At 42.7% G+C, this 64,191-nt stretch overlaps 1 protein-coding gene across 2 annotated transcripts; it reads left to right on the top strand.

Moving 5' to 3' along the window:
* Window positions 1-21,316: 21,316 nt before the first annotated feature.
* On the top strand, window positions 21,317-57,285 carry AP1AR (adaptor related protein complex 1 associated regulatory protein). Of its 2 annotated transcripts, XM_054030069.1 has the most exons (10): window positions 21,318-21,723; window positions 32,710-32,758; window positions 34,803-34,829; window positions 37,600-37,625; window positions 42,223-42,319; window positions 43,139-43,237; window positions 46,542-46,603; window positions 47,797-47,870; window positions 48,871-48,999; window positions 55,839-57,285. In XM_054030069.1, exons 1-10 carry the CDS (start codon window positions 21,647-21,649, stop codon window positions 56,102-56,104), a joined length of 906 nt encoding a protein of 301 aa, XP_053886044.1. In that variant the 5' UTR covers window positions 21,318-21,646; the 3' UTR covers window positions 56,105-57,285. The 2 variants fall into 2 exon arrangements, with proteins under 2 accessions (XP_053886045.1, XP_053886044.1); XM_054030070.1 differs by lacking the exon at window positions 43,139-43,237 and having other exon boundaries at window positions 21,317-21,723.
* The last annotated feature ends 6,906 nt before the right edge of the window (window positions 57,286-64,191 follow it).

The raw sequence follows: 64,191 nt of genomic DNA on the forward strand, positions 1-64,191 counted from the left end.
CAATTCTCCCAAATTGGGCCCCGCGCCCAGTGGCAGGGCCGCCCAGAGTGGGGGGCAAGTGGCAGAGAATCCCTTCCCTGGCTAGAGGCACCTTTTTAATTTTTTACTCGCCCAGCGGCGCTCCAGGTCTTTGGCAGCGGGTCCTTCACTCGCTCTGGGTCTTTGGCGGCACTTTGGCGACGGGTCCTTCAGTGCTGCCGAAGACCCGGAGCGAGTGAAGAACCCACCGCCAAAGACTAGGAGCGCGGCCCGGTGAGTACAAGCCCCACGTGTTTTTTTTACGTGGTTTTTTTTTTTTTTGGTCCTCCGTCGGGGCCCCATCGAAACTGTTCGAATCGGGCCCCGCACTTCCTAAAGCCGGCCCTGGTGAAGAATATTACAGATTCTGAGGGTCTGAAGATAATGCTGTTTTTCTCCCAAAGACTGAAAATCACTCTTCTAACCTGTGCAAGCTGGAAACCGCATCACTGGGTGCAGGAAAAGCCACCTCTTCCAACACCAGTTTTGAGGATTAGTGTTTTAGAGAAAAGTAATTGAAGCAACATCTGGTCCACATCTCCACCTGATGAAACCCCGCAGGGAGGAGATTACTCCAGCAAGTGCTATGGATTTGGGATCCTTTCAACACAAGGTAATAACCTTGTTTAAACATTTTATGATTCTATCCTAGTTGATATGCTAAATAGCTTGTACCTGAGCTAAGTGCCCTTCTCAACTTGTTGCTCAATTATGATTCCTGTTTGTTTGCAGGAGACTTTATTTAAACACAATGTTCATAGATGACATGATCTTTAAAAGCATTGCTGTGCTCAGTGCTGAACAAGACAAAGATAGTCCCCACCTCAAAGATCTTAATTTTTAAAAATGAATCACAGAACTAATTATTCACTTTGCATATTTACTTACAAAAAATACTATCAGTTGCAGAAGTTAGGGATGAAGTGGGTTGTTGCCTGGATAACCTTTTATAATCACCAAGATGGCTAATTTGTGAAATATAGCCATTTTCTAAGAATCAGTGGTTTTATTACAATATATACTATGTACAACCTGTACTGTATGTGTACCAAAATACATATTACGCAATATAACCATTATCTTTGTCACAGACAGAGATGAAACATTCAGACCAACTGACACAGCTGTTTATGTAAGCAAGTAGCAGAGACCACCAATTTAGTCAACTTAATGTGCCCACTCTACACAAACACAATCATACATAATTTGAAAATGTATGCCTACTTTACAATGAGGCATAAGAACGGCCATACTGGGTCAGATGAAAGGTCCATCTAGCCCAGCATCCTGTCTTCCAACAGTAGCCAATGCCAGCCACCCCAGAGAGCATGAACAGAACAGGTAATCCTCAAGTGATCCATCCCTGTTGCCCATTCCCAGTTTCTGGCAAACAGACGCTAGGGACACTATCCCTGCCCATCCTTGCTAATAGCCATTGATCCCCCCTTAGTCATCTCTTTTCCAAGCTGAAAAGTCCCAGTCTTATTAATTTCTTCTCATATGGCAGCCATTCCATACCCCTATCATTTTTGTTGCCCTTTTCTGAACCTTTTCCAAGTCTAATATCTCTTTCTGATATGGGGCAACCACATCTGCATGCAGTATTCAAGATGTGGGCATACCATGGATTTATATAGAGGCAATATAATATTTTCTGTCTTATCTATCCCTTTAATGATTCCCAACATTGTTTGCTTTTTTGACTACTTCTGCACATTGAGTGGATGTTTTCAGATAACTATCCACAATGACTCAAGATCTTTTTTGAGTGGTAACAGCTAATTTAGACCCCATCATTTTATATGTATAGTTGGGATTGTTTTCCAATGTGCATTACAGTAACTCCCCACTTAGTCATCCCGATTAACGTTGTTTCGTTATGTTGCTGATCAATTGGGGAACATGCTCGTTTAAAGTTGTGCAATGCTCCCTTATAACGTTGTTTGGCAGCCGCCTGCTTTGTCCACTGCTTGCAGGAAGAGCAGCCCGTTGCAGCTATCTGGTGGGGGCTAGGAACCAGGGTGGACCAGGAGCCCTCATCAGCTTCCCGCTCCCCTAAATTCCCTGTGCAGCAGCTGCCCAGCAGGCTACCAATTGCAGGTGTAGTGTATTAAATTGCTTCCCATTGGAATGTGCTACTTACGGTTGCCAGTCCTGGTACTCTGAGCAGCATGGTAAGGGTGTGGGGGGTTCAATAAGGGGCAGGGTGTCCCAGGGGGCAGTCAGGATGGGATCAGGGGGTGAATGGATAGGACCGGGCAGGGGTATGGATAGGGGTCGGGGCAGTCAGGGGACAGGGGAGCTTAGATAGGGGGTGGGGGTTCCAGGGGGGTGGTTAGGGGCAGGGATGTATTAAATTGCTCCCCCTAGGAATGTGCTACTTACGGGGTACTACTTACAGATGCCAGTCCTGGTGCTCCTTAAGTGGCACATTCCTACAGGGAGCAATTTTTAATTTTTTAATAAAATGTACCTTTTTAAGAACAGGATTGTATTTTTGTGTCTTAAGAGGTTTGTGCACATGTTTTTTAGTTAGCTGGTGACAACAGCTGATTGCATTTTTTTTTCTCCATTTCTCAGCTCTTCCCTGGAGGGGAAGTGAAAGGGCTTGAGAGTATCCCACAGGAAGGAATTCCCAAGTGTGCCTTCCTGGGCTCTCAAAGGGGTTCTGCACTTGGGTGGTGGCAGCATCTACCCATCCAAGGTCAGAGAAGCTATGACTTTGGGAGTTTAATACAAGCCTGGTGTGGCCAGTATTAATTTTTAGAGTCCTTGCAGGGGCCCCCCCCACCTTCTGCACTCAAACTGCAAGAGTGGGGAATCAGTCTTCACGTGGTGGCAGAGCAATGGGATCATTTTGAACCAGAGGCACAGACCTCAGGATTTTAAAAGGACACATTTTTCCTTTTGGCAGTCTGCAAAGCCAGGGAGGTTCTCTTCTCTCTCTTCCTGAGGGGGGAACAGGCACACAAAGGGTTCGCCTGCAAAGCTAGGGAGTCCAACAAGCAGTTTATTTTGTTTTTCTTGCTTCATGGCAACAAAATAGCTAGGTTAGAGTAGGGCAGCCCTGTGCAAGAGGTTACGGTCAGGCACCAAAACTCTAGAGCAACCGGTCTTCCCAAAGCGACATGCCACGGAGAAGACAGACCCAGAAATGCAGCTCCATGACAGAAATGCAGGAAGGGGATGGGGGACCAGAGGTTTCCCCAGAGGGAATGGTCAGCCCTCCCCAACCAGAGATCCAGGTGCCAAGATGGACCCATACTGAGTTCTAACTGCAGAAGACAGGAATTTCTTCTTACAGATGGAGCACTTGGAGCTGGAAAGGGCTAAACTGGGTCAACCAGGTAGCCCTAACAACCCTCCAAGTACCATTCCAAGAAATTCCCCACCTACAAGGTAGGCAATGATAGAGGCCTTCTTAGAACATTTTGAAAGGGCCTGCCTTGGGTACGACATCCCTACAGACCAGTATATGGTGGAGCTGAGGCCACAACTCAGCAGACCCCGAGCAGAGATGACAGCTGAAATGCCTAAAGAAACAAACTTTTTAAACAAAAGGCCAGAATTAGGATAGGGCTAATACCCAAGCATGCCCGTCGGTGGTTCAGAGCCCTAAGGTGGAAACAGTTGTAACAAAGTTCCTCCTCTACCTTAGTGGGTCCTGTGCTTATTGGCAGATTTCCTCACTTCACAGACTCACCCTGTGGGTCAGGAAACAGTCCAGAGACCTTCCCCTCTGGTAGAAGGTATAGTCCAGGTCAATTCCCCCTGTGTTTAATCAGGAGTTGGGAGGTATGGCAGAAACCCAGGCCTGCCCTCTACTCCAGGTTCCAGCCCAGGGCCCTGTGGACTACAGCTGTTTAGTGTGTCTGCTGGTACAGTTGCACAACACCTACAACTCCCTGGGCTACTTCCCCATGGCCTCCTCCCAACACCTTCTTTGTCCTCACCACCGGATTTTCCTCCTGATGTCTGATAACGCTTGTACTTCTCAGTCCTCCAGCAGTAGACCTACTCAGTCTCAGCTTCTTGCACACCTCTTGCTCCCAATTATTTTTTTATTTTATTTTATTTTATTTTCCTTTTCTTTTCTCACACTTCCTCTTCTCTGGCTCCTCCTGACTTAACTGGAGTGAGCCCTTTTATAGCATCAGAGGGGCCTTAATTAGAGTCAGGTGCTTAACTGCCTCACCTGACTCTTAGCAGGTTAATTGGAGTCAGGTGGTCTATTAGCCTGGAGCAGCCCCTGCTCTGGTCACTCAGGGAACAGAAAACTACTTATCCAGTGGCCAGTATATCTCCCTTCTGCTACTCTGCTGTTCCCAACTGGTCTGGGTCTATCACACCAGATGTGGCCTTTTCCCAACATGCCTATCACATTGTAAAAAAATTGGGATACCTGGATGTCAGGAGCAAATGTTAAATCTCTGGAAGATCTGTCTCTCCTAATCCAAATAGAGCAGGTCTTAGAGGGTGTTTCTGAGGAAATAGAAAGGTACTGTGACATTGCACTCTATGATTTTATGAAAATATGCTAATGAGTGTGAATATAATGTAATTGGAATATGCTTCATGCAAAAGGTCTCTTGTAAGGTATCATTACAAAGCTTATAATCTACTGAGTGATCATCTTATTTGTATGTATCATTCTTGAAACTAGAAATATGAAATATAGCTCTGAGGGCCTATTGTAGTTCTGTAAAGTGTGGGCCATTAATGGAATATTGATGGCTCCCATGGGAACAATGGGCCAGATCCTCAGCTCATGGAATGCAGCATGGCACCATTGGCTGGCCCAATATCATTTGAAGAAAACAGATACACCAATTACTGTAACTGACTTCTATCCTCTGGGTTAAGAGGGTCAGAGCCAAAGCCTGAAAATAACATTTATTTAATTATTTATATATAGATCTAGAGAGAGATCAACACTCAGATCATCCAGAGCTCTGAGATAATAGAGAGCCCCTGACTAAGCCAGCCCTGATTACAGAATGGGCCCCACCTGAGAGAAATTAGGTGATTTCAGGTTTAACTACTGAGTGGGCCCAGCTGTGGAAGGGCTGGAGGAAAGAGAATGCAGGGAGTCAAAAGATGCTTGCAGGGTCTGGAGTGGGTACCTAGGGAACAGATTGGGAGACCTAGAAGGGAAGGAAAGAGGTGAGGAAGGAAATGGCACAGGAAAAACTGCAATAGGGGTAGAGGATTTGACTTAGGAGTGCAGTATAGGGCCCTAGGCTGTAACCCAGAACTGAGGTTGGGACTGGATTCTCCTACCAGCCCCAAGGAAGTGGTGTACAAGGGTAGCTGAGCCCAGGAAGGGGGCTGCAGTCTGAATGTGACCTCGCTGAAGAGGAGCTGTGGAGAAGGTAGAAGCTTTTTTTAATTTCAGTTAAGATAGTTTCAAACTTTAATTTGGATGGCTGACCCTGGAAGGAATGGGCTAAAAACTGTGTCCTGGCTGGAGGGATGAGTTATCTGAAAGAAACCATGACAGCCTCAGAGTGACTGACAAAGGGTGCTACCCCCCCAAGGACACTGTGATGCCATGCCTGGCCATGAGGCAGTGCATAGTGGTGAGTAAACCTCTTACAATGCTTTTTCTTAAATTACTTTAACAGCAACATGTCTGAAACAACTGCTGCAGAGTATCTATCCTAGCCACGAGTAAAACAACTATCACCATAATACTTTATATAGATGGCTAACACCATTATTAAGGGGAAAAAAATGTTCATGGCTGTATAGAAAATGAGCCCTATGGGCTGTATTGTGCATTTATGGAATGGGACACATTTTGAAGTTTGCCTCATTGTCTTCTATTGGGGGCAGTTCTTCAAGGATGTTCCAGCATTTTATTTTGTAAAATATATGGGCTCTTACACTTCCCTCTGGAGCTGAGAGCCCTCGCCTGTGGATCTTGAGCAGTGAGTGTTTTTCCCCTCCAAGCTCTGTCATATCTCTTGTGTGGATTGGTGTATTCTTGAAGGGTTGCTCAGAGCCCCTGATCTAGCTCACATTACTGGCCTAATAAGCTGTTGCCAAGGTGATGCTGTCAGGAGTTTGGCCAGCATGCTGGACCAGTTGAAGCTTCATCTCGATTGGGCTGATTGAGGCAGTAGAGTGGAAGGTAAAAGCATGTATTGCTGCAGCCAGGGCTTCATCTGGGATGAGCAGGGGTGTGGTTTCCTGCTTCTGCTGTGCATACCTGGAAGTATAAAACACATCTGTTTCTTTACTGATTTATTTTCCCCTCAATTTAACATGGGCATGATAACTTGTTGTAGGGCGTTAGGACAACTCACGTTAATGGTGTCCCTTCTTGGCATGTGTCACAGTGTAGGGGAGGGTGTATGAGGTTTATTAGATGATAGGAACACAGTCCAAAACAGAGCTTTTAGTTACAGCCAACAGGACCCCCTCAGTCAGGTCCATCTGGGGGTTGGGGGGATGGAGAGCTTGAACCCCGGCTCCAGGTCTCCCTCCATTTCCCCAGCCAACTCCAAACTGAAACCCCCTCCAGCAGTCTCCTCCAGCCACACCTACAGCCTTTGTCCAGTTTCCCAGGCAGAAGGGGTCACCTGGCCCCAGCCCTCTCCTGGGCTCCGGTTACATGCTCCGATATCCTCTCTCAAGTGAAGTCACACCCTGATATCCCATCACCAATGCAGATAGTGTCAGTAAAACTCCCCCACAACATCCCCAGGTCAATCCTCCCCGCTCCCTACTCCATCACACCTCTTCCCCCCTTTGAGACTGAACTGAGGGAGGGTCGGTCTGACCTTCCCCAGGTCATTGGTTAGGTTCCCCCTCACTGGGACAATGCATCAGCTATCATGTTGGCACTCCCCTTCACATGGACCATCTCCATATCATAATCCTGCAGGAGCAGGCTCCACCTCAGGAGCTTGGCAGTGGCTCCTTTCATCTGGTGTAGCCAGGTCAGGGGGAGTGGTCAGTGTACACAGTGGAGTGTCATCCAAAGAGATTTGGCTTGAGTTTCTTAAGGGCTCACACTATAGCCAGGCATTCCTTCTCTATGGCTGTGTAGTTTTGCTCCCAGGGTAACAACTTCTTGCTCCCCCTTTTCATCAACCTGCATTAACACTGCACCCATCCCCATGTCTTGGGCGTTGGTGAACACCAGAAAGGGCTTGTCAAAGTCTGGGTTTACCAGAACTGGGCCATTGACCAGAGCCACCTTCAACATACAGAGCCCTCTGGCACTGCTTGGTCCTGACCACCTTGTCTGGCTTCCCCTTCTTGCATAACTCAGTGATGGGGGGGACAGCTATGGAGCTAAAGTGGGGCATAAATCTTTGATAATACCCTGCCATTCCAATAAAGGCTGCTTTTTGGTTTGGGGAGCGGGCCAGTCTTTGATCGCCTCCACCTTGGCTGGTTCTGGTTTTAGGCAGCTGCTCCCCACCCAATAGCCCAGGTAAGATACTTCAGCCATCCCCATCTCGCACTTCTCAGCTTTTATGGTCAGCTCAGCCTCCTGGAGTTGGTCCAGCACTTATTTAATCTGGGACACGTGGTCTTACCAGGTCTGGTGAACGACACAGATGTCATCAATATACACCACAGCAAAACTCTCCATCCCCCTCAGTAGCTGCTCCACCAGATGCTGGAAGGTAGCCGGCGCTCCCTTGAGGCCGAAAGGCGGGGTCAGGAACTCCTAGAGCCCCAGAGGGGTGATAAAGGCAGATTTCAGCCTGGCATCTGCGTCCAATGGCACTTGCCAGTAGACCTTTGTAAGATCCATGGTGGTAAGGTAGCGAGCTCCTCTCAACTTGTCTAGGAGCTCGTCAGGCCTGGGCATGGGGTAGGCATCAGATACAATAATGGCATTAAACTTCTGATAGTCCACCCAGAACTGGATTGACCCATCCTTTTTTGGGTACCAGCACCACAAGTGAGGCCCAAGGTGGCCAGATCACCCCCAAAGCCAGCATGTCACTGACCTCTCTTTCCAGGTCCTGAGCAGTTTTCCCTGTGACACGGAAGGGAGAGCATCTTATAGGCACGTGTGATCCTGTTTCCACCCGGTGGACAGTCAGATTAATGAGTTCAGGCTGGTTGGAAAACTGCTGTTGGTACAAATGTGGCATCCCTCTGATCTCCGCTTGCTGGGCAGAGGTTAGCCAATCAGAGAGGGGAATTGTTTCCAGGGAGGAGCCAGCTCCTGTCTCAGGGAATAGCTCTACTAATGGGTCATGTCCCTGCTCTTCCTAATGTCCACACACACAGGTAACACCACATTCCTCCTAGCGTAATATGGCTTCATCATATTCACATGGTACACCTGGTGGCGGTGTGCCTGGTTAGATAGTTACACCACATAATTTACCTCATTTAGTTGCTTGACAACCTTGAAAGGGCCTTCTCCGGTGTCCTGTAGTTTGTTTTTTCTCATGGGGATGAGAACCATCACCTGGTCTCTGGTGGTGTAGGCGTGGCCCGCCCCATACGGTCATACCAGACCTTCTGTTTCCTCTGGACTCTGGCCAGATTCTCCTTGCTCAAGCCCATGAGCTCGGCAAGTCTTTCTCGGAAGGTCAAGACATACTCCACCACTGATTCTTCATCAGGAGTGGCCTTTCCTTCCCATTTGTCTCTCATCAGGTCCAGGGGCCCCCTTACCCTTCTTCCATATAACAGTTTGAAAGGCAAAAACCCAGTAGAGTCTTGGGGCACTTCCCTGTACAGGAACAGCAGGTGACGGAAGTACTTGTCCCAATCCTGCAAGTGCTGGTTCATAAAGGTTTTCATCAGCATTTTTAGAGTTCCATTGAACCACTCCACCAGCCCATTGGACTGGGGATGATATGCTGAGGCCCAGATGTGCCAGCCCTACATTTCTCCCACAAGCACCAGAGCAGGGCTGACATGAAGTTGGATCCTTGGTCTGTCAAGACTTCCTTGGGGAACCCCACTTGGCTGAAAATGGTCAGCAGTGCATCTGCCACGGTGTCTGCTTCAATGGAAGACCAGGCCACTGCCTTGGGGTAGCAGGTAGCGAAATCTACCACCACCAGAATTTATTTCTTCCCCGTCCGGGTCGTCTTGCTGAGAGGCCCCACTATGTCTACAGCTACCTTCTGAAAAGGCTCCTCTATAATGGGCAAAGGTCTCAAAGCCGCTTTCCCCTTGTCCCAGGCCTTCCTCACACTCTGATAGGGGTCACAGGATCAGCAATGCTGTTGGACAGTAGTAAAGACTCTGGGCCAGTAAAAGTTCTGTAGCAGCCTCTGCCTGGTGCACCAGATTCCCTGGTGCCCTGAGAGAGGGACATCATGGGCCAGTTACAGTAGCTTATGGTACTTCTGGGGGACCACCAGCTGCCTCTGGATCCCCCACAACTCCACTTCCCCTGGGGGGACCCATTCTCGGTACAAGAATCCCTTCTCCCAGAGGAACCTCTCCTGGCAACCCCTCCATGGTCTGTGCCGCACTGAGGCCAGCCAGGTCCCTTAGCTTCTGCAAGGATGCATCTTTCTGCAACTCGGCCTGGAACTCAGCGGTTGGGGAAAGGTTGGGGACCTGCTCCCTCTCGCAGGGCCAGTGCAAGGATATTTTGCGCCCTAGACGAAACTTCCACCTTGTGCTCCCCCTCCCCCTAGAGCATCACTTATTATAAACTTTCAAAAATGAATACTGCATAATGTGGCATTGTTCATTAGAATTAATACACGTTCGGCTTGAAAATTTATTAATTTCATTATTTAGTCTACATATTTAATGAAAATAAATTAGCCTTGGGTCTCCTGCACATGGCTAGAGTCCCTCCTGCCCTCCCACCCTTCCTCCCCCCCGCCCCCTTGGATCTGGAAAAGGCTGTTTTGGGGATCAGAGCTGGGAGTCCGGATCTGGCTTCTATTCGCCACTCTGGCACCAACTCACTGGATGACTTCAGGCAAGTTACTTCCCTGTTCTGGGCTTCAGCTCCCCCCAAAGTGCTAAGGTGTGAAATGATTCCTTGCTCCTGAGCTAGAAAGTGCAATGCAGATGGGAGGGGGTGTTTGAAGGCCTGTCTTCCCTACAGGTGTGAGGTGAGGACAGAGTTCCAGCTTCCATCATGACTGTCCTGGTTGCTTTACTCTGCCCCACAGCAATCGCTGCTGAAGCCCCTTATTTAGAGAGCTCTGGCCCAGGGCAGAGGCGTCAGTGTCATTCTGGGCCTGATTGTCAGAGATGCTGAACACCTGCGGTTCCCCCGATGTCTGTGGGAACTCTAGGATTCTCAGTACTTCTGAAATTCAGGGCAATTTATTTCGAATGCTGGGCCAGGACTGAGCCTGCAAAGGCAGGTCCATATACACCTCTCAATCCACAGCAGATGTCCCATCAATAACAATACAAGCAATCAGGAGATTGAGGGGCAGTTGGCCTAATGCTGGGAATGGAGAGGATATGGCCCTAATGTGGTCACTAAACTTCTACCTAGTAAAGTTACTGGTGCATCTGGTGTCATTCAATGGGAGAACAAAAATCTCTTGGGTGCTGCAGCTTGCCCAGGGTTCAGCTGCACATAACTTGAGTTGCTCGCACACTTGCCATGGTTGTGCACCACGCAACTGGTCACCCATGTTACATGAAAATCTGGCTCTGACGGTGTCGTAATTAGACTTAACAGTTACTGCCGCATTTCCTAGAGCTGTTGTTCCAGGCTGGCTGCAGACTCAGGCAGACAGAACTGTGTCTGCTAGACGCCCATCACCTTTGGAAGATTTTCCTTGTAGCCATAAGGGCTTGAGACAGCTGTTTCTTCACTGAAAACTTGCAGTGTGCTGCCCCTGAATCCCAAATTAATACCTTGTGTGGGTAGGTGCAGAGCTCAGAGCTTGAAGACCTCTGGTCTAATGGTCTGCGCCAGCGCAGAACTGGGAGCCTCGACCTCCTGTGTTCAAAGCAGGACTCTAACAATGACTCCCCAGGTGACCTTGGGCAAGTCACATTTCTGTTCTCTGCCTCGGTTTCCCCACAAATGGGGCTCTATTTACCTGCTCCACAGGGCTGCAGGGATGGATGGGGATGACGCCTTGGAAGGTGGCACATACTGAGAACAGTTACTTTTGCAGCTCTTTAACCCTGGCAGGGCCTCTGGCAGGGCCATGATCCACCCCAGCAGGTGGAGCGGTGGCCACGGTCTCCTCTTCTTTTCCCACACCACCTCCTGCCGCTGCATTGCTGTCAATAGGGCCAGCTGCAGGCAGGCTGATGTCACCCGCTCCGATCTGCAGCTGGCAGCCCTTGGGCGGCAGCGGGTCCGGGACTGCCATAGCCGGAGGGAGCAGGCTAGGTAGCAATGCGTCGGCTTGGGGAGGAGGCGGCTCTGGGCTGGCAGGGGGGGGCAGGCGGGCAGTGATGTGATGCGTGGTGGAGGGAGGCGGTGTCCTTGGGCCCTCGGCCTCCCATTTCAGATGTACCCTCACCATGGGCACCTTGAATGGGGTCCCACCCACACCTGTCAGGGTCAAGTAGGTGTTGGGTAGCACCCAATCTGGGGCCACCACCTCGGCCCGGGCCAGCGTCACCTCAGCGCCTCTGTCCCAGTATAGGTTGACCTTCCTCCCATCCACCTCTAGGGGAACCAGGCACTCGCTCCGCAGGGACAGCCCTGAGCCCACCCTGTAAACTGAGAACCTTGAGTCTGGAGCATCCAGCCTCCCAGTGGAGCTGGTCTGGGAAACTCCTCCCTCCTGAGCAGGTGGTAAGCTGCTAGCCCCCCTGCCTGGGAAGCTTGCCCCTCCTCCGGCTGTGTGTCTACTCGGTTACCCCTGTGTGGGTTTGGTCCGCTCAGTCTGTCCTTGAGCTTGGGGCACTGGGTCCGTATGTGGCCTCTCTGGCCACAGTAATAGCAGCTCATGTTCCTTTGGTCCCCTCAAGCAGACTGGTTGGTCCTGACGCCAGTTGTTCCCCTTGGGAAGGGATTCTCCACATTCCCCCTTTGGGGGGTCCCAGGGTGACTCTCTCTGCATCATGGTGGGCCTATTCCTTTGGGACTTCTCCTGTCCACCCCCTGACAGGCAGGCCACAAACTCATTGGCCAGCTGCCCTGCGCACTGCAGGTCCTCTGGCTTTTTGGCCCGCAACCACATCCTCAGGTCAGATGGGCAATCTTCATACAGTTGCTCCAGTGCAAGCAGTTTAACCATGTCCTCCTTAGTCTGGGCCCCATCTGCCCACTTGTAGACATATCCCTGCATTAGGAGGATCAGTTCTAGATATGTGAACTCAGGATTTATGCTGACTCTGGAATTTTTTCCGGTACCCCTCGGGAGTCGTCCTAAACTTATGTAGCTGGGCCTTTTCATAGTCCCCTGCCTCCACCCCTTCCATTTGGCTGTACATCCCCCATGACTTTGGGGTCCAGTAAGGCGGTGAGAAATGGGAGCCTGTCTGCAGGGTCAACCCTGTGCAGCTTCCAGACCTTCTCAAAGGCAATCAGGAATTCATCTATGTCCTCCCCTTCTTTATGCTGGGACAGTATGCACTTATCAAAGCTCCATGCAGTCCTGGGTCCCCCCTCACTCACCTCAGCAGGGGGGTCTCTGTTCCTCAGCCTCACCAACTCCAGTTCGTGCTGACACTGCTTTTCCTGTTCTTCCCACTCCTCCTTCAGTTCCTGCTGCCTCAGCTCCAGCTCTGTTTTAGCTCCCTCTCCCATTCCAGCTGCCTCAGCTCCAGCGATGGGGAGCTCTGCCGTGAGGATCTGCTGCTGACTGGAGGGGTCACCATGCCCTCAGTATTCGCCGGGCTCCTTCCACCCCTTCCCTAGCCATAGGTAGGACGGGTCTTGGGATGCCCTCAGCAGCAGTTTGACCCCTCTGAGCTGGGAAAGACATCCGTGCCTGCCCTGCATCTGCCAGGTTGCTTCCCTCAGAGACAGGGATCAGTTCATCCAAGCAATCCTCCTCCTCCAGCTGGGCAATCAGCTGTTCTTTGGTGAGCTTCCCAATGCGCAGCCCCCTCTACTTCCACAGCTTGACCAGGTCCCTCTTAAGGCGATGGTTATACATCTTCCCGCTGGCCCCAAGTTACGGTAGTTACTGTGGACTCGCAGGCCTGTGCTCTCAGCTCCTCGTGGTTTCCAGGAGGAACCCCTAGTGTGCCAGCCCTTCTTCAGGTCACTACCTCTCTCCCAGGGTCAAGCCACAGACTCCTCCGCCCCTGGAACTGCTTGCCGCAGCCCTCAGGGGGACTCCGTTAGTGCAACAGTCCTTCTTGCTGGTCACACACTCCCAGGGGTTAAGAGTAGCTTCTCCGCCCCCCAAAACTGCTCCTCCCTGAGCCTTCAGCCCACCTGGTCCTCGTCAATCTCCCTTCGTTTTACTGCTTCCCCAGTCACTTACTGGAGGAAGCGCCAGCCATGGGTGCAGCACATCCCACCACTGCCGCCAATTGTCACGGAGTGTGGGGGAGGGTGCATGAGGTTTATTAGACAACAGGAACATAGTCCAAAACAGAGCTTGTAGGTACAGACAACAGGACCCCTTCAGTCAGGTCCATCTTGGGCGGGGAGCTTGGACCCCAGCCCCGGGTCTTCCTCTGTTTCCTGAGCCAGTTCCAAACTGAAACCCCCTCCAGCAGTCTACTCCAGCCATTGTCCAGTTTCCCGAGCAGAAGGTGTCACCTGGCCCCAGCCCTCCCTGGGGCTTGGGTATCGTCTCTCAAGTGAAGTCACACCCTGATATCCCATCACCAATGCAGACAGTACCAATAAAACTCCCCCACAACATCCCAAGGTCAATCCTCTCCACTCCCGACTCAGTTCCAGCATGCAAATATTTACTTATAAAAGTGGATATTATTGTTACTGACCTTCTGGGAAGGACTAATGGACAGGCAGTGGACACTGAAGAGGTGGAGCCAATATTTCAAAGTCAATAAATAAATTACCTATCTGCTTGAGAAGTAAGTTTTAGTTTCCTGTCTAAGTGCTAGCTAACAGATCTTTTAGGACCAAACCTCAACATTTGCACAAAGTCTTATGCAAATCCAGAAACTACATATAATTGACCAATTTGCCATGCAAATAAATCTGCCTACAAATGTTGACAAATCATTTAAGGAGGTCTGTTAAACATTTGGCCCAGAGAATCTACAAGAAAGGTAGAAATGTAACAGTTGTTCCACTTATTTGCAGCAGATTGTAGCTTCTCTAATGTCCATGTTTAGCATATGTACGTGTGTCTTTATGATGACAGTTAAGGGACTGGATGAATCTGCTTTAAATTGCAAAATCTGTTAGAGGAATGGAAAGAAGGTGGTCGTGGACATAGTGGGACCCCTCAGCACGGCAACTCGGACAAGGACAAACTACATTCTGGGGGTGGTAGATTTCACTACTCCCTACCAAGAGGAGGTGGCGTTGTCATCTACCGAGGCAGAAGCTGTGGCAGACACACTGCTGACAGTTTTCAGCAGAGTGGGGTTCCCCAAGGAGGTCGTTACAGATGAAGTCTCCAATTTCATGTGAACTATGCTCCGATGCTAGTGGGAGAAGTGTGGGGTCCAGTGCACCTGGGCCTCAGTGTATTACCTTCAGTCCAACAGGTTGGTGAAGAAATTGAAGGGCACCCTAAAAATGATGCTAAAAACATTTATGAACCAGCACAGGACTGGGACAAGTCTTTACCCCACCTGCTATTTGCTTACCGGGAAGTGCTCCAGGAATCACCTCTGTTCTCTCCTTTCGAGTTTCTGGATGGGAGAAGAGTGAGGGGACCTCTGGACGTGTTGAGGGAGAAATGGGAGGGGAAAGCCTCCCGGCGTGGAAAATCAGAGGTGGAGTATGTATTGACTTTCTATGAAAACCTCGCCGAGCTCATGGACTGGGCCGGGGAGAATTTAGCCAGAGCCCAAGAGAAGCAAAATGTCTGGCACAACTGCTCAGCGACTGCACGCAACTATACTTCCGGGGACCAGGTGACAGTCCTCATTCCTGAAAGAAAGAGAATAAACTACAGGCTGCCTCCAAATGGCCCTTTAAGGTCATAAAGCAGCTGAATCAGAAACTATGTAGTGAAACTGTCTGCCTAAAGTGGGTTCACAGCCACTGGGTGAACCATGCCACTATGATGAAGCCATACTTTGGGAGAATCTGGCACAGAAAGGAGCAGGAAGATGACCAATTCATGGATCTATTTCCTGAGATGTTCCGCAACGGGAGGCCGGGGGGGGGCGGTCCCCGCCGATGGTCTGTTTCACATGTGGGCTGTGATAAATGAAGCACAGGGGCAGGGAGGTAGCTCCCTTTTATGGATGGACATCCAGCCTTCCAGTTAACTATAAAATCCTTCTCAGTAGCTGTTTGTTCTCCGAACTGGAGATGCAGACAGGGTAGCAGCTATACCGGACGTGGGCAAACTACAGACTGCAGGCCACATCCACTCAAGGGCTGGGCAGGACGGTCCCACTGAGGTCCCCACCAGGGAGGCTAGCCCCCTGTCCCCTCTCCCACAGTCTCATCTCGCTGTGCCGCCTCCTGGGCTGCAAGAGCCACCGGGCGTAATATATTAAATTTCTCCCCATAGGAACGTGCTACTTACCGAGCACCAGGACTGGCATCTGTAAGTAGTACCCCATAAGTGGCACATTCCTATGGGGAGAAAATTAATACACTACACTGACAGTTCAGCTGTCCCTCCCCCCACTGCCATGCGCTGCTCCTGCCTCTGCCTTGGAGTTCCTCCGGGGAGCCTCCTGCTTGCTGTGCAGGGGAAGGGGGAAGAGGAGGACTAATATCAGGATATCCCACTCCTCCTTACTTCTGCCCCCCACTTACTCCTTCTCCATATAGAGCAGGGGGGATACACAATAGGGCTCAGGATGGAGAGCTTGCCGCAGATGCTGTCTCAACTTACTGAGCTTTTTAAAGGCAATGTACTTAGAATGTGGTGTCAGCGTACTTAAAGGGGCAATGCACATCTCTCTCTCTCTCTCTCTCTCTCTCTTCCCCCCCCCCCCCCACAGGGTGTGTGTCTCTGGTCTGGTCTATACTACCCGCCTGAATCAGCGGGTAGAAATCGACCTCTCGGGGATCGATTTATCGCGTCCCATTGGGACGCGACAATCGAACCCCAAATCGGCGCTCTAACTCCACCAGCGGAGGTGATAGTAAGCGCCGCTGATGACAAGCGGCAGAAGTCGATTTTGCCGCCGTCCTCACAACGGGGTAAGTCGGCTGCAATACGTCGAATTCAGCTACACTATTCACGTAGCTGAATTTGCGTATCTTAAATCGACTCCCCGCTGTAGTGTAGATGTACCCTCTGTCTGCCATACTCTCTCCCCTCCCTCCATTCGCATCCTTTGATTGTCACATTTATGGCTGTATTATATGCCTCTTTATCACCAAAGGACAAACTCCTGCACCAATAGAGCACAATAGTAGCTGATCTCTGTAAACTATAACCATCGGCCTTTAGATACTATTCTGAGGCTTTCTTTTTTGACTATTTCAGACTGAAGGATTGAAGAAGCATTATACAAAAAAACACTTGTTCATTTGAAAGCTGTTCATCAGGCTCACTTGCCAGAAGAACATCCACAAACCATTTGAATGACCAAGTTCCTGCTTCAGATCACTAGCTGATACTATCCAAGCTGCTAATGTTATTGTGCTGTCTAGAATAATGGTAGACTTGTCTTGTCCACACTGTGCATGGAATGAAATTGGAGGATTTTTTCTAATCTTACCTGTAACTTGCTACTGGAATAGCTTGCAGTTTCTACATCTGAAGAAAGTAGGACTTCATATTTATGTAGTAACTTGGACAGGAGAAGAGTTTGTATATAAGATCTTTGTCTATCTCTTCTATCAGCTGATAAAATGCAGTGTCATAAGATGACTGTAGTGGTGCAGTGTAACTAGATGGCTTCCTTTTTAAGAGTTGTTATACTCAAGTAGGAAGAGGTATGTTCAGTTATAATCTGCATCCTAAGCAATCAAATCTTCCACAGATGTTCAGCATGTTATCTCCTCTTTGAGTGCTGCCTCCCTTAGATTGGTTGATCTCCAAATGTTTCTATTTTATGATGTTTCTTGTCTTGTGTGTGAGTTATTTCCCTCCCTCCCAACTTTTCCCCCCCACCCCCCCATGAAAACAATGCAAAAGGACCAAGCGCTGGACAATGTGCTTGCTCTAGTAGCTATGGAAGCAGGTGCATATGATGCTCTCTGATCAGATTGAGTCTGTTTTCTTTCCTGGACTCACTAAAAGTCTGAGATTTGCCAAATTCAACTTCCTTTTGTATTTTGTATAGTATTAGTAGCACATCATCTAAACCACAAAACTCATTCCATAGTCCCCAGTACAATGAATTGCTCCTGGCTGCTGCTGCCAGCATCACAAAATTCTGTCCAGCAGTGGTGGCTTTTGAAAACTTTGCATTCTTTTGATTTGCTTGACAAATATCTTTGTGGAGTGTCCTTGTGGTTTGATGTAAGCTTTAGGGGGCTTGTATCCTTCACGTTTTCATACACTATAGCTGCCAGGCAGAGGTTAATTCCCAAAATATATTCGCATTACCAGCACCCTTCACAAGTATATAGCCGCGTGCTAAATTCGATCTATATGTTAGTATCAAAATCACCATTTTTATTTAGGGAGCTCTTTGACTGGAGCCCAATATGAAGCTGTATATTGTCATTTCTAACACTAATATCATCCTGTTCATAACTGTCAGTGAATTAAAAAGCTACTTTCTGGAATATTTCAAAGGCTATTACTGCATGCATCAGTTATTACTGCATGCATAGGCAATTACAAATAAAACCTTCTACCAGGCAGGCTAGATGGTATGTACAAAAGCTTACAACTGGAGAAGCATTACATTGGAAATTCATGTATAACTATATTTACGTGTTATACAGTACAAACTATGGGCAGGTAATCTACTGCTTATGCTGCACTGCCTTCAGTGTGATACTGATTTGGTCAGCAATTTTCAGTTTAAAATATAGAAGTGATTTAGTTTTCTGAGATACTTTGACAATTAAAAATATGCCATGTGAAAGCGTTCCATGTTAGTACATGGCAAAATGTTGACATTTTGCCATTTTTGCTACTTGCTAAACAGCTTAACCACTTCTGGGGGGAAAACTTGCTCAAGCAAAACCAATAAAATTATTTTAATACATTGCGGTTCGATAGCTTTGACCCATGCATACCACAATAAGATGTTGACATTAACTCAAACAGTAAAACTGTAGTCATAATCATGTTGCAATGTTTCTGGAACTTTGCAAAAAGTGACATTTTCTCATTTCGGGTACATTATTTCACCTTGCCTACAGGTTTATGGCACCCCTTGATAGTGCCATGTCATACTTTATCTAAATGTAAATAAAATGAGCTTTCAAATTGTATATGAAACATTAAACTCCAAAATTATGGCCCTTTTTGAAGAATTGCCACACACTTAAATGCGGTGTTGCTGCACTGTATCCTGTAGGGCTTGTCAGTGTTGTAGTAAGCTGGTTTCCTTTGTTCCTCTCTGACAGATGCCAAAGCATCACGATAGACTGCTGCTGTTTCCCCGGGAGAGATTTTACCTGTGAAAAATCAGGATCAGGGGAAGTATAGTTATGTATATAAGACAAAGCCCCTAGTAGTGGGTCATCTGGTCACCCTAGCAGTATCTAGATGACTAACAGCCAGTTTGAGTCAAATCTGGGAAAGATATATAGGTGTACTATTGGGAAGGAGAAAGCATGCTGGAGAAATAACATGCATCATAGCCTCATAGCAAAGAAGCCATAATCAGAATTGAGTCCCCATCATGCAAAGTGCTGCACGAATACATAAGAAACTAGGTCCTTGACCTAGAGGGTGACAAACATATACACCTATCTTAATTTTGGTTTTGTAATTATATAATTAATGGCATTTGCCCACCAGTGCTCGAAGTAGCATATAGCCTTGGGTAGTGTTGGATTCTTCAATTCTCTTAAATGCTTATTTTCAACATCAGCACGCTTGCTTTCTTTCAGCTTCACCTAGCAAGAGAACAGCACCCTGTGCAGCAGTGCTTTAGTCATAATGACCCAGCCCGTTACCTCCAGGCTGAACTACTCCTCTACCTGAGATTAAAACCTAAGACCACACAAAAACTGCAGCTTGTCTACCACAGAGAAGTCAGCCTGCTAAATCCAAAGAAAGCACTGGTACTCTGCACCCTGTGTTGGATTCTCTTCCAGGTTTGGATCAATTCCTAGGCAGAGGTCCTGATCTGTGAAGCATTCAATAGGTAAGGCCTGTGCCACCAGAGAGACTCCCTCTCCTTCATTTGCCCTCCCTACTCCACGCCACACACATTTATCTGCAATTGACTGGCACAGTATAGCTGAGGCTTCATCTTGAAACCCAGGCACTCTCAGGGGAATGCTTTAGACTAGGATTACCAACCACTGGTGATTAGGATGATCCTAAATGTTGTGAACACTCCTGTGATGTTATGAGTGTAATGTAGTATTTCATTGGAAGGTGACAGGGCCAGAAAGAGTTAGTTAACTCATCAACTGACCTGACCCATGGGTGAACTTTAGAGACTGGCTAGGAAGATAGGTAAATAGGTAGAGCTTTGAAATGCAAGTCTGCATTGTTAGAGATCTCAAGGGTAGATATTTGTTCGGGTCTTGAGATGTAAGCAAACAAGTCTTGTCTATTGCTATAGTTTTAATTCAAAGATCAAAAAAGAAATATTAACATTTGTGGTGATATTGAGTGAAATAGTATTATTGTCTATATGTCTCTTTTGAAGGTTGTGGTAACCTGGATCTGAACTGCTTAATGGATAAATTACCCTGTGCTAATTGCCAGGATGTTTGGAAGGAGAATTAAGCCTATTGTTTTCTCAGGCCACAAGGCTGCTGGGAATGTATAAGAACCCTGGGAACACGATCCTACTTGATCTCAGATCTGCTCTGGGTTTCAAGAAGGGGAAACCTTAAGCCACAAGGATTGAGATCCCCAGTCGTTGACTGGAGCCACCCTGAATATGGACATTGGACTATAACCTATGAACTATTTCTAAAAGGACTTTTGGCAACAACAAGCTCACCTCTATCTAGCTGTACGTCAAAAATTGAATTAAAGTCTGTATGTATATTAATCTTTTAACCAACACTTTTTTCTTTAATTTTTAGTTTAGCTAATAAAAATTGGCTATAGCATGTATTTTGGGTAAGATCCAAGTTATAATTGAACCTGGGTAGGTGACTGTTCCTTTGGGATTGGAAGAACCTTTTCTTTTATATAAGATTTTCAGTAATCATCATCATATCTGACAAGTGTATCTGAACGGAGGCCTCAGGCTGGGTACTTTAAGGGAACTGCACTGTTCGGACTTCTGAGTAACCAGTAAGGTACTATAGAAACTGTTTTCTGCTGGCTTGGTAAATTTAAGTATTAGAATAACCACCAGCTTCTGGGGTTTGTCTGCCCTGTTGTGTTTGCAGTTCACCCTAATTGAGTAACCTCAACTGGCTCCCATGGGCAGCACCGTCACAACCTCTTATGTAAGAAACATTCCATATTTGATGGCTGCTGTCCTATGACCTTTATCCAACTTGGAGTTGCAGCAATGGAACAACGTAAAAGTTCATTCACTGTGTGATTTTTTTGTACTATGAATAAAGCATCCAGTGTATGGTCTCTTTAAAGATGCGTTTTTCATAGTGGCTCTTTATTTCCTTGAAACCTAGGAAGGTCACCTTGCATCTCCCACAATATGGTGTTTGAGATTCTCCTCTTTTTTTTTTTTTTTCTCTCTATTTCAAGAGGGTTCTTGTCGTTAGCCTCAGAGAGAAAAAGCTTGAAACCATGAGCTCAGCAAACCTGAAGGAAGGCCAATTTTTTTTAAGTCTCATGGTGTCTTTAGACCTTTCTCCTGCCTTTTGGGGACCTGACTCAAGAGTTGTTGAAGGCTTGTGGTAGGGCTGCCAGTTTTGGTTGGCTGTATCCTGGAGGTTTCATTACATGATGCAATCTCTAATTAAAGATTCATCTTTAATTCCTGGAGATTCCATGACAATCCTGGAGAGCTACTAACCTGAGCTTAGGGGCACAGTGCTGCCTCAGGAAGGGAGATGGGGAAAGAGCCTGAGAGGGTCTAAGGGACTGGGACGGGGGATTAGGAGGGGAGCAGGGTGGGAGAGTCCCTGGGCATGGATCCAGGCAGGAGGAGAGTTAAAGGGGCTGGGCAGGCGCTAGGGGAAAGCCTTGCCTAGGATGAGGCGAGGGGAGGAGCAGGTGGGGGCGTAGGGAACAGGCTTTCCCTACTACGCATGCTCGCACCTGTCACCTCCTCCCGCCGTGGGTCGCATGCGGCACTCAGCGGCCGGGTGCACCAGGCAGCTGCTCGGGCTGCGCGCCGGGGGAGCGGTAGCTGGAGCTGCGGGGCCATGAGGCTGGCGGAGGGGAGCTTCGGCCGGGCGCTCCTTCCCCCTCCGCAGCGAGCGTAGCCGCCTGTTTGGGCAGAGCCGGGTCCCCGCCATTGATGCCGCTGCCGTTGGGCGGCGGTGGCGCGCGCCGCAGAGGGGCCGTTTGATTCCGGGCTGGTAACGGCCGGTGCCCGGGGTCGGGCCGAGGCCTGGGGCTGCCCCCAGTATGCGATGGGGAACTGCTGGGCGCAGTGGTGCTGCGGCCTTTTCTTGCGGAGAGAAGCGGGGCGGATCCAGCGAGGCGGAGGGTAAGGCGGAAGGAGCAGCCCCCTGGGGCGGGGAGGCGCCGGCCCGGGCTGGCTCCGCCCTGCGCCGGGTGGGATGGGGGAGGACTCGGCCGGGTCTCGCGCGGTCGTTACCCCGCACTCCCACCCCCGGATCCCGGCGGGGTGGAAGGGCCTGGCAGCGGCACGGCGGCTTCCCAGCCGGGGGGGGGCTGGGCGGGCTGGTCTGTCTGTTCTTTCCCTGAGATGGGGGTGGGCCGGGGGTAAATGTGCCGCTGGCAGGGCAGGAAGCGGGGCCTGGCACGGGCGGGGGCGGGGCTGGCTCGGGATCGGGCCCGGCGGGGTGTACCTGGGAAGGGTAGATGGAGGCGGCGGGTGGGGAAGGGGGTTTGGCGAGGTGCCAGGTGGCGCTGTGGCCTGGAGGAAGCTCTGGGAGGTGATTCCCCCCCCCCCCCCCATGCCTCGGGCCTCCAGCCTGGACAGAATCCAGTGAGTGAAACCATTTCTTATGGCCAGCACCTGTCATACCTAGGGTGCTCAAACTCACCTAACTTGTGTGAGCCTCGGTTCTCGCTTGTTGGAGCTGGCGAGTTCCCCCTTCCTCTAAAGAGGTAATGGGAGAACTTGACACTCACAGTTTCAACTTGAGGTCTTAGCAAAACCTTGTGGAAGACTCAAGGGGCTTGTCTACATTTGAAATGCTGCAGCTGTGCCGCTGTAGCTTCATTGTAGATGTTACCTACACCAAGGGGGGGCTTCTCCCATCGGTGTAGGTAATAGAAGAATTCTTCCATCAACCTAGCGCAGTCTACGCAGGGCCTTAGATCAGTTTAACTGTGCCACTCAGGGGTGTGTATTCTTCATGCCCTTGAGCGTAGGTTGCTTGATCTTATTTTCTAATGTAAATTAGCCCTAGGACTCTAATGCTACTTAGGAAATTATATTGAAAACTTGCTGCTGGGAGTTGGTGCCTTCTGGTACTTTCACAAGGTAAATCCTTTGTTCTCCAACAGTAATTATGACTTCAGGAATAAAAGTAATCTCTGGTAAAGGTAATTTAGCAGTGTCCAGAGAGGGTGTAAATTTAGAATTCTGACGTATAGTTTGATTCTGACCAGCAGGAAGGAACTGGTTGTGAATCTGGTAAGGTAGTTTGGGTAAAAGTGATCATGAATTGATAGATTTCCTGATTCAAAGGCAATTAAGGAGAGAGCAGCAAAATAAGGTCAGTGGACTTCAAAAAGGCAGACTTTAACAAACTCAAAGACCTGCTAGGTAAGATCCCATGGGAAGAAAATCTCAGGTGATAAAGGAGTTTAGGAGGGCTGTAAGTTTCCCCAGGAAACAGTATTAAAGGCACAACAACTGCAAACTATCCCAGTGTGAATGAAAGATCCACATTGGCTTTTTACTATTTTTCATATCAGGAGCTCTTTAATGGACTGAAAATCAAAAAGGAATCTTTTATAAGAAATAGAACTATGGATGAATTGCGAAGGAGACCTATAAAAGAATAGCACAAGCATCTAGGAACAAAAAAAAAAAAAGGCCAAGACACAATATGGCCTTGTCTACACTGGCAAGTTTCTGTGCAGTAAAGCAGCTTTCTGCAGTGTAACTCCTGACGTGTATACATTGCCAGGCCACTTAGTGCTCAGAAACGCCTCAGTTGCAGCGGTGCAAAAAAACCACCCCAATGAGAATCATAAACCTTAAAACCCAGAGGCTTCAGCTAGGGTGACCAGATGTCCCATTTTTATAGGGACAGTCCCGATTTTTGGATCTCTTTCTTATATAGGCTCCTATTACCCCCCCACCCCCATCCCAATTTTTCACACTTGCTGTCTGGTCACCCTAGCTCTAGTGCTGTATTGGCAGTGTAAACACATTACAGTGCAGAAAGCAATCAGTTGGCCTCCGGAAGTGTCCCATAATCCCTAAAGTGGCTGCTCTGCTCATTGTTTGAACTTGGCTGCACCAAGCTCCCTTTCTGACAGCCATGGCATGCTGTGCTGATCTGCTCTGGGACACAAAGCAAACTATTAATGTTGAACACAGAGGGGTGTGTGTGTGAGAGAGAGAGAGAGATTGCTGTGCAGAGAGCTGGAGAGGGAGGCAGGGGGCTGATGTTGGGGTTTCTCCCGCCTCAGGACTGGTTGCTTCCTTCCGCTGTCTGAATTTACAAGACGGCATGTTGACACACTCTCTGTCCCGCAAAACACACCCTCTTCTTCCCTCTCTTCCCCCACCCACCCCCCATACACACACTTACTTCCTGGCACACACACTTCCCTCCCTCCTCCCGTCAGTTGAAAAGCAGCTAGCAATGTAGCAGGAGGCCCATGGAACAATGGGATTGGGAAACATGCATCATGTGATGCTGTGCCTGCTCCATGAGGCATTGAAAACCCTTCCCAAAGCACCCTGAGGCCAGTTGCACAGTGGGATAGCTACCATAGTGCACTGCTCTCTTTGCGGTTGCAAGAGATGCTAATGTGGATGCACTCCACCATCACAAGGAACCCAGTGTGGACACTCCAACAGCAGTTTAATTCCAGCGCTTTAATAAAAGTGGTATAATTAGTTGCGCAGAAACTTGCCAGTACTGAACCCAGGACTAACCCCTACGGAGCCCCACTAGATACATCCTCCCACTCCTGGGTTCAGTACTGGTCAATATTTTCATCAATGACTTGAATAATGGAGGGGAGAGCATGCTTATAAAATTTGCAGATGACACCAAGTTTGGAGGTGTTGCAAGCACTTCAGAGGACAGGATTAGGATTCAAAATGACCTTGACACATTGGAGACTTGATCTGAATTAAACCAGGTGAAATTTAGTAAAGACAAGTGCAAAGTGTTATACTTAGGAAGGACAAATAAAATGCGTAACTATGAAATGAATAACTGGCTAGATGGTAGTACTGCCAAAAAGGATCTAGAAGGATTGTAGTGGATCACAAATTGAATGAGTCAGCAGTGTGATGCAGTTGTGGAAAAAGCTAATATCATTTTGGGGCATGTTAACAAGTGTTGTATGTTACCCATGAAAGTAATTGTCTCACTGTACTTTGCACTGGTGAGGCCTCAACTGGAGTACTGTGCCCAGTTCTGGGGTGCCACACTTTAAGAAAGATACGAATAAATTGGAGAGAGTTCAAAGAAGAGTAACAAAAATGCTAAAGGTTTAGAAAACCTGACCTATGAGGAAAGGTTTAAAAAGAAAAAAACAAAAAAAACTAGACATGTTTAGTCTTGAGAAAAGATGACTGAAGGAGGGGACCTGATAAGTCTTCAAATATGTTAAGGGCTGTGATAAAGAGCACAGTAATCATTGTTTTCCATGGCCACTGGAAATATTAGGGAGATTTAGATTAGATATTAAGAAAAATGTTCAACTATAAGAATAGTTAAGGATTGGAATAGGCTTCCAAGGGAGGTTGTGGAATCCCCATCCTTGGATTTTTTTAAGAACGGGTTGGACATGCACACATGTGCATGCGTGCGCACACTCCCCCTAGCTTTAAACTGACTTGGAGTTTAGCTTGATCAAAAGTTAAAACATTTCATGCTTTTATCAACATTCTGAACAACTGTGGCTTTTGAGTGATGAAATCCCCCCCACACACAAATTCTGCTATGCTTGTATTTAGAAAAAAGTTTATAAGTTAATAAACTGACCAAATTTGTGTTCTTTTTGGGGTCTTGATATCTGCAATGTAAGCCAAATATGAATGAATTAGCATCTGTAAAAATCTAAGCGTAGTCTTTGGGGAAGGTCTTTAATATATTTTTATAGATATTTAATAAATATTTGCCTTTAGTATATGCTGAACAAATATTTTGCCCAAAGATTAAAAATAATCACCTCGCTGCTGATAGCCAACACGAAAGCTTTCAGTCTAGAAAGATTTATTTTTTCCAATAAGTTATGAGCAACTGAGAAAGGGAAAGTTAGACGTTAGAAAGTTGTGAATCTGGTAGATGTTTCATAGAACTGTGGGAGGGGGGAGAGAATATTATGGTATTAGTAATGCGAGAAGCCTAGGTAATAAAATGGAGGAATTGGAGCTCTTGGTCCGAGAATTGAAACCGGATATCGTAGGAATAACTGAAACGTGGTGGAATGGCAGTCACGACTGGAATGCAGGTATGGAGGGGTATGTGCTGTTTAGGAAAGACCGGGATAACGGTAAAGGTGGGGGGGTGGCATTGTATGTCAATAGTGAAATAAGCTGTAAAGAAATAATAGTGGATGGAATAGAAAACACGGAGTCCGTCTGGGCGATACTCAAGCTGGGTAAAAGGACTACTAGAGCCTCTCCGGGGATAGTGCTTGGGGTGTGCTATAGACCGCCGGGATCGACCCAGGATATGGATAAGGAACTATTTAATGTATTAAGGGAAGTAAATACTAATAGAAACTGTGTAATTATGGGGGACTTTAACTTCCCGGATATAGATTGGGGAACAAACGCTAGTAGCAATAATAGGGCTCAGATGTTCCTAGATGTGCTTGCGGATCAATTCCTTTATCAAGTGGTAGCTGAGCCGACGAGGGGGGAGGCCATTTTAGATTTGATTCTGGTAAGTAGTGAGGACCTTGTTGAGGAAGTGGTAGTGGGGGACAACTTGGGCTCCAGTGATCATGAGCTAATTCGGTTTAAACTAAATGGAAGGAGTACCAGAATTAAGTCAAAGACTAGGGTTTATAATTTTAAAAAGGCCAATTTTAACAAATTAAGGGGACTGGTAGGGGAAGTGGATTGGGCAAACGTATTAAGGGATCTAAAGGCAGAAGAAGCCTGGGATTACTTTAAGTTAAAGATGCATGAGCTGTCAGAGGCCTGTATCCCCAAAAAGGGAAAAAGATTACTAAGCAAGAGATTTAGACCGAGCTGGATGAGCGACCGACTGAAAGGGGCGATTAGGAAAAAACAGAAAGCGTACAAAGAGTGGAAGAGGGGAGGGATAAGTAAGGAAACTTACCTTAGTGAAGTCAGAGAATGTAGAGAGAGAGTGAGAAAGGCCATGTAGAGTTGGACTTAGCAAGGGGAATTAAAAGCAATAGCAAGAGGTTTTACAGCCATATAAATAGGAAGAAAGCAAAGGAAGAAGAAGTGGGACCGCTGAAGACTATAGCCGGAGAGGAGATTAAAGATAATCTAGGCATGGCGCAATATCTCAATGAATATTTTGCATCGGTGTTTAATGAGGCCAATGAAGGTATTAGGGATACTAGCATCGTTACAGAGGGGCATACAGGATGGGGGATTACCGCATCCGAGGTAGAAACAAAACTAGAACACCTTAATGTGACTAAGTGGACCGGCGATCTTCATCCGAGAATATTGAAGGAATTGGCGCGGGAAATAGGCCCATTAGCAATTATATTTAATGAATCTGTAAACTCGGGGGTGGTCCCGTTAGACTGGAGAATAGCCAATGTGGTTCCTATTTTCAAGAAAGGGGAAAAAAGTGACCCAGGTAACTATAGGCCTGTTAGTTTAACATCAGTAGTGTGCAAGGTGCTGGAGAAAATTCTGAAAGAGAAACTAGTTGAGGACCTTGAGGTTAATGGCAAATGCGATAAATTACAGCATGGTTTTACGAAGGGCAGATCGTGCCAAATGAATCTGATCTCCTTCTTTGAGAAAGTAACGGACTTATTAGATAAGGGAAATGCGGTGGACCTAATATACCTGGATTTCAGTAAAGCGTTTGATACAGTACCCATGAGGAATTATTGGTTAAAATGAAAAACATGGGGATCGAAATGAAAATCCAGAGGTGGATAAGGAATTGGTTAATGGGGAGAATGCAGCGGGTCGTATTAAAGGGTGAATTGTCGGGCTGGAGGGAGGTTACTAGTGGAGTGCCTCAAGGTTCAGTTTTGGGACCCATTTTATTTAATCTATTTATAACTGACCTCGGGACCGATTGCAAGAGTGGGCTGATAAAGTTTGCGGATGATACGAAGGTGGGAGGAGTTGCAAACTCGGAGGAGGACAGGGATATTCTGCAGGGAGACTTGAATGAGCTTGTGAATTGGAGTATCAGAAATAGGATGAAATTTAATAGTGAAAAGTGTAAGGTGATGCACTTGGGGATGAATAATAACAATTTTAGTTACAAGATGGGGACGCATTGGTTAGAAGTAACGGAAGAGGAGAAGGACCTAGGGGTCCTTGTGGACCGCAGGATGACTATGAGTCGACAATGTGACGTGGCGGTGAAAAAAGCCAATGCGGTCTTGGTGTATTAGGCGAGGTATATCTAGTAGGGATAGGGAGGTCCTGCTTCCGTTGTATAAGGCGCTGGTGAGACCTCATTTGGAGTACTGTGTGCAGTTCTGGTCTCCCATGTTTAAAAAAGATGAACTCAAACTGGAACGGGTGCAGAGAAGGGCGACTAAGATGATCAGAGGAATGGAAAACCTGTCGTATGAAAAGAGACTAGAGGAGCTTGGGTTGTTTAGTCTGACAAAGCGAAGGCTGAGGGGGGATATGATTGCTATCTTCAAATATATCAGAGGGGTTAATACAAGGGAGGGAGAGGAATTATTCCAGCTTAGTACTAATGTGGACACGAGAACGAATGGATATAAACTGGCCGTGGGGAAGTTCAGGCTTGAAATTAGACGAAGGTTTCTGACCGTCAGAGGGGTGAAATATTGGAACGGCCTTCCGAGGGAAACGGTGGGGGCGACGGACCTGTCTGGTTTTAAGATTAAGTTGGATAAGTTTATGGAGGGAATGGTTTAATGGTAAAACATAGTAGCCAAGGAAGACCAAGCAATGGTACATGAATAGCATAATGGCCAACAAGGGTCAGGCTAGAGACTCTTGCCTATATGCTCGGGGTATTACTGATCGCCATATTTGGGGTCGGGAAGGAATTTTCCTCCAGGGTAGATTGGCTGAGCCTCTGGAGGTTTTTCGCCTTCCTCCGCAGCATGGGGCAGGGATCACTAGCAGGAGGGTCTCAGCCGATTGAAGTCACTAAAACACAGGATTGGGGACTTCAACGGCAAAGTCCAGGGAAGGGTCTTGCGGCCTGCATCATGCAGGGGGTCAGACCAGATGATCATAATGGTCCCTTCTGACCTTAAAGTCTATGAGTCTATGAGTTGAGAGAGTTCAGGAATTCTGAAGACCTCTGTAGTAAATGCTGTGTAAAGTGAATTTTACTGATAAAATTGGCAGAAATCCCAGGTTCCAAACCATACTGTTAATGAACACAGATCCATACTTATGGGATCTGATGCTGCTCCCATTGAAGGTAATGGTAATCACTTATGGAAGAAGGTTCAGCCTCTCTGAGGAAATTAGTGCTTCACCTTCATTGTTGTATGCAGTGGAAGTCTCAAACTATAAAATTGGAGAGATCTCTTGTAAATGCTCAGGCTAAGAATTCTTTACTGTTTATTTTGCATTTTAGTGCATTTATATATGAGGCTTGCAAAGCACTTCACAAACACTAATCTAAATTGAATTTATCTTTGTATGAAATTGCAGAGACTATTTTAAAATTGCTTTTTAGCAAAGTGTTTGCTATATGAATTACTGTAGTAATTGAGTTCTCAGTGGGAACAACAAGAAAGGTTGCCTAAGCTGCCTGCTAAGCTACAGAATTTGGTCCGTTTTAAAATTATCATTTTTAATTGTGCCCTGAAACAAATTTCTGTTAATATTGCTCTTCAAATAAAACTTAATGTCTCTGGCCTCCAGCCGTATTAAAAAGTAGGTCAGGTCTAGTTTGTCCCTGTCCTCAATCATAAGCTTTTTCTCTTTGCTCCTAGAGAGATCACATCATTCATAAAAGGCAGCTGTGGGGAATAAATATAATTGGAGCTCCTGGCATTTTCTTTTTTGTTATAATTTGCCTAATAAGATTAAAGCATAAACATTTATATCACATAAGTAAAACAAAATCAATTTAAATTTTTTTGAATAACTTTCTATATGTCCATGTTCTTGCATATCTAATTTTATTAACAAGATTTTAATATAACACACCCCCCCCAACTACTTAAACAGGGTTGTATTTAGCTTATTTACTCCTTCCATGGAGGTGTAAATGTGAACCCTGTATGTCTCTTTTTCCCATACAATATTTTGTCATTCTTCTCTAGATATATCAACTTTAAAGGTTTAATTGGCTAACCTGTAATGTCCAAAAGGTCATGATTTTGTATGAGTTGCAAGAGATGGAGAAGTGAAGCAAAACTGTAGCCTTTTCTCTTAAAAGTTCTTTCAAGAAAATAATCAAATGTATCAGTATTTAAATATAGAATATCAGAACATAATATACATATGCATACTAATGATGTACTAATGAGACAAATGGTAAGGGGTGACGAAAGCAATATTTTCCCCACTCCTTCCGTGTTCACTCTGGGCCCTACCCTGAGAGGTGCCCAGTACCCTCATGTCATCTATAACCTTAGTGGGATTTCAGGGCACTGAGTTCCTCAAAGGCCCACACTTATCATTTCTGTACATAAGAGGGAACAACAGAGTCAAGTGACACAAGATGCCTCTTCTGTTGCTTTTTATCCATCCCTTTAGACAATTATTCAGTTTAAAACAGAAGGTATGCATTCTGGAGACCATTTTTAAACTTGATGCTATTGTGAGCTGAAAACGAAAGCAACATGGGGAAGCAATTTAAATGGCTTGGGGGTTTTTTGTTTTGTTTGTTTTTACAAAAAAAAATCATTAATTTAAATCTGAGGCTTTTTAAAACTCATTTGGAAATTTATGCTATTGCAACTTTAGATTAAAACTTAACAAACTAAATAATAACGGAATCATAAATGCAGTTTTTAAAATGCCACTACGGGTAGGGTATATTTATTGAATTTTGCAACGTTGGTATTGGCAGAAATCAAAATTGAAAATTAAGGCCCTGATTCTGGAAACATTTCAGATACATAACTATGCTTATGAATAGTCCCACTGACATCAGTCAGCCTGCTTTTGCTTAATGTTAAGCTTGTGCCTGAGTGTTTTTAGCATCAGGGCAAAAATTGTATTTTTATTTAAAAAAAAAAAAGAAAAGAAACTTTTAGTGGCATAAAAGCTTTTACTTCAAAACAAAATTGCTTTCATTTTATAATGTTAAACTTAATGTGAACTTTTTTAAAAACAGTCTGAAATTTTCAAAAACAGGAGGCTAAAGTTAGGCACATAAGGATTTTCATTGTCACTGAAGTAACTTAGGGCCCATTGATTTCTAACTGCAAACCCGATGAAGGCATGTAACCTAAATAATTTGTTTTTCTTCAATATTCTGCCTTCAGTGTAGTCAACATGACAGTTATGTTGCTGATACTTGCCTGAGGAATCTGCCTCTCAAGAGTGGAGTTATATGGCTATGTGGAGTTCTGGGCTTCAGCATATTGTCTGTTCTTTCCAACCCAGTTACATGAGTCAAGGAACTGGGCTTTATTTGGGCCCTCCTATACTTGTTGCAGTCCATTGGGCTTGCTGTAACATACCCTGTTTCCCCGAAAATAAGACATCCTCCGAAAATAAGGCCTACTTACAGTTTTGCCTCTCGTTGTAATATAAGGCATCCCCCCAATAATAAGACCTCTCCGATAATAAGGCATCCACCGATAATAAGGCATTTTTCATTTCTGAAAAATAAGACATCCCCTGAAAATAAGACCTAGCGCATCTTTGGGAGCAAAAATTAATATAAGACACTGTCTTATTTTCGGGGAAACAGGGTAGCTGTTTTCTCAAAACTCTCGGAGACTATTCCACAGCCTAGTACATCTCACCAGTCTAGAAGTTTTCCTAGTGTCAGCCTAAATTTTTCTTTTCTTAATTTCACTCTTTCTTTTTTAAATGTGTGGTGTGTGTGCACATGTGCTCTTTCTCTGTGGTGCAAAACATTTTGGGAGCTGAAGGTCTAGAAAAGCTCCTCTAACAATGAGAGAGAGCAGTCACGGTTGGGTTACCCTGGAAGTTATTTCTGGACAGAACAGTAGTTTTTTATTTACACCTGTGCTAGAATATATAATGTATAAATACAACCATACCTAAAACAGCAGTGGTCTGCTGTTTGAGAGCCAATATTCTGACTTAAGGGGTGATAGCCTGGAAAAAAAAGTCTTGGTTGAAAGTCTTGGATAAACTCCTTATTATACTCGCCTGACTCCTTAAGATATACTTAAGTCAGTCAGTGACTCAAAGAAAGGCTTGGATCTCTGTGGTTGCTATGCTCAACCACCCTCTGCCAAAAATGTCATTTGGTTCCCAAATTGTGATCCATGGAGTACTGGCAAGTCAAATGGTGCTGGTTTACTACCTTGTTTCTTGATGCTTTTTTTTTTTTTTTGATAAATCAGTAATCTTTCTGAAGAAACAAGAGATATAAAAGGTTAGCCCCCTAGCTACATCAGTAAACAGTCAAAGAATGACACTCTACAAGCTGGCATTTGTTACATAGAACACTGCTAGCAGGCATAATGAGTCATACCGTGAGCAATGAGTTTTTCAGAGGCTGGCCAGAATTGTGTGTCTTGAGGGAAATAGGTAAAATGTACTAAAACTGGTTAATACAGTTTAAAAATAAAAATGCTCAATGGCAGCAAATGCAAAGCAATCAGCATCCTGATACATTACTCCTTCACTGGGAAAGGAGTTTATTCTTTTTGCACCTTCCTTCCAATTTGAAAAAACGTTTTTACATCCTCAGACACAAGTATTTTTCACACTCCAGTTTGTTTCCCCTGTAATATGGTGCATCAGTTAATATAACTCTATTAATAGTTGACAGTAATAAATTAGCTTACGCCTAAACATTAAAATGAATTCACAATGGCTTTTGAAGTATTTTGCTCTTGAGCTCCTTCTAATTTTGTGATTAAAATGGTAGTGATGTAACTATCAGACCTGAATTCATTCTGTCATAAATATTTTTTTTAGAATATTTTGAGAAGATATTTGAACTGTAGAACTACTAACCTGCAATGAAATTATGGGTTTATTTTCTAGATCAAAGTATTTTAGAACATGTTCAACTGGAGAACACTTCACTATAGAGGTAAGTACTTTTTTCCCCTAAGCATTGAAACCTTTTTTTAAAAGTTGCACCCCAACCAGACTTTCTGGCACTTGTCATTGTTTACATAAAATGGAGCCTCTTAACACTATATCAGACTAATGCACTAAGTGAATCATGAAATAGTAATAGTCTTGCCATTTCTCTTGATCAAGTAAAAAGACTTAGGCATGTCAATATTCTACACTGTAATGCATATAGGAATCACAGTATTAGTTTTCTGTGCTCTGTCCAGCAGCAGATGAGACAATAGCAAAAATTCTCAAGTCCTGTCTATATTACAGCTTTCACTACTGCTATACTGGGAGTGAAATATATCACATTTTTGCCATTGTAAATGCATCCTAATTTAATCTGCTGGATCACAGAATCTGATCTGATCTCTCAAGATCCACCAACTGTGGAGGCTACTCTGTGTTGACAGGAAAATCCTGACTTTCAAGCAAGGAAGCATCTCTATCGTTGCACTATTAAAGACTATCCATTTAGCTAAGGGCAGAGTCTGTCACTTGCCTGACCTGTCAGGTTCATGGGGAATAACAGGGTTGAGTGTGTTCATAGAACATGTCAATATAGCACACATGCCCTTGTTCCAAGAACTTGAGGACAGCTCTTTCCTCAGGGTGGAACTTGGCATTGTTGGGGAGAAATTTGTAGTAGCTACAATTGCTACCTTACTTGGCTGTCAGCAAGGGAAACAGAAGGTTATGTGGACATAAAAATCTCCCCTTGTGCAGCATGAATCTGTCAGTGTGAGAGTGTTCCCTGCAACAGCAGACTGATGTGGAAAGACAGTTCTGTCCTTTTCTTAATCTCCTAGATGGCTTAGACCAGTTTCTCCTTTCCCATTTATAGTAGTTATTCTGTACCTTATAGGAACTCCTGTGAGCTGAGCTGCCCACCGATGCTAGTAGATTGACTCCACTATAGATGTAGAATGCAGTGCTGGATGGCTTCTGTTGGTTTTATTTTGATCTTTGTGATAGGTCAACCTACTGCAGTGGCTTGTGCAACTTGTAAGGCTGAATATATTTTGGATTCAGCCTTCTGTGCTTAGATCCCTTTATAAAGCACCCTAATGTTTTCATTGGCTCTTACTCCCTGATATGCAAAGTTGTCATCTTGCTTAGAATCCTGGTTTCTGTTTCAAGTAACTAATTATTCCACCTGAATTTGTTACTGTATATCCCCAATGCGGAAAGGGATGAATTGAGGTCTCTCTGTGAAAGAGGTATATCTGTGCTGCAGCTTTCCAGGACGCAGATTCGGGGAGGGGAGACTGGGACCATTTTAAGAGGTTAGGATCCATAGCTGGAAGAGAGGGTTTTCCATCTTTTGCTGAGGAAAGCTTGTATTTATTTCTTCAGAGATGTCAACGGTGCCTAGAGCTTTTGTATCGGCAATTTATTTGTTTTTATAAGTTAATTATTTTTGCCCTATGAATATTTTTCAGAAAACATGTCATGAATTTCATTTATTTTAATATTTTAGTGTTAGAGGTAGCTTGCAATACAGCTTTTGGCTATGGTGCACTTTTATACTAATATACAGTACTTCTGTGTCTCTAGTGCCTATAACTGATAGTTTTATGGCTCTTATTCATATCAGAATACGTGAGCTTGAGAGAATTAATCAGTCATTAATTAATAAAACCATAAATTACCCTCCTAGCGGAGTTGCTCGGGGCACTGTATAATACCAAATGCAATGAAATGCAACAAAACTCTTAATTCTAACTCTTACCCTCTTAATTATTACATTCTGTGTAGAAGAAAACAACTTACAAGCTATGTTTGTAGGGAAGCTGGTCACACTCCAAAAGCAATAGCTCTTCACAAAGTAGAAGATTTGATAATTGAATATTCTTGTCTTCAGCTTTAATTGGAGCAGCGTTTCCACAAAATATGCCTAATAGGTAAACATGTTGTAATTATGCTGATTTTTATTTGTGTTCATTGAAGTGTGGTGTTTGTATCGCAATAACTGCTTGTCAGTAATCTTGTATACTCTGTGTTTTTCTTTGCAGTTTGAGAATCTAGTGGAAAGTGATGAGGTAAGTACTTGGGTTTCACAATACAGCACTCAGTAATTCAACACACTTTCATACTTGTAAAAAATTTATTTGTAGTCCCAAGATCCACATCTTGCTAACCCTTCTGGCTGCAGCTAACTTCTGCATTGGTCTCTTCATAAAGGAGTTACTGGTATTTCTTTGACGCTACCGGGACTTGATTTTCTTCCTCTAGGATAGTAGTAAATAATATTTATCTGGTTATGGGGGATGGAGAGAAGTGGGACTGCAAAGGGAAGTGCAGGATTATTATAATGGGACTTATGAAAAAAATTATACCTGATAAAGATTCAGTCTGTAGGGGTATCCTACATAAGAGTAGGAATACTTGGCTAACTGTAATCTTTTGGTAAAACACAAACATTCCCCATATCAGTTGAGTAGTGGCAGTACAGCATGCTTTCATACAGAGAATCTGAGTTTGGCACCTGAACTATTATAAGCTCTAACTTGAACTGGTAGAAGCACTGGAGTCAGTGTCTTTAGCTCCATGTAGGAATGTGTGCGTTGGACTTAGTCTTTGGTAATGCCTCACTTCATTTCTGAAGCCTAACACAAGGAAGTAGTTCACTAATGCTGCAGGGAGTTGCTTTCAGTCCATCCTTCATTACTACTTTCCTTCAAAAACCTTAAGTTGCAAAGAGGGAATTTCTGTGTCAACAAGCCTCTTTTCCCAACTCCCTGGCAACTCCCAACCTCCCCCCCCCCAAAAAAAAAAAAAAAACCACCATTCAGGAGGTACAGTTATAGAACTTCTCAGGGACCTGGAGGCAGTTGGACTCTGTCCATGTGGCCCATAATGCATTCGAAGACATGCTGTCATCTGGCACAAGAGTGAAATTACTGCATATAGGGTATCGCTCTGCCCATTTTTGCTATCTAAGAATGAACTTGTTTAAATGTTGGTACTGCAAAATTTAAACAGTGACCATTACTTATCTCTTTTGCACCTTCAGTAAACAGGATTGGCATCCTTTGTGGTTCCAATGTCTGTACATAGCAGTAATCTACGAGGTGTGGGTTTATAATGGATACCAGCATAGTTCAAGTATGCTGAGGCACTAGGTCAAAAGTGGCATTTTCAACCATCTGTGAAGTGCAAATAGTTCTGTGACTGCTGCTTAGAAATGTCCTTACACAACGGCTTTAAAAAACTTTCTTAAAAATAAACGGTGGCACGTGTCAGTCACTGGTTTCTCACTTTCATAGCTTAGATCACTTTGAATAAGCCTGTTATAAGACAAGACTCCTATGTTTCATCAACGAGTATCAGGTGTGAAACAGCATGAAGGTATTTAAGAAGTCAACTCAAAGAGTTCCTCCTACACACGCATTCAGGTCTTGAGCAGTCCAGGCAAACGATGCACGTTACAACAAAGCTTAAACTTGTTCTTCATAATAATTTTAAAAACAATACTAGCTGCCTATTTAATTTTAAAAACAGCAAAAAATATCCATCTCCCTTTCCATTTCTTATAAGGAGTCTTGAAGTTTAAATCTCCTCAGTTGATAGATATGCTTGCTTTGCTCTGCTTAGCTCTTGGAAGTCCAGGGGCTCCGGACTGCAGGCCCCGTGCTGCCCGGGGTACCTAGGGACAGCTCTGTCCGCCATTAGGGATTTTTTTCCCCGAGAACTCCCTGTAACATTTCGCGAACCCCAGTTTGGGAACACTGTAGACTGACCTGAAACAAAGACCCAAGTTGCATAGGTCACCTCCTCCCAGGTTAATGTAGAATGAGGTAAACGTATCGCTGATCTGGTTGGTACAGAGTAGAAGATTCACCCAGTGGTACTGTATCCGAGCCAGACCGGAATATGAAAACTTGAAAGTTGCCTGTCTGGGCAACACACTGGAGGAATGTCAATTCAAGTTTTATGCAGTTCTCTCACTCTGCTTGTGCATAAATTGGCTCAAGTGACAAGCCATTCAAAAGGACCAAAATAGGCCTCACAACTTCACTTCCAAACAAGCACATGCTGATAATGATGGACAATATGTTGGCAAGTCATGTCAAGAAACATGGAGGTCCCTAGGTCCAAAACGCTTCAGAGGGAAACTAATGTATTTTTCACGTGGGCTGAAAAACACCCTTTTTACGCAAGAGTGCTTCACATCTGGGAGAAGGGTGATGTAAGGGGAGACTAGCTAAGTGGCCAGACTAGGAAGAGTGGAATCTTCACCATTAGGTCTTTAGGAATCTGAAGTTTTTCAGGCAGCAGCCATGCAGCTCTCTTCACCCATGGACAGTACCGAAGTTGCCCATGTTCTACTCCTGGATAAAGAGCAAAAGGTGGTGATAAGTTGCGCTATTTAACAAATGGCCCATCAGCCTGCTTTATATGTCCCATGTAGTTTCTGCATGTTGCTGGCTATCATGTGCAGGGGAGAAACCTGATCCCACCAGCTCTTTAATGGCCAAAACAAGCTGGAGACCATAAGAGAAGACCTGCCTTGTGGTCTACCTATTCAAGAAAGACCCTCCTTTCTCAGGGTGCCAGCATTCTATCACAATGCAGACAGGCTGAGACTAGCTGCCTGTTACTTAGAAAGGTGAAGATGGAAAAAGAGGATGCTTGTAGCTCATTCTGTTGGATCTCTAATTACATATGGGTGTTGCTCCTGATCTTAAAACTTTTGTCTGTGAAAGCTTGGTTGTTGTTTTTTTAATAAATGTAGATTAGTTAGTTTGTATATTTAGATGTAGATAATGGCTTATCTTAATTACATTGATTTTATTTATAATTTAACAGGGAGAAAGCCCAGGAAGCAGTCATAGGTAAGACATTGTGTTTCAAGAGCTTTTTTTTTTTTTTTATAAACTTATGTCCTCTTCCATCATGCCAGTCAAGTTACATATGACCAGCAAAATTCATACTGACTTTTCACTTAACTGATGCCTGAAAATTCTAATGCCAGACAGTTACCCAACTTCAGTGAATAACTGTGAACTTACAAGATACTAATATTTGTGGTGGTAATTTATTTTAATATAGTTTTAAAATACTTTTTAATGGAGTTTAGTCAACAGTAAATCCATAATTTTTTTGTAACCCACCTGATTTTTATATTTAATTCTGAAATGATGAACCCACACTTTACATCTGCTAGTTTTGCAAAGCTTACATGTATGTGGCATTCACAACCACTTGGCGCTGACTAACACCGCAAATAGCACCACAACCACAGGGGGATGTTCTTCTTCACTGCCTTTGGGGCACGTGCATAGACTGTGCGGTGAGGATGATAGGAAGCAAGAGGCAGTGATCTTGAAGGGGCGAGGATGGAGGGTCCCAGAGCTCAAGCTCCAGCCCCAGCCCAAACATCTACACAGCAATTTTTTTTAGACCCGCAAGCCCAAATCAACTGACCTGGGTCAGCCACGGCTGTGCCAGGGGTCTTCTATCCCTGAGTAGTGTACCTTTAGAGTGTTTTGTGCAGTTACGGCAGCCTGTGGCTTGGGTATTGAGTCTAGCACCCCAGACTTCACAGTCAGTCACTGGAGTTTGCCTGCTATCAGACCCTCACTGCACAGCTTGCAGGGGAGGAAAAGCCAGAGAGGCAGTGGCAGAAGAGGACAGGGGGAATGCAATGGAGGAAGATCATCCCCGGAAGGTCCGGGCCCACGTCTGGCCAAGGTAATTAAGGACCATAGGTAGCTTTCCCAGGACTGATCCTCCCCTTCTCTGTGCTTGAGAGTGGGGGTCAGGAATACAATAAGGAGGGCTGTAGAGAGGTCCCGGTTTCATGGAGGTGGGGAGGCAGGGATAGAGGTCTTGGACTGGTTCTGGAAGTGGGGAGAGGGAAAGGTCCCAGTTTCTGGGTGGGGTGGGGGGTCCCTATTGCTCTAACATTCACAGAAGTGTATCTAAAATTCATGACAAGCATTCAAAGTGCTAGGCTAGACGAGTCCCCCTTCCCCAACTGTATTTAGCTTTACACCTTTGGCACTAGAGGCTGATCCAAGCAACATTCTTAATTTTTTTTTCATAAACACCCCAAAAAATCTCAAAGTAGGTTGGCATCTGAGTCAATAGAAGGACTTCAAATAAATCAGTATAAAGCAACAATTTTTTTCAGTAGTTTAGAACAGAAAAATCTTAAATATCTTGAAGTATCCTTCTAAATTTTAAAAGTTTCAACTTCTTTAAAAGGCTTTGGCACTTGGCTTTTTGTTTTCCTCACAGGTATTCAACTTTGTTCACAATGTAGATATTTTCTAAATATATATTTCAGTGATTCTGCATACAAATATTTTTAAACTTAATTGCATGTTAGTAAATTAATTGAAGGTAGATCTGTATAATATACAGCAAGATTGCTGATGTTTGAGTTTATTAAACATTTACTTTATTTAAACTACTGGTGCAAAGTTAAAAACAAGTAGTCTTTATTTATGCATACAAAGATAAAACAGTGCAGAAGCTTTGTCTGCATTTCCTTTACCTGACTTTCTTAAATATCATGCTTTTTTAAACCTGTAGCTTTGGTTTTTGTACTGTAGGTCAATTTAAAAAAAAAAAAATCCCCCTCTAACATCCACAAAAAATAGTTTGATAAACATTCCGCTAGTTGTGGGGGGAAATCTGGACACGAACAAGGTTCCAGTGAATTCCCCACTGCTCTATAATCCTACAGACTTATACCACTCACTCAATCTTAACTTGGTCCCCTAATATTTGCAAAAGTATATACAAATGTTACAATAACAAATTACTAAAATTATAAAATCTTTCTATTCCATGAATTCATATCCAACATGCTATAACATTTAATATGTCCTGCAATGTTATCTAGGGTTACCATACGTCCTCTTTTTCCCGGACATGTCCGGCTTTTCAGCAATCAAACCCCCGTCCGGGGGGAATTGCTGAAAAGCCACACATGTCCGGGAAAATGGCCGGCACTTCCTCTCCCCCTGTGGCTCTGCTCCACTCCTCCTCTCTCAGATTTACAGAGCCAAGCTGCCCGAGCAAGCGCTACTGGCTTCAGGCAGCACCCCCCCCCCCCGCCTCCGGACCCCGAGCCCCCAGCCAGGCACTTCTCCTACCCGGCTCCAGCTGAGCTGCTCCCACGGTGCAAGGTCCCGAGGCAGGGGGGGTGCTGCCTGAAGCCGGTAACGCTGGCTCCTGCAGCTCTGCTCTGTAAGTCTGAGGGGGCGGAGCCGAGCAGCTCAGTTGGAGCCGGGGGAAGGGACGTGTCCAGCCAGCTCTGGGTCCTGAGGTAGGGGAGGGCTGCCAGAAGCCAGCAGCTCGGCTCTTACAGTCTGAGCTGGGAGGAGCAGCTCAGGTGGAGCCCAGGTAGGAGAAGTGCCTGAAGCCGGTAGCACTAGGGCAGCTTGGCTCTTAAACAGAGCCGAAGAGTCAGGGAGCAGCAAAGCTGGGAGTACCATGCGCCGCTGATTGCACAGGTGGGGGGCAGCGCTGGGGGAGCTGCTCCGGGGAGTCGCCAAAAAGCACTGACTGTGGTGGGGGAGGAGGGGAGGGCAGTGTGAGAAAGGCAGGAGTGTGCAGAGGGATCAGAGCTCTGGCTGCGATGGGCATCGGGCTGCCTTGCCTGCAAGTGGATCAGAGCTCCTGGGGCTGGGGTGTGCTGTATGGCACTCAGCTCCCTATTTGTGATGAGACACAGCAGTGTGGTGGATCACTGCGAAATACCTGCCCAATCAGAGCTGCGGGGGCAGGGCTTGCAGGGGCTGGCTCCGACAGCTCCCATTGGAGCTTTTCCCAGCCAATGGGAGCCTCTGAGCTTGGCTTGTGGCGGGCCAAGCACGTGGAGACCCTGGCTGCCCCTGATCCTAGGAGCAAACACAATGCCAAAACGAAAATACAAAGTTCACTACATATAAAGAATTACGTTTTAGAATTAAAGAATTAAATAGCTCAAAATGTCCGGGATTTTACCGGGCAGGGAGGAGAACTGGGTGCTCCAAGGCATCTGGGGAGCTGGGAAACAGAACAGTGTGAGCTGCGTGTCCTGACCGCTCCCAAAAACTGAGGGCCGGGGCAGATCCTCCACTGAGCAGCTTCATTAAAGTCATGGGAGTCTATACTAGTGGAGTGCCTGACTTTAGAATTGGTGCAGCTGTTTCGTGTGGCTGGGAGGGAGGAGGGGGAATGTGGGGTGCTCAGGGGAGGGGGCGGAGACTTTGGGGAAGGGGTTGGAATGGGGACAGGGAAGGGGCGGAGTTGGGCGGGGCCGGGGGTGGGGAAAGGGGTGGGACCGGGGGAGGGGAAGGGGCGGAGTTGGGGCGGGGCCGGGGCCCCATGGAGTGTCCTCTTTTTTCAATGTTCAAATATGGTAACCCTAATGTTATCACTTGATTCTGCAACTTCAACGGGCGCCGTGTTGGCACAACAACTTGTCTTCAAGAGTGGGGCCTTGCTCCCTGTGAAACACTGCGTGTTCCTTGCTTAGTTGCTACATAATACAAAGTGCACATATGGTTACATAATTTTAGGACACGGTATAATCAACATGAAACCAGAGCCTCCATTCCAGTTCTTTTAATAAAAACATTGTTCTGCTCCTCCTACACTTTGATCTGAGAGAATATTTTGAGCTCGGATATAACTTCAGTTACCCTGGGACTACTTTCCTTTTGAAATCTTTACTACATATTAAATAATATGTAATCAAACATATGTCCAATATTTCTATTAGAGAATAGAAAAAGGGGACACAATTAAATAGGATGGGACAGCAGTGAGTAAAAGTTCATACAGCACTGAGAAATTAGTTGAAATCTTTCAATCTTAATTTCAAGGCTTTTATCCTTCTCTTAAAAGGGGCATAATTTTTGTAAAGGGTGAATTCTTTTTTGGGGGGAATGCCATTTCATTTAAATACACTTTAATATCACATTGCCTTTAATAAATGTGTTATCGTGGGGATGTAGAGATAAATAGTAATGCACGACAAGCTGGGGTGTAAATCTACCTTGCTGTGCATTAACTGTCTGTGTGGACCACACTCTAAAAGTTCCCTAGAGTGTACTTTGATCTACTTCCATTTCACTAGGGAAGATTTAATGCACAGTAACAGGGTCCACATGACAGTTAGTGCATGGCATATGGGTATTAGGTAGATTTACACCCCAATTTGCTGTGCATTAACTGTTCGTTTAGGTAAGCCTTGTAACTTTAAACCTTGTTTTAGATATGAACTGTACTTTCAGCCTGCTCCTATGTTTGGATTAAGGGGCCAATCAAGTTAAAACTTCAGATCAGAAGACTGGCTGAACAATTCAGAATTATAAATTAACTGCTTTCTTCTTTCCCTCATTAGTGTACTTCCATTTATTAGGCTTGTCTTATTAGTTCCAAGTCTAACTAATAATTTACTAAAGAGTGCCACTGTTTTTTCTCCCTCTTCAGACCTCTGACGGAGGAAGAAATTGCTGATCTGAGAGAGAGACATTATGATTCCATTGCTGAAAAACAGAGAGCATTTGATATGAAACTTCAGTCCGAGGTAGATAATTATGGTGGTTGTATGACTTGGATAATTTTATGATTACAAATAATGGCCTAAACAAGCAAAACAAGTTTTAATTTGTGGCAAATCATTGTTCTTGCATTTATTGGTTAACAGAATTTTTAGTTGGCCAGGTACTGTAGCTGTGCAATTAAATTTGTATGAAAGATGATCACTTAATTCATTTATTGCTTAATTAAATGGAAAATATAATAAGATAGATAGTCCTCTATAGAGAGCTGTTTAAATTCAAAATATGCCAGCCTTTTTCCTTTGGAAAGGAAAAATGTGCTATGTATTTTATTCAGCTTATTTAGTGGGGAGGGACAAAAAAATTTTTTTTTTTTTTTTTTTAATGAAAGAACCTAATTCATCACGTCTGCTTTTAACATCATATCCCATTAACAATTAATGGGATATGATATGGAAATCAGTGATCGCTTCCAGATGAACACCTCTTTAAATGTAATACAAATTCATCTCATGTTTAAAACTAGTTTTATAATGTATATGGTCCTCCGTAAAACACCCTTATATATTTAAAACAGCTCACTATTTTCCCAGTAGCTGTCTTTGTTTTAACAGGGTAATATATATCTGACTCAATTTCATTAGTTGTTTGAAAGAAGAAACTAGACTTGCAATACTTTGCATATAATGATGATCAAGAAAATGGTAAGAAAATCTGGTAGTTTGCTTTTTGTTTGTCTTTTTATGAGTAACTTTTTCTTTTAATTTAGTAAACTTATGTTTTTATTCATAGGAAGATAGATAGGTTCTGCTTTTGTTAACCCTTATTATTTTGTTCATATACAGTTAGCCTTACAAGAGGAGAAGTTAAGAATAGAAGAAGAGGCTTTATATGCTGCACAACGTGAAGCAGCCAGGGCAGCAAAGCAGAAAAAGCTCTTGGAGGTGAGGGGAAAAAGACCCCAATACATATCAGAGCTTCTGTTCTATATTTTTGTGTACACAGACGATCATAGCTTCATTTATTTTCTCAGAAGTAATTTCTGAGATGCAGCTTGGTTTGTAGTAGTGTCTATTTTCATGCATAGTCCCTGAAGTCTAGTATCAAGTATTTTTATAGCAGAGTAGCGCATGTGTTGCATAAAACATCTGTGCCTATGAATAGTAGCAGTGTTAAATGCCTAGTGCCTGTTGCTATTGAGATTGGAGTCAGCTGACACTTAGCCTGGATGTCTTTAAAAAAAAAAATGGCTTTTTGTTTTCTGTTTATCCAGTAGACAGTTGCTGGTCTGTCTTCTGTGATACTTTGACTTCTTCATGCAAGTGTGGTTATATGAATAATAAAAATCATACTGTATTTTAGCCCATAATTGTTAGTACATACATTTTTCATCTCAATTCATTAACTAAAAGATAACGAGTATAAATTGTCTAATTATACGAAGTGGCTGCAAATTTAAAAGAACACTTAGAACTGTATGTCTGACTTTTTTCAACATCCATTTAAATGCTGTTTGTGACAGTGGTTACAGTATGCCCAAGAGAACAAAACTTCTCAAACACAGTTTACATGTTAATTACAGACCATTTTAAAACCCCAGGGGTAGACTCACTGAAGAAAGTTAAACTCATGAAAAATGAATCCCTGCAGTCATTAGGTGGGAGCCCATTTTAGGACTAACTACCATTCAACCTTTTCTTATTGAAAAGTTAATGCAGTAGTTCACTAAATGAGCAGTGCCACCAGCAAGAGTCTGACATGATGATCATGGCCAGCTCACAGTTCATGGGACACTGTAGGGCAAAGATGAGATCTAGTTTTCTTCCAGTATCAAATGTTCCCAAATAGTTTCGAGATGCCTTTCCAGCATTTTTTCCTCTTTGCTATTCTCTATTCTTTCTCAATGGGTTTTTCTCGCCTTCTGCTTTTTTTTTTTATTCTTCTGTCTTTGGTCTCTTTAAGGTCACCATCAGTAATTTGTTTTACGCATAGGACTGTAAAAGTTCTTCTGGAGAAACCCTACCAAATGCCCTGTTCTGAAAACTGATCTTTCTTACCCAGATCCTAGGACATCTATAATGCACCTTTTTGTTTTTAAACAGACTACCTTGTTGAAAAAGGTTGAATGACATTAATCAACAGGGAGCGGAGATGGGGAGGAAACTAGTTACTCTTCAAAAAGTCTCTAAATCTTATTTTTGTTTTTTAGTTAAAAATATAGTCATGTGGCTACAATTAAAAGAAAACGGTAGAGTTCTAATCTTGTTTTAACCATCTTAAAAGCACGTTTCAGGGATATGAGCTCAAGTTCTGACATGGTCCAAATAAACTAGAATTCAGTTATATAAAATTCACAATCCAACTCTTATGTCTGCCAGAAACTCCATGCTTGGGTCAGGCATCAGTCTGTTAATTCAACAAACAGGTGAATCATTGGAAATATGACAACATATGAACCTGATTTGACCACTGTTGCTTACGTTAAATACATCTTGTATAGTTCATTTGTTTCTAATAGAAATACAGGTTAAGGTACTAAATGTGAGTACAGGTGACATAATCAAGTTCTGCAAAGCAAAACAATAATTTTGAAATACTTGCGTATCCTGGGATTTACCTTCTAATTTATAGAACAAGTTTAAAGATGGATCTGCTTCATACAGTAGAAACCAAACATCCAACTTTGCTTAATACACCTCTACCCCGATATAACGCTGTCCTCGGGAGCCAAAAAATCTTACTGAGTTATAGGTGAAACCGCATTAAATCAAACTCGCTTTGATCCGCCCTCCTGGAGCGCTGCTTTACCACGTTATATCCGAATTTGTGTTATATCGGGTCACGTTATATCGGGGTGGAGGTGTATATGTGATCCTTTTCTTCCTCCTATCCACCTTCTCTCATTCGCCAAGTATTAATAAGAAATGCACTTTCTCCATAACTTCCCAGTTCCTCACTACATTCAGAATCTAGTTGTGCTAATACATTACCTGCCAGATACTCCACAGTGGGAAAATGCTTTTGTGCCAAGAAAAGGCATTGTCATATTGGAGTTTGGTATTAAATACAAATTTTCACTAGACCCATTCAGCCCTTCAGAAAGAGCTCTACTACAGCCATGTTAAAGTGCTTGAATTAATCTTTTGTTTTACTACTCACACTTTTGTCCTTTTTCTCTCCTTTATGTGCCTGAGAAAATATATTTGCTAAACACCTGGGCTCTCGCTACTAAAAATTAAACTTGCTCATTTCATTTCAGCTTTCTATATAATCAAAGTGAAGTCACACAGATTAATTTAATTAAATCAGTTATGAAACTGACCAGCAGGTACCTGGCTGGCCTTACATTTTTATCCACAAATTTTTCTCTCTGGGATTGTGGGGATGGAGATGTTAGTCATCTTAAAACCAAAAACTGTTCAAAAATGAGTGAAACCCTATGCCCATAAGATATACATCTTGAGGCCATAAAAGGAATCCTATTACTAGGTTGTATCTCATATTCTCAATCTGTTTACACATAAGGATACAAAGAAGGCTTTAAACTGCAGAATTTAAAGGAACCAACAAATAGTAAAGTTTTTGTTCATGCAAATCAAACACTTTATCCTGATATATAAAAATAGAAATATATGTGGCAATATTCCTTGTGCTGAGGTAATGTAAGGAAATAAAATTGCTTCTTTAAAAGTAGATTTTCTTTGTCAGATTAAAGATGTTTTCTATGAAACTAAGGACAGAACAAAACATCCAAATTGTCATATCTCAACTGCTTTTAGAAAGTACTATGCTGAGATAAGAATAACTGAGAAGGAAAGACACTATGGTGAATAACCACTCTTATTTTCATGCTTGCAGGTAGGATGGTGCCTCATGATCACATTTCTTGTGTGCAAAATGGGTTAAAATGAAGAAGGTTCTTGCCCTTCAAGTTAGAAAGAACTGGTACTGCTGTGGAGAGAATATACTCATCCTCTGAGATTAAGAAGAAAAAGTTATTTTTATCTGACAAATACTTCACCTACTTAAGAATCTGTATTAATATAATCAAAGTCCTGTCTCTTTCCCAGCTGAATTGGGGGAACTGGGATAATATTTTTAGGCCTTGCAACAGGGAGGTAGTCGATCCCAGGAGGTTGAAACTTGTTTTAATATTTTTAACTATAATATGAAAGGTATTAAGTCTGTTTCTTCAGAGTGATTTTTGAAAACTTCCTGATATATGACAACTTACACTTTGTTTGGTAGCCACATAGACTGCAGAGGATTATGCAGCGAGCACCAGCAGCTAATAATGGAGAATATCAAAGGTAAGATGTGAAACAAAATACTATTTTTTTATTAATGACTAGTAGTGGGGGAGTTTTCAGCAAATGAGGATGTGTTCTTTCCCATCTTCCCCCATCTGGCTGTTTCAAATAAGGGATATTTTTATTCTGAAAATGCTGTTTTCCCCTCGCCACTAAAAAGTAGCCATTCTTGCATGTCATCATCATACTTACACACCATATTGCATTCCTACTGCCATCCTCTGGAGTTACTGGAATTATGCATGCAAAATGCTATTCCAGTCTAGAGTTACCTGAGTTATCCCTTTATCTGATGTCTTTCATGATTCAAATTTGAAATCTGCATTATAACTGTAAGTGAATCAAACCTGTAATAGAATGGTGTCAGAGCTTTGTGCTCTCTGCTGTCACAAAACATTTTGTTAGTGAAAATAAACTCATGATTTTCATTAGCACTAGTATGGGGAGAGGTGGCAGTGGAGGGAATCAAAGAAACAATATTGGGAGCAAATGCGGGAAGAAAGTGAGGCAAGCAACCACATTTTGAATGGATCAGAGGGGAATTATATACTTGTTAAGGAGACCAGAGAGAAGATGGTTGCGGTAATCACAGTGAGAGATGAAGAAAGCCTGAACTAGTTTTAGCTGTGTGCATGGGGTGTGAGAGGGGGGATTTTTGAAATACCATGGAGGAAGAAAATGAGGATTTGGATACTGAATGCATAGGGTAAATGAGAGAGAGGAGTCAAAGATAAACTGCCAGGTTATGGGTCTGAGATGACAGAGATGAAGGTAGTGTTAGTGGTGAAAGAGAATGAGGGAAGAGGAGTGGATATGGGAGGAAGGTTCAGGGAGTCCAATTTTAGCTATGTTACGTTACCTGCAAGTTATCAAAGGAGATGTTAGAGAGCAGGGATGTAAGATTGGAAGGAAGGAGACAAATATGTAGTGGAATGTAATTTTGCAAGTCATCTGTATAAAGATGGTAGCTGAAACTGCATGAGCAGACATGATTTCTTAAGGTTAACAAGAGGGTGCCATGTACAATGCTCTGTGAGATCCCCATGAAAAGTGAGATATGAGAACCTATTTAAAGATGCTAATTCATGTAGACTTTTTAAAATGGTGAACCTATAAATATGCTAGAAAACTGTAAATGCTAGGCTTGATCACTGATACCTCTGGATGTAATAAGCAAAATGTTGTTTTTACAGCTCAGTGGCAGAAGAGGAGTTTGATTGTTCTTTGAGAAATATAAAGCTCCACTATGAAGCTTTTCGAAGTAGCAGTAAGTGATTTTCAAAATACATTTTGAAATTAGATGTTCTATAAATAACCGTGGAGCAAATTGTGTTTGAATAGCCTTCTCCGAAGAAAAATCTCCTTGTTTTCCCACGTTTGGGTCTATACTTCTGTATAAGACAAGGTAGGAACTTCTGTTCCTCTTGGATTTTTGAGATTTGGAGGCATCTGGAGATGTACTTCATATACCCTTTAGACAGGTGCCTGTACTGTATCCAGCACTCAAAGTTGTTTCATCTAATAAAACGAGTTTTGAATTAGCACCCAAACTGAGCTCCTCAGGCTGACTTCTACTGGCTATTGAGGGTTTTCCAGGCACTGAAGTGGCACTGTCCCACAGAGAGATCCAGAGAACACCTAGGTGTTGCAGGAGAAGGTCCTGTATATCAGTGGTTTTCAACCTGTGGTCCGTAGATTCCTGAGGGTCCGCAGACTATGTAAGATTTCCATTCCAAATTTTTTAGGGTTCTGCAAATGAGAAAAGGTTGAAAGCCATTGCTGTATATGGTACTCTCACCCTTGAATCAGTTCTGACCCAGTACCCCATTATCTTATTAATGGGCTTTACATTGTTGGAAGCGCAGTCTCTGAAGTGTAAAAAGAGTATCTGGCTGCTTGTAATTAAGGATCCTGTAGAACTCTAGAAATCCTTGTTAACCCTGGCCAGATTCCAACTTGGATAATTGCATTCTATGTCTAAATCCCTATGTAGTTTTAATTGGATACAGTATTCTTCACTGTCGTACCTTAATTGTTTAATGTTGTGAACTGTTAAAAAGCTGTTGTATGCTCTCCCAAAGGAGGATACATTTCATTAAATTGGTGGATTGAAGTGATTCATCAAATAGTGATGCTGAGGTTTAATTTTAGTTGGTTTGCAAGGTGCTTAGATTCTAAGTAAAAGTTGCTGTGGATATGTGATAGTTTTGGCTATTAAATCTTGAACCCAAATATGTATGTGAATTAAAAACCCCTTCTTGATGTAGGACTTTCATCTGATGCTACCATTCCGACACCAAACACGGAGAGCAGCTGTGACTTAATGACCAAAACAAAATCAACAAGTGGAAATGATGACAGCACTTCACTAGATCTAGAGTGGGAAGATGAAGAAGGTACTTACTCTGTCATACAGTACTGTTTGTCATACAAACCTTGTATAGGTCAAAAACATTAACCATTTCAATGACTGTGTGTAGTTTGACAACACCAAAAAATGCTGTTTCTGCTAAAGAAGAAAATGGCTTAAAACATTTTAAGCCTGCTTTTTTAAATGTGTGATTTATTCTCTTTTAAGATCACACTGGTGGTGAAGATGATGATTTTGTCATAGGAAGATTAGCTTAAATGCGCTTATTAGAATAACTCTAATATTTTCACGTGTCTGAGCAATGAAAACTAAGTTCCTTAGAGTCTTTAGCAAATTTGCTTCAGGTTTCAACATCGCATGGTAACCTCACTAGTAGTAAACCTGCAACAAAATAGAACAGTAAAGAAATACTGCCCCCTTGTGAGCAAGTAGCATCAGGAATTGATTATTAATGCTTGCTTTTGTTGTTTCACTACCTAGGATATAAAAATAATTAATTAAACAGGTATGCACAGACTGTTTAAAGGTAAATATATTCCTTACAATTTACGTGGGGTTTCCATTCTTCACATGCAACCCAAAAATGTAGTGATCTGGAGAAAATCTACGACTTGGTCTTAAATTCACTTTGAAAGGCAGAATTTTCTTTTAGCTCTCTAAAAATATCCAGGCTCATATTTGAGCATATTTCTATATTGGGTGAATTTCTGCTGAAGTAACCGGAGCCTAGACAGTGATTTTTTTGTATATATTGTTAAGTATCTTGGACTTTATCCATTAGTGGATTGGCAGCCAGTGCAGAGAGTTTCAGAGTAGCAGCCGTGTTAGTCTGTATCCGCAAAAAGAAGAACAGGAGTACTTGTGGCACCTTAGAGACTAACAAATTTATTAGAGCATAAGCTTTCGTGGACTACAGTGTGTATATATATCTCCTCAATATATGTTCCATTCTATATGCATCCGAAGAAGTGGGCTGTGGTCCACGAAAGCTTATGCTCTAATACATTTGTTAGTCTCTAAGGTGCCACAAGTACTCCTGTTCTTCTTAGTGCAGAGAGTGGGTGTTACATGCTCTCTTTGGCCTGCCCCACACAGAAGGCAGGGGAAAAATGCATTTTGGACTTCCTCAGGCTTCTGGGTTCCTTTCACTGTCTTTGGTAGGGCCCACTGCTATATCCAACCAAATGATTACAAAAGCATAGATGAACATGGTGGTTTACATCTGAAGGGGCGGTGCAATTTTCACCAGCCATAGCTGAGGGGGAAAATGCTGTTGTGACTGAAATAATTTTGGCAATCTCAGAGCAATAAATCTAACTAGACCACAGACTTGTGGATTGCAGTGCTTGGCAGTCTTCAACTGATAAAGCAGTTACAGATTAAGTTGGCATTTCATTGTGACCCTTGCCAGAAACATCACTTCCATTTTGATTGCGTTGATTTCTAGCCAGCTGGCTAAATAATGGAAAATTTAATCACATATAATTTGATGAAAAATTGCCAAAATTCAAAACTAAGTATTCAAGCAGTTATAATTGAGATCCCACTTTCTCCAGTAATTGAGTGATTCTGCCAATGGTGGTATGTGGAACATATGAAAAGGGAGCATATATTTAAAGTTGAATGTCATGGCTGATCACACTGCAACCCATATTATCGGATGGGCTCCCCAGTCACGTTAAATTTTGAATAGAAAAAATGGCAAGGTGGATCCTTGAGAAATCCCTGCGGGGGAGAAGGCATAGTCTTCACTGCTCTGAAACAATTAGAAAAAACTGATCATGACCATCTGAATGGATTCCATCCACCCCTTCCAAGTGTCTCAGTTGTCAGAACCACTGATGCAGTGTGGAACACTCCTGAATGTCAGAGAAGTATCAACAAAGACATCTGTCCATTTGCCCCGCATAGACTGTTTAGGTACTATGTTGATGGGTGCTATCAAAATACGTATGTAAGGGAGAGGCTAGATCTCATACCACAAAAAGCCAGAAAGGTTAGAAGGGTATGGAGAAAACTTTGCGTGCTCAAGTACTTATATATGATCTGGTTATACATTTTTGCTGTTAATGAACAGGGTATTTGTTCGATTGTAGACCAAAAGTATACCAATTTTTAAAATGGGTCTCTGCCTAATGGCCACCTAACTAGAATAAACCTTGTGAGGGAATTAAACTTTGCGTGACCGAAAGACGTTTCCAAGTTAGGGAGCTCTGAACTAAGGCTTCTGGAAATGTCTAAGTTTGTCTATATACTTTTTACTTCATCTTCAAATTAGATGATTAGTAGTGGTAGTAAATATTTATATTATGATATTGCCCTAAAGACCAAGAGTAGACCAAGGGAAGGAGATGAGGATACATCATATATCAGATGAGTATCATGAAGACACGTCAATAATAGTAATGTTGTGGTATCGTATATATTTGCAGCATATTTCATCCTGTTTGGTATAGTAAATTGTTAAAGTGTTGCAGCCAACGCAGGGGAATTCTAGATTAGTCCTTGTCCTAACAGATAAAGAGAAACTGATCTCAGGAGTAAAAGTTGATAGCTTAGGTACAAGTGATCATGACTTGATCACATTTATAATGTGCAAACAGAAGAAAGTTCAGACTAGTAAAAAATAAACCCGCACACATATATATATATATATATATATATATATATATATATATATATATATATATATATATACACACATATAGTTAGTACTTAAGTAGGGCCAATTTCACAAAGCTGAAAACAATTGTGAGCCAAATCTGCTGGGAGGAAGAATTTAATTAGAAGAATATGAATGATGATTGGGAGTCATTTAAGAACCTTACTGGATGCTCAAAAATCCACAATTGAGGAAAAAGGCTGTGCTGGTTAAAAAAACAGCATAGTTTAATGCAGAAGTGAAGGCAGCTATAAAAAATTATTTAAAACAAATGGAAGAAAAGGGGAGGTTCATAGTAATGGATATAAATCAGAAATTAGGAATTGTAAAAAATTGGTAAGTAAAGGTAAGAGATTTCTCCTTGTATCCATGACCAGCAGAGTTAAGGACATAAAGAAGTTTTTTAAATATATAAAGAATCCTGACAAAGGTATTAGTCCATTACTAGAGGGAAATGGTAGCATTATCAGTAATAATGCAAAAAAGGCAGTGTCCAAGAAATATTTCTGTTCTGCATTTGGGAGGAAACAGATGATGCAGTCTCATCTTAAAGTTACTCTTGGGAGAATTCTGTGCCAAAAAATTAAGAAGTCTGTGCACAATATTTTAAAATTCTGCATATTTTGTTTGTCAAAATAACACAATATAATCACACTAGTTTTAATTATTTTGGTAATTTATTTCAAAATACCTGTCAGCAAGTATGTCTATAACAAAATAGACAACAAAAAAAGATTAAGGAAATGTTTTTGGACAAATAGATTTACTGAGCATATTAATACAGAACTTTGAGTAATTCATTTAAACTACAATACAGAAACTTATTTCCTGGACCCCTCAGAAGCAGTGCAAAGGCTTAGGGGGAGTCAGGGGTAACGGAGGAGCTGATGGAGATGAAAATAATTTCTGGGAAGGCACCTGGATGTGGTTGTTGGATGTGGGTGGGAGAAGTATGGAACAGGTGTTTTTTGGGGGGGAGGGAGGGGGAATTGTGAGGGAATGGGGGATCCTTCTCTGTGCAGACCTTGGCTGACCCCTAGTCTCTCCCATTCAGTTAAGCACATCTGCTCCATCCCCATGTGTCCCTGTACCCCCCACTTCCATTTAGGCCCTGCCCTAGTCTGTTCCCCTCCCCCTCCCATATCCCATGCCTTCTCACCTGGCCCCACAGGCAGGGCACTGTGAGGAATGCAGCCTTTCTGAGGAATGCAGCCTCTCTGCCTTCCTATCCACTACTGCCTGTTACATCCAGTGAGCCGGCTGCCCTTTGTTCTGGTGCCACAGCACCCCCGGTAGGCGAAAGATGTAACTACAGTGGCTCTCTGGCAGAATGTATTTTCTGCAGAGGGGAAAAAAAAAATCTGCAGGGGACACGAATTCTGTGTGTGTGCAGTGTTGCAGAATTCTCCCAGGTGTATACAGTGATGGTAACACTCTTTCCATTTCACTAGTGTCTCTGTAAGTTGTTAAACAGAAGCTACTAAAGTTGGCATTTTAAAATCAGCGAGTCTAGATAACTTGCATCCAAGAGTTTTAAAAGAGCATGCTGAAGAGCTCATTAAACTGTTAATGTTGATTTTCAATGAGTCTTTGAATACCGGGGAAGTTCCAGAAGACTGGAAGAAAGCTAATTTTTTAAAAGGGTAAATGGGATGACCTAGGTATTCATAGGCCCATCAACCTGACGTCAATCCCAGGCAAAACAGAGTAGCTGATATGGGATTCAGTATAAGTTTATGAAAAATATATCCTGTCAAACTAACTTGATATCTGTTTTTGATGAGATTACAAAGTTTGGTTGATTAAAGGTAATAGTGTTGATGTAATATACTTAGACTTCTATAAGGCATTTTACTTGGTACCGCACAACATTTTGATTCAAAAACTAAAATGATATAAAATTAACATGGCACATATTAAATGGATTACAAACTGGCTAAATGATAGGCCTCAAAATGGAAATGTAAAAGGTGGATAGAGTGCGTATGTCTCCAGTAGGATCCTGTGGGAATTGGTTCTTGGCCCTGTGCTATTTAACATCTTTATCAATGACCTGGGAGAAAACACAAAATCATCACTGATAAAGTTTGCAGATGATACAGATTGGGGATGTGGTAAATAATGAAGAAGACAGGTCATTGATTCGGAGTGATCTAGATTGCTGGAGGACAGTTTATCAAGCAAACAATAACATATAGCCATATTAAAACACATAATGTATATATCTTGGAACAAAGAACATAGGCCATACTTACAGGATGGGGAACTCTATTCTGGGAAGCAAGGACTCAGAGGGAACCAGTGACTTAGAAAAAGATTTGGGGGTTGTGGTGGACAATCAGCTGAACATGAACTCCCAATGTGGCGCTGTGGCCAAAATAGCCAACGCAATCCTGGGATGCATAAACGGGAATCTCAAGTAGGGTTGTAAAATAGATGTAAAATAACTTCTGTATTTGGCATTGTGCAACCACTCCTGAAATACTGTGTCCAGTTCTGGTGTCCATAATTCAAGGAGAATATTGATAAATTGGAGAGGGTTCAGAGAAGAGCCATGATAATGATTCAAGGATTGGAAAACATGCCTTATAGTGATAGACTCAAGAAGCTCAATATATTTAGCTTAACAAAGAGAAGGTTAAGGGGTGACTTGATTAGTCTGTAAGTACCTACATGAGGAATACACATTTAATAATGGGTTCTTCAATCTAGCATAGGACGGTATAACATGATTCAATGGCTAGAAGTTGAAGCTAGACAAATTCAGACTGTAAATAAGGCATAAACTTTTAACAGAGTAATTAACCATTGGAACAATTTACCATCACTGATATTTTTTAAATCAAAATTTGATCTTTTTCTAAAAGATTTGCTCTAGGAATTATTTTGGGGAAGTTCTATGGCCTATGTTATACAGGAGGACAGGCTAAATTATCACAATGGTCCCTTCTGGCCTTGGAATCTATGAATTTACTGATATTGTCTATTCTTGCTCTGAATATCTTTATGGTAAACAAGTTGTCACATATAGTTAACGTGGAACTGCAATAAAGTTACACTGTCATTTCACCCTGTTAACAGTGTAACTTGTTAAAGGATACTGTGTATCTTTCTTGATGACACCTTCAGTGAAGTGTCAGTAGCAAAGGAACAAAGAGATTGAAATATTGCTAAACTTCACAAGTACCCAGTGAGTGGATGTAAACTTTTTCCTGGAATCTCAAGTGCTAAAGGGTGTTCATTATATAAATAGCATACTACAAGTGAAGCAGAATCACTGCAGTAATCCAAGTTTAAAATGAGAGGGATTTAATTAGGAGGGTGGAGTAAACCTGACCATAATGAGAACAGAGGCACAGTAAATCTTTTATTGCCTCTGCAAGCTTTCACTTCTTTCCATTGGTAGAGGAGACAGTTTATACAACTCTGGAGATAATGCAGCATTCTCTGCATTGCCAACATCCCTCTCTTTTGGAAAATCTCTAACCTGTTATGCAAATTTCTGATCAACTTGGCTTACTTTGTGTATGTATCTTGAATTTGTCCTCTTTGTATAAAGTAAAATGGTATCTGTGTCTAGGGAAACACAATTTCTGAACTTCAGAATCCATTTCACTCGGTGAAGATTTCTTCTGCTATCACTGTGTCAGGAAGCTACAAGCAGATACATTACTACAGATCATATGATTTAACAGGAGTTAGTAGCTTTCATAGAAATTTCATAGAACCAGAAGGTTTTTAATATGTCTGTATGTGTTCAGAATACTTACATACCTATCAAGTAGAAAGGGCAGCAGATTGGTTAGTGGGAAAGACTATCAACAAACCTGATCCTATTTAGCCATGCTTCTTGCCTTCTTTAAAAAAAAAAAAAAAAAAAAAAAAAAAAAAAGGGGGGGGGGGGTGGGGGGCTAGAAAATAGTTTCGTTATCAAACAGGTCATCAATTTCCTTGTGGCCAATTAACGACTAAAGAAGATATTGATGCCCTTACTTGCATTGACATGAACAAGACTGCTTGCAGAGTGAGGTACTAGTCAGTAAGAGCAAAAGTATCAGAATCTGGCTCTAAATGTGTTCTTGTTAGCATTTAATATCTTAGCAAAAATGTGATGACACATTCTCCTCTTCCCTTGGTGTCTGCCCCTTCTCTTCCCCCCCCCAAAAAAGTTGTGGCTTTTTAAAAGTTTTCTTAAATTGCAGGCATGAACAGAATGATTCCAATGAGAGAGCGCTCTAAAACAGAAGAAGATATACTCCGAGCAGCACTAAAATTTAGCAGCAAGAAGACCGGAAGTAATCCAACCTCAGCTTCTGATGATTCAAATGGTTTGGAGTGGGAGAATGATTTTGTTAGTGCTGAGATGGATGATAATGGCAATTCAGAGTATGCTGGATTTGTGAATCCTGTAATAGAACTGTCTGCGTCAGACATAAATAAATCCGATGCTGATCAACAAGACAGATAGTGAAATTGTGTGGCTGTTGTTAATGGCAAAATGTTCAAAGTTAAATGGAGTGTACAGAAATGTGAGGCTTGTGTAAGAAAAGGAAGGAAACCATATTGTAATGCTCATTAGCAAGGAATGGGAATGATTTGTTATCTGAGTTACTTCAGAATTAAGTGCAATTTTATCATCTACCTTATAAATGTTTATGAAAATACTGGGGTGATTCTATCTTGTATATTTCTGGAAATTTGGGATTCATATAAAATTATCTGCACTAATTTAAGATTCCATCTTGACATACCTATATTTTAACTAACCACTTTATTTCAGTGTATTTCTCCTGATTTGTTTTACATGTCATTGGCCTAATATTTATCTTGAAAATAAATATCCTACATAAGTTATCTTAATACTTGAATGTATTAAGTGGTGGGTGAGGATCTGTGGCCTGCAATGTGCAGGAGCTCAGACTAGATTATCATGATGGTCCCTTCTGACCTTAAAGTCTGAGAATGTGAAAGCGGTGAGAGATTACTTTTATAAATTGCCTTTTTCCATTATCTATTTGATTTGTTCTTTAACATAGGGAGGCCGAGTCAATAGTTTATCACATGTGGAATTGTCTATTTGCAATTGGTTTATTACCTCAATTTATTTCTTACCTTTTTTTAATTGAATTTCTTGTACCAAGCATAATGATTCCAATGGCATAGAAACAAGATTAGACAAGATTTGTCATGTAAAATGATGTATTATGTTTAGTAAAAGTATGCTACCTAAAGATTTTTTTATAGCTGCTTTTCTGTACGTCAACGGGAAATTTTGAAATTTGAAAGTTAATTAAAGGAAAATTTAGAGGACCAAAGGTTCAGTTTTTTTCACTTACTACTCATCAAATGCTGCTAGTACAAAAGTGTTTAGAGAGACTTTTAACTTGTGGAATACTTATAATTTCTTCAGCTTTGTATGAATAATTCTTAAAGTCAGCATTATGTGAACAGACTTGCAGTATGTGGGGAAAAAATCACTTGTCTGCTAGGTTTGGAAGAAACTAGCACTAGAAAAGGTTCAGAAAAGGACAACTAAAATGATTAAGGGTTTGGAATGGGTCCCATATGAGGAGAGATTAAAGAGGCTAGGACTCTTCAGCTTGGAAAAGAGGAGACTATGGGGGGATATGATAGAGGTATATAAAATCATGAGTGATGTGGAGAAAGTGGATAAGGAAAAGTTATTTACTTATTCCCATAATACAAGAACTAGGGGTCATCAAATGAAATTAATAGGCAGCAGGTTTAAAACAAATAAAAGGAAGTTCTTCTTCACGCAGCGCACAGTCAACTTGTGGAACTCCTTACCTGAGGAGGTTGTGAAGGCTAGGACTATAACAGAGTTTAAAAGAGAACTGGATAAATTCATGGTGGTTAAGTCCATTAATGGCTATTAGCCAGGACGGAAAAGGAATTGTGTCCCTAGCCTCTGTCTGTCAGAAGGTGGAGATGGATGGCAGGAGAGAGATCACTTAGGTTCACTCCCTCTGGGGCACCTGGCATTGGCCACTGTCGGTAGACAGGATACTGGGCTAGATGGACCTTTGGTCTGACCCGGTACGGCCTTTCTTATGTTCTTATGTTACGTTCTTATGAGATCCTAAAACAGAGTTCCTGTGGCTATATTAACACAAACAGGAATATACATCCTTTCCAGTTACAAAACAATACATTGAACTTTTCAAGCTTTCCTATGCTTTGTAACTGGATAGTTACCATCGCTGATATGGGTTGAAACTTAAGCAGGCCTTCAATTACCACTTACCTTGTGGAATCTGATGCATATTCTCCCCTTATGTTTTGATTATGAATTATGTAAAACAAAAACTAATTGGAGAGGCTGTGTAAAACACAGTTGTAAATGTTTTTCCTGAGCTTGCACTAAAGCTTTACTCTCCTAATGTAAATTGTGTGTTCCTCTAGAGCGTCTTTCTGAATAAGGATTTTCATGCGTGGCTCTTTATTTTTAGAATAAAGGCAATGCACTTCCTCAAAGTTACAAAAAGCTACACCATCAGAAATAACTAAGTATATATTATCTAAAGTGTGTAACCCATTTAGATACCTGAGCCCCTATAATATGATAGGGTCGTGGTAGTTTGATCTTCCTCATGCCTTTTATCTAAAATTAAAATACCAGATACTTTGACTAAATATGTACATACAGTGACACTTTAGGAAACCGCTAAATCTTTTAATGCACTTAACATTCCATTTCTTAATTTAAGTTGTAGCTATGTTGTTGGAAATATTTTAATGTAATATCTACATTTGCAATGCCTGTAATATGTTTTTTAAAAGTTTGTACACATCAAATGTATATTTTTGTTTTGGTGTAAGCAACTACTGTGTAATTTTTTTCTTGACATATTCATATTCTAAGGAAAGGCAACTTTCTCAAGCTGTAAATAAACTTTTTTTACTTGAAAACTAACCCACACAACCTTTTGTCACTTTTTTCTGTTTAAAAAACGTGTTCTGCAAACCATGGTCACAAGTGAACTACTGTTGATGACAAAGGGTCTTGATTGTTGAGCAAGCAGAAAATCAGAAAGAAGGGGGAAGATATAACTTGGGCTGCAGATTATTTTATTATAGTGACACACATGGTTATTAGTAACATTCCACTTTCACAGTTAAATGAGTCTCAATCATTTTGACTTAAAAATGACAATGGAGTCAGTATTTTTCTTAAAACAATTTAAGAAAAATGGCTGAATGAGACAAACTGCTTTTAAACAGCCATTGAAACAGTTCTGCAGTATATATGCTCACACATTTATACATATGAAACTGTATAAATGTACACAAGTATAATTAAAACTATGATTTTTGAAGGATGGAAATATCTTTACTTCATCATGCTCCGTTACTATCTTCCTCTTTTTGTCTCTGTTTTAAGAGAGAAGCTGATCAAGTGTTGATGTATTTCCGCTTTTTTCAAGTTCACTTTTTTGTTTGAGTAAGTTACCAGAGTGACCTTTACAGATGGGTTTTGGGTAAAAAATGGGGTGGGGGTTTCCGCTCAATTTGGAAAACTAAGATAGCTTTTCACTTCTTTCTTTATAGGTTATTTCAAGTCAACTTGCACTGTTTACTATGCAACTGAAAGACTAGTCAATATTGTGAACTTAAGGTTGCAACTGATTGTTTGTTTTGTTTGTTTTTTAAAAGTGTCCATGGATTTTTATTGTAATGGGAACATTTCTAATAGAAGTCCTGAACTTGGAGTCAAATTTGAACTAGTAGTGTGTCTTCAAGATTCATCCTTCTAACTGCAGGAAGCATTGTAGGTAAATTAGCCACAACAGATTAGGAAAGCAGAGGGATTTTAGTGTGTTGCCCAAAATTGCACAGCGGTAGAGTGGCGATGATACACAATCACCTTGACTTGCAGTTTCCTTATGTAACTATTGGACAATACTGCCCCTCATAGTGAGAGAGCTGTTTCTGAAAGGAAAGTCTAACTGTTAGACTAACAAGATGCAGTAGTAGAGCAATAAGAGGGAGCATTCAGAGTCTTAGATTGCAGTATTCCTTTGTTCTAGTCACTGTTAATACATGTCTCATAATTGCTAAAATTCACTGTTGACCCCTTCCCATTTGTCTGGTGTACTAAAAATTCTGTCAAAAGCTGTCATCTCTGCTGTTACAGGGGATTAGAAGTAGCCAAAATGGGTGGACAATCCTGATCTCATGATGCAAATGTCACATTGCCCTTACGTTTTTTCTACGTTTTTTCTCAGTAGGATGTCGGGCTCACTGACGTGGGTGACTGCCTGAGAGAATTTTTGTTGGAGATTAGTGTTTTAGTCGGAGGAGTTTCGTTTTCAACAAGTTATTAGGGAGGAGGTGATTGCAAATGATCACCCCCACTCCAATTTTTGAAGAGAATTTTTAGTTGGTGGTTCAAAGGTGGTAGCTTTTTACTGTAGAACCACCCAGGCAGCCTCATCAGGACAGAGGATCAGTTGTCACTTTGTGGTCAAGTTGCTGCACAGAATGATGCAAGCAATTCCACCAGTAAACCAAACAGTTTCCGTTCAAAAGGCTTGTGCTATGTGCTTTAATAAAATCCCACAGATACCATTAAACCACTTGTCATGTGGGCGGGACATATTCAGCACTGTCAGCTAAACTTCATGTGAGCAAAGTTGTTTGATGTAGTGATTTAAAAAGGCTGCTAAGCACTCAAAAGTGTTCAATATTGGTATTCTTAATGTTCTTAATCACCAGTGTAGCCAAACCAAGACAAGACTTAAGAAACTGTCATGTGGGCCCCCTATGTTTCTGCATAACTAAGCCAAAGATGTAGGGCAAAGCTTTCCTTCAAGGGGCTCATGGCAGTCTTTAGGGACAAGGAGAGGGAGGTTCCATTAGTCTTTCAGATCTCTAACAAAGCTTTTGTAATGTCCATTGTTACTGTTTTACTGTCACTATTTTGCTCGGGGGGGGGGGGAACTGGTTTTACACTAGCGTAACTCTATTGACTTCAATGGAGTTATACCTGAGTTTCACCAATTTAAGTGTCCAAGAAGAATCAGAGCCCTGGTCTCTACAGTGAGGTTTTGCCATGACACCCAATAAGAAAATTACTTTCAACTAATTCTTGTTCTTTAATATCCTGATCCAAGAACAAATGAAGTCAAAGAAAAGACTCAGTGTCCCTGGATCCAGCCCTACAGGTATGTCTCCACTTCAGCTTGGAGTGAGCCTCCCAACTCAGTAAGATAGATTCAAGCTAGCACACTAAAAATAGCAGTGTAGAAGTTGTGGGGTAGCTTGGGGTACCCAAGTTGAGGGTAGCTTTTGCAGATGCAGGGAGTTGAGTGGGCATGAGAGCCTGAGATGCAGCCCAAGCAGCAACATGTACTCTGTTGTAGTTCGAGCATTAGCTCAAGTCGAGCTAGCATGAGTTATTCTACCCAGGCTGAGGCTCGCTCCCAGCTGCAGTGTAAACATATCCTAAGACAGAGTACTTGCTAAACATCCACACTCTGCTGGGCACCCATCTTACCTGTAAAGATGGAGGATATCGATATTTCTTTATTACACTTACGTTTTACATCTTTAGCTATTAGAAAACTAGTAACGATATTAAAGATCACTAGGGCATCTAGCAGGCAGAGGAACATGCCAGAGATGATCCCAGATTTCATTATGAGACTTTCTGCAACTACATACACTGTGTTCACCCAAGAATGTGGATACTGCTGTGAACCTTGGTGAAGAATTACAGGTAAATAACTTTTTTCTTATTCATTTGGCAGTGCAAAAATAAACGATCAGCTATTTTCTAAGTATGTGCCTTTATTGTTGAAGCTAAGTCATGTTCTAAGACCTGCTCACTTTCAAAATGGATCCATGTTACGCATACCATTTTGTATTCTGGTAATGAATAGACAAGTTTGTTTATGATATTTCATGATTTAATACCAGTATCTCCAGGCTATGGCTAAACTATCAAAGTGCAGCCATTTGTTTTCTTGCTGGCATTTTTTATCCAATTAATTCATGCAGTCTCTTCTTGCAGTAAGTTTCATGCAAAATGTGCTAGGGTGATTTACAATCTTTCTCCTATACCACGGAAAACTTTTATTGAACTGGATAAGTTATGTAAAACAACTGTCATAAACCCAGACTTAAAATAAAAATCTTGTCTTTTCTCAGATCTTGCACAGTAATTCAAACGAGCCCAAACATTTCCCAGACCACGTAGATGAATCTTCTCCACTGAATATTTATTTTATCTGAAGTGGTTTGCTTACCTTTAATGTGGGCGGACTTTGAAAATTCACAGAAACAGCATGTGAATATTGTGCACTGAGGAAAGGACACCAGAACCCAAGACAGAGAAGGAAAGACATTTTCCCTGATAGAAGAAAACTCTTTCACTCTCCTATATCTCTCAAAATCTGTTCACTTCATATCTTTGGGGTTTTTTCCACACAGCTCATAATGAAGTCTATGAGCCTTGAGAATTGTTGATGAAAAGTGCCTGGCTCTAGTTAGGCTATGCCACAGATTTTGTGTGTATTAGCTGACAGCTATCAACTAGTAATCTGTAGTCTACTGTGTGGATTGGAAAGGAGAATTTTTATTGAATCAGCAGGTGTTTTGTGGGGGAGGGGCCTCTCTTTTCTCCTTATATAATCTATTTGAATGGTAGAGACCAGAATAGAATTGCCATTTTGTTGAGAATATTAACTTGGGAAATGTAATACATGGTCAGGAACAACGCAACCGAGTTGAAGCTTTCTATGTGACAGGACCAGTAAATAGTGAAGAAAGTAATATCATTGTACAATGCAAATTTTGGCAACCTGTTTTGAAGTTAAGTCTAAGATAGCACCAAACAAGAGTGTCAATATTGTAAATTATAGCTGTAATAAATTTGTAGAAAAAACTAATAGGAATACAACTACTTTACGTGGGTAAGTACAAAACAACACTTTCAGGCAAATAAACATAGTAAATCATATGTATTTTATGACTAGATCTGAGGGCCTGATTTTGAACAGGATCTTCACTACCCTCCCTTTTTGCACCCAAGTACAAATACCTGTGCACAATTATTTGCAAGTGTATTTGGATGTCTGTGTGGCATGACTGTGCCCATATATAAACTACTTAAATGTTTAAACTGATAGCAATTGTTCCTACTAGATAAGGACAAATAAAGCAAGGCTTGTGCCATAATTTTCAAAGATGAGATCCTGCAGTTAGACTCAGAAATCCATATTTATGGAAGTTGCTAGGTGCTCAGTACAGATGAAAATCAAGTGACTTATTTAGATGGCTGTAGATGGTTTTAGGAGCCTAACTGTTGGCACCTATTTTTTTTAAATCAGTGTTCAGGTTTTAAAATCCTGCCCCTTAATGTGCATCTAAAGCTACATCCCACTTTTCTCCTGATATGAAGAGTAAATTTCCTCTAGTTCTGTAGACAGTATCTGTATAATAGCTGTAAAGGCAAATTTATATTCAGGTGGATTATATATACAATTCTCAAAACCAAAGGTTTATGGTTTAAAAAGTCCCTCTACTAAATTACAATGCCTTTGTGTGTCACACAGATTTAAAAAACTGACACAATAAAACTGTTAGGTGTCTCTTTATCTTCAGCTTAGTGTTGAGTGGTACACCCCACCCACCCACTCCAGTGTAATCCTAAAAGCATCTCTGAGCTTTTCTTGTAACATAGTTAGCATTGCTATGATTTCCAGCATCCTCTCTACCTAAATCCTTTTAGATGGTTCATTTAATCCCTTTACAATTTAGGGATGTATTTCAATGTTATCTATGATTGAGTAAAAATGGAATCATACTTGATAGGATGGTGGTCAAGGCTCAGTTCTAACAAAGACCCTCTCCACGTTAGCAGACACAACCATAGTTGATGGGGAAATCCTGGAGGAGCCATGTTAGATACTGAGGTCAGAATGAGATTCTCTGAGGTGGAAATATAGAGTTTGGCCCTAAGTTTCAAACATGGCTCAATTTCTAGCATAGACATTGCATGCTCGGTGGTCCCGTTGTGTAGGCAGAAGAGCAGGTTTGAAATCCACATGTAGCTGCTTAGAAATCACAGCTAGAAACTCTTTGCCACAATGATCGATAGTGCAAATTTATAATTGTTTAAGCATGTCCTTTGCTGCTTCCCCAAACATTCTTTTACCTGGAAGTTCCATCTGAAGTGAGAGCATGCAGTCAGTGTAGTTAACCCCACTGCTCATATTATTCAGTGCTCAACTTTCTGGGCCCTATTCAACATTACCCTGCAGTCCCTTTGCCCCAGCTAAGCTGCTACAGAAGGGGGACAGGATAGGCATGAAAGCAACCCAATGCAGGGAGTTTCTGTACGCCCTCCAGAGGATCCCCAGGCAGAGAGGGAGGGGACTGGGATGTGGCTGGGGGAGACCTGTGCTTTGACAATTCTGTGCTCTTAAGTAGATCCAGAGTTTGTTACAGCAGGAGAGCAACTTGAGGCAGCCCTCAGGGCCAGAATTGAATTGAAATAAGTTGAGCCAGAGCCCTGAAGTTTGTGGGAAAAGC

Source organism: Malaclemys terrapin, chromosome 5 (genome assembly GCF_027887155.1).
Source record: "Malaclemys terrapin pileata isolate rMalTer1 chromosome 5, rMalTer1.hap1, whole genome shotgun sequence".
Taxonomy (NCBI): Eukaryota; Metazoa; Chordata; order Testudines; family Emydidae; genus Malaclemys; species Malaclemys terrapin.

Excerpts from the sequence above, each read along its gene's own strand:
- AP1AR (XM_054030069.1), top strand. The coding sequence starts at position 21,647 with ATGGGGAACTGCTGGGCGCAGTGGTGCTGCGGCCTTTTCTTGCGGAGA. Across the intron at positions 32,759-34,802 it reads GAGAACACTTCACTATAGAG|TTTGAGAATCTAGTGGAAAG; the intron begins GTAAGTACTTTT and ends TTTTCTTTGCAG. Across the intron at positions 43,238-46,541 it reads AGCAGAAAAAGCTCTTGGAG|CCACATAGACTGCAGAGGAT; the intron begins GTGAGGGGAAAA and ends TTTGTTTGGTAG.